Source organism: Hyaena hyaena, unplaced genomic scaffold (genome assembly GCF_003009895.1).
Source record: "Hyaena hyaena isolate Hyena2069 unplaced genomic scaffold, ASM300989v1 scaffold_266, whole genome shotgun sequence".
Lineage (NCBI taxonomy): Eukaryota > Metazoa > Chordata > Mammalia > Carnivora > Hyaenidae > Hyaena > Hyaena hyaena.
Genome location: NW_024080900.1, coordinates 1388779 through 1459556, shown reverse-complemented (window position 1 = coordinate 1459556; position 70778 = coordinate 1388779). Strand labels below are relative to the sequence as shown.

General features: G+C 51.1%; 1 protein-coding gene across 2 annotated transcripts; it reads left to right on the top strand.

The window, feature by feature from the left end:
- Nucleotides 1-36138: 36138 nt before the first annotated feature.
- On the top strand, nt 36139-69052 carry KLHL25 (kelch like family member 25). 2 transcript variants are annotated; one of them, XM_039245776.1, is made up of 3 exons: nt 36139-36205; nt 59986-61790; nt 68237-69052. In XM_039245776.1, the coding sequence occupies exon 2, from the start codon at nt 59997-59999 to the stop codon at nt 61764-61766; it is 1770 nt and encodes a 589-aa protein (XP_039101707.1). In that variant the 5' UTR covers nt 36139-36205; nt 59986-59996; the 3' UTR covers nt 61767-61790; nt 68237-69052. The 2 variants fall into 2 exon arrangements, with proteins under 2 accessions (XP_039101707.1, XP_039101706.1); XM_039245775.1 differs by having other exon boundaries at nt 68033-69052.
- Nucleotides 69053-70778: the final 1726 nt, after the last annotated feature.

Below are 70778 nucleotides of genomic sequence, written 5' to 3'. Positions count from 1 at the left end.
TCTCATCCCATTTGACGGATGAGAAGGGGAGCACAGAGGAGAAAATGACTTCCTTCCTATACAGGAAGCAAAGTCCTGGAGCCCAGGACCTGTGCTCCTCACACCCCGTGAACTACAGCAAGCATCCCTGACCACAGCACCATCAAATCTGCTGCTGACGACGATCGTGACGATGGTGTAGAAACTCCACTCCCCAGCATCCCACAGGGAGTGGCTGCAGGCTGTAGACAGTTTTCTGTTCTCATTTTACCAGGACTATTATAAGTGTTTTTGGGTAAGACATGGCCAGTGTTTCTGGAAGGAAATGACATGTGAATTATGAAGGAATAACCCTTTCTTGTGCAGACCCCCTTTATTCAGATCTTCAGAGGAGAGTGAAGAGATAGACAGACAGAATAAGAGAATATTTGCTGAAGACGTGATCTAGGTGTTCAGTCAATGTTAGAAGAAGTCTGTGGGGCTTTTCAAACTGTCATCTGGCTGTGACTCTGCCCGACCATATGCTATCTGTCACATCAAACAGCATGATTTTTTCTGAGTTTTGGTTTCCTTATCTATAAAAAGCAGGAGATCCCATGGCGGGGGGGGGGGGGGGGTGCCCACATTAGATGAAACCTGGACCACAGTAGGAATTTAGTATGCGTGAGTCCTCTTCTGTACAGATGTCCCTGGAAGGGATGTCAATGGAGGCCACCGGCTGGTCTGGGGTCACTCCAAGTAGAAAGCTCCTGATATGCTTTCTTGGTGTCCTCTGTGTTGTGGAGAGAGGGCTGGTGATTTTGAACCTCAGTCAGGTGACCCCCACCCCCCACCCGCCGGCACCCTGCTAGAGACAGAGGCAGCTCCCTCTGAAGGCGCAATTAAGCGTCATTTGCATTCCTTATAGAGAACAGATGCTCATTTCCATCGGAAACGTTCCCATATGGCCTGGCCTTGTTGCAATTTCCATCAAGGGCTGGTCTTGAATTTTACAATTAAAGGTGTCCCTTGGCCACTGGCAGAAAAGGAACCGAGTTTCCATTTGGCCCCAGAGTTCCTTTGTTTGTTTCAGACAGGAGGGAAGCCGGCCCTCTCTGGCCCAAAGTCCTCCCCTCCCGGGCTCTCCTTGCCCTTCCCACTGGGGGAACTGATGGGGTCTGTACTGCAAACCCCGCTGCGCAGGCTCCCTTCCGCACGTCAAATCTCCACCTGGGGGCGCCCACACCTGCAGGTGACCACGTGCAACACTTTGCGCACCTCGACCCAGTCCCCGTGCTTCTCTACTTTGTAAGAACTGTTCCCCCAACTGACTTGCCAGCGAGCTGAGCTCCCCTGGGAAGAACCAAACTCTGGGTGTGCCGCGTGTTTGTTGTTTTTTTAGCAATGGGCCGGTTCATCTCCCATCCCTTGAGATTCCCTCCTCCCCAGGTGCTGCCAGATGCTAACTCCTGTGCCCCAGGCTGTGCCCTGCATCGGGGACGTGGCCTGCCCTCCCAAATAGCCTCCCAGGTCTCCCTGACTTTGTCTTCTATCATGTGACTGTCTCTGGGGCCCCATTCCTTCAGGACCTCGATGGGCTCTGAATTCATTCACTGGCCGTGTGACCTGAGTATACGTCTCACCCTATCTGAACCCTAGGCTCCTTATATGCTAATTGGAGGTACTGACACCCACCTTGTTGGCTGCTACGATGAGCCCATGAGATAATAGAAAAGTCTCCTTCCCCTTCGCTGGATGACAGGAAGGCTCCAGGGTGGGGTGAGGCGGGGAACAAGTTTCTCACGGCAGGACCACCCCCCACCAAGTGACTGCTTCTGCGCCAGCTCAGGGACCCCTATCCCAGTCCTGCAGATAGGAAACCTGAGCAGAGATACCCCTATAAAGACTGGGGTCGAAGGACAATCACTTCCTGCTGCCAGGATTCCATGGCTTCCCACAGGTTCACCGAACAAAGCTTGGGGTACCATGTTGGTGGCTCATTGACAGATCGCAGTGCTTGGATGAAGGCCACAAAGAACAGACAGATTTGATGCATCTTTGCATTTAGCAATTGTCTAACACATGGTTTTATGGGGTTAAACCAACTGCCCGACTCAGAACGACCCTCTCACACCCTTTTCCCAGCTGAAAAGGTAGTGAACAGGATTCTTTGCTATGGTACCTCCATGGGGGGCATCTGAGAGACCTTAACCAAGAGAACGAGCTGGCGGCCCCTCGGAGCCCGGTCTGTGCGTTCACAGCAGTGAAGCATGTCTGTTCTTTTATGGGTCTCTTAAAACCACCTTTCAAACAGCCATTTCCAGGGTTATGGAGTCATCAGGAAAGCTGAACAGATTTTTGCCCTTTGTGCTACTGACGTCAGAGGCACAGCGGGCCGATCAGAACATTGGTGGGATGCTATATTCTGGCGTTTCGTGCTAGACTCTGCCTACCACACATGGATGGCTGTTCACGAGTGATGTAAAAAGTCTGGTGGAAAGAGCCCTGGAGTCATCTGGGATTTTGGAAACATAAGCTTGCCAAGTGTAGCTGACGCTTCTGGTTGCCCACTCAGCACGCATTTCTCACCCACCCTCCTTTCCTCTTAATTCAGAACAGGCATCTGCCCTCCTTCGCTCAGCTTTGTGCTCCTAAGGGGCTCCATGTCAGCCCGGGCTGAGGGGTGAGGCCAGATAAGTCTCAGTCAATCATGGGTTCCCAAACACTTTGCTGGTAATGGATTTAGATATGGGCACCTGTCATCCTTCCGGCCAACAGAACACAAAGGGAAGTTGCTGGAAGTCTTCTGGGAATGTTTCCCTTGCCCTTAAAAAGAGACGGAAACCAGATATAGCCTCTTCTTGCTTCAGGACCTTGTGACTGAATATGATGTCTGGACATGTGCCAGCTTCTCAATCTCTAGCCTAGAAGTGGCTCAGACAATCTGCTCACAGAGAAGCAGAGAACTGGAGCCCAGCACCTCCCTGGGCTTGTCCTGCCTATGACCTTCCCATGAAGTTGAGTTGAGGTTGGCCATGCCGACTCCCTCATGATACACTACGTTTGCTTGGTCAAGTCTCTCCGAGTCTCATTTTCTACAATGTATAAAAAGTTTGCTTTCCTCAAGCTACCCTGGGAAGAATACTTTCATGGCTGATAAATATGGCACCCACGCCTTCTGAGGCATACAGAAAAAGATCTTATTCCTTGACCTACGGCGGCAGCTGATAGAATCATAACAATAGGGTCCTGTATTGTTTTATATATATTAAAAATTCTTTTGGTTGCATCAGTAGTCACCGAACTTGAACCTGGCTTACACACAAATGAGAACTAATAATAAGGATATGGGCCTGTCTCACAGCACTCAAAGCTTGGAATGTGATTTGGTCTTTTTTTTTTTTTTCACATTTATTTAGTTTTGAGAGAGACACAGAGAGAGAGCAAGGGAGGGGCACAGAGAGGGAGACACAGATTCCGAAGCAGGCTCCAGGCTCTGAGCTGTCAGCACAGAGCCTGACATGAGGCTAAACTCATGAACTGTGAGCAAGGTCGGACATTTAGCTGACTGAGCCACCCCAGATGCCCCAGAGTGTGATTTGGTCTTTTTTTTTTTTTTAATTTTTTTTAATGTTTTATTTATATCTAGGAGAGAGAGAGAGACAGTGTGAGCAGGGGAGGATCAGAGAGAGAGGGAGTCACAGACTGAAACAGGCTCCAGGCTCTGAGCTGGCAGTCAGCACATAGCCCGACGCGGGGCTCGAACCCACGAACCGCGAGATCATGGCCTAAGCGAAAGTCAGACGCTTAACCGACTAAGCCACCCAGGCGCCCCTGATTTGGTCTTAAGAACACATTCAGATCTACATTCCAGGTGCCACCAGACCACCCCCTCTATACTGTGTTGAATAGTGTCCCCAAGACTTTGTGTCTACCTGAAACCTTAGTGACTTTATCTGTAAGTAGGGTCTTTGCAGATGTGATTGGTTAAATTAAGATGAGGTCATCCTCAGGGTGGAGTTTCAATGCAATGACTGGTACCTGTATAAGAAGACATGCAGAAGGCACATAGAAGTGACATGAAGACACACAGGGGAGAATGTCATGTGATGACAGAGGTAGAAGTATTGAAGTGGTAAGTCCACAAGGCAAGAAAAGCCAAGGATTTCCAACAGCCACCGGAAGCTAGAAAACAACGCAAGGAAGGACCCTCCCCTAGGGCCTTCAGAGGAAGTATGGCCCCGCGAATGTCTTGATTTTAGGCTTCTAACCTCCACAACTGTGAGGGAATACATTTCTGTTGTTTTAGGCTACCAACTTTGTGGTGATTTGTTAGGGCAGCCCCAGGAACCTAATATGTATGCCTTCTATTCATCCTGGTTGTGTGGGCTTCTTTTCCCTCTAGCTACAGACCAACCCCTGTCCTCCTTAAAGTAGCTGCCACACAGCCGCTTACCACATAGCTGCCAACAGTTTATTGATACTTGTCAATCAAGCTTGGAGAAAGAGGGGTGTTTTCATGTTTATCTAACAACAGACAATGGGGTAAAGGAGAAGAAGAAGAAGAAGAAGAAGAAGAAGAAGAAGAAGAAGAAGAAGAAGAAGGCGGCAAACTGAATCTTAAAAAGCCAGCAATCAAGACTGAGCGATGAGAGACTTGAGCAAAGTCAAGGAGAGGACGGACATTAGTGTTTCTGGTAGTGCTAATGGCCCAATAGTACCTAAATAATTTGGTTGTCCTTACCCCGTGCTATCTGCCTGGAATCGTGAGTAGATGACATTCAGCTCTGTGCAGAAGGGAGAAAAAAAGTGACCAAACAGGGGCACTTGGCTGGTTCAGTCAGTAAGCATGTGCCCCTTGATTTCAGAGTCATGAGTTCAAGCCCCACATTGGACATGAAACTTACTTAAAAAAATTATTTTAATAAAATAAAATAAATAAAATAAAATAAAATAAAATAAAATAAAATAAAATAAAAAAAGAAGTGGCCAAATAAAACTGTGCTCTTGTTTCAATCTTTGTCACTGCAGACGTCTCCCAATTACAGTGAGGAGCCTGAGGCAGGGTATCAGAAACTTCCGCCGTGAATCCACGTTGTCCAATTTCATTATTTCTGGCAAAGACAAAATCACATGATAAAAAAAAAAACTGAGGATATACAGATAAACGCCCAGAATATGCCCACATTTATCTTAGAAAGTCTCAGCTACATCTGCATGGAAATGGCTAAAGCAAGTCTTGGGAGGCTGGTTGGTTAATATTTCTACAAGAAGAACCCCAGTGATGGGCTTAGAGGTAAACTTTTAGCAACTTCTTGGCCATCTTCCTAGACCATTGGGTAACAACCTATCCTGATGAAGGCTCATCAAATCTCTATATGCAAATTTCATGATTTTGACTGTGGAATCATTTACCACAAACTTTCCTGTCTGGCCACCCACGTTGCTTACAAATAACTGGTACAAAGGCTTGGTTACCAAAGGGGAGTTTTGAAATAGGAATGAGAACTACCTTGAGCCCTTTTGAAAAGTCAAGTTATTCCCCAGGTATATTCCTGCATCATCAGTGTGGTTTCTAAAAGATATTCTGGGCCATTTCTTGTGGCAATGTCAGTTCCTCTGCTGAGGTTTCTCAAGCAGCCTACGGTAATCATTAATTTCAGCCTTTTCCATGGCAGATCAATTATCAGATCAAATCTAGATGCCTTCCTGTCGATAACTGCCCCAATACTCTGCTACAAAGTGGCCAAGATAATGTGGTGATGTGACAACAGTTTTCCCCATAAAATGCGTTATTTGTGGGCAGATCATCTATATTCATTAGTGAATAGTTTATATTCTCTGGGAAGTTTCTCAGTCACCCCCTCCACACCAAGTTTAAGACACAATCTGGTCTCATTACATGTACTGCCTACATTACATAGGCAGTAACTGTGAAATTTCATTATCTCTTCAAAAGGGAATGAGGTAAGCCTCCCCGAATCCCAGAATTCTGTAGAGATGGGGGAGCCCACTCTGAGAGTGAGTGTCCAGTGTAGAGGGACCAGGGGCTGGGGTCACATTCACTATGGCCCTTCAAGGGTTTTTAAACAGAGTATAGTCATTAAGACAGAAGGAAAGAGTCCCATGACCCATAAAACCGTGTTGTAGTTTAACATGTGGTTTTGCTCTTAGAAGAGTCCCCAGAAAGCAAAAAGATAACACGTTGAAAGGATTTGAGATGCTAATAATCCAAATGAAGGGTTTAGTGCAGTGGCTGATACGTGGGCATTCAATGGGCATTCAATGAATGCTAACTGTTCTTATTATTTGAAACAGTGATGGAATTTCTTTCTTCACATCCAGGATACTTGCTGGTGCTTCGCTGTCAGCCAAATCTCTAGATGACAGTGTTCTTGGGTAGAAGCAGCTGGTACCTAACGTTCTCTGGCCAAACACAGCTCTGGACCCATAAGGTGCTGCAATCAGAGCAATGCATAGTGGCTACATCTACTCATCTCTCCTGGGAAGCCAAAAGCCTGCTTGACGCTCCCTGTCCCCATCCAATCACTGATGCTCTGAGCCCAAGGCCAAGGAATGCCCCCTTTTTAGTCAATGTAACATGGTTCAGCAACAGCTACCATTTGTAAAGAAAAATACAAAAGAAAATGAGTAGCCCTGGGAGGTCTTCGGGCACTTGCTTTAAGTTTTAGTAGGTTCAGCATAGACTGTGCCGGCTGCTCCTTAAGAGCTGTGAGCCCTTGAACAGTAGTCATGGCAACAGAAGTAAAAACAGGAAGTCTTGTGGTTTGTTTTTTTTCCCTTTTATTCTCCACTTCTGCGTCTGATATATCTCAGTGATACAAGGCATCCTGACTTTGTTCTGAGTGGTCTTCCTCTGTTGACCTCATCATTGAAACACTTTGCTACCCCTTAGAATCCTAGAAGAAGAGGTATAGTTAAGGCATTAAGAAACTTTAGGAACTACACGGATTCCTGAAAGTACCCAAAGACCGGTGATGGGGCATCTGTTGGTAAGCTTGGGCAAGGTCACGTATTGCTATATCTGCCTCCTCCTGGAAGGGATGAAAGCGTGCTCAGTAAGCCCCAGATCTCTGACATGGGTGCTGCCTTCACCCAACATCTGTAGATTTCCCTCAATTACACCAAAATTTTTAAGTTCAAAGAATTCCAGCTCCTCTGTGGACTATCTGTGGGAAAAATGGAGCAACCTCATTTCCTTCTTATGTAAAATGGGAATAATGATTGTATCTATTCTATAAGGTTGTTGTAAGGTGGAAAAATATATGTTAAACATTTAGCACAGTATTAGGCAAATGGTAAATGCCCAATGAAAGTAGCCTCTGCTCTTTCAAAGCTTGCATTATGCCACTTTACATTTTTTAAAACTTTTCTTTAAGTGTTTATCTGTTTTTGAGAGAGAATGCAAGCAGGGGAGGGGCAGAAAAAGAGAGGGAGACAGAGAATCTGAAGCAGGCTCCAAGCTGTCAGCACAGAGCCCGACACAGGGCTAGAGCTCAGGAACCATGAGATCATGATTTGAGCCAAAGCTGGATGCTTACCCAACTGAGCCACCCAAGCCCCGTCCCCCCTTTTCTTTTCTTTTTTTAAAACTATGCCACTTTGCTTTTAAGAAAAACCTGCACTGGTCACCTGCCATTGCTAACCAAAAGAAACTTAAGAAAATTTTTTGTTTTTACCCCAAAAAAAGGTGAAAAGCAAAAACTGTGTTGAATGCTTGTTTTGCAGCTAACCTCTGTAGGGGCAGCGCCACCAAGCCCCTGTCCCCAGAACTGCACTCAGCATGTCAGCATCAGCCTCCAGAGCTCTGAACTGTGTCTGTGAGCACCTGTGCTTGACCTTGATTTATTTTGTGCATCCGTAAGCAAGATGTGTCCTAAGGTATCAGAAGAGCCTCAGAGGCTACTTTTTGGGGCTGAGAACACTCAAAGCTTTTTCCATTTCAATTAATAGTAATTGCTTTTTTGCTTTATGCCATTTCAACTTACAAAAGTTTTCATAGGGGGGCGCCTGAGTGGCTTAGTCGGTTAAGCGTCCGACTTTCGCTTAGGTCATGATCTCGCGGTTCGTGGGTTCGAGCCCCACGTCGGGCTCTGTGCTGACTGCCTGCTCAGAGCCTGGAGCCTTTTTTTGAGTCTGTGTCTCTCTCTCTCTCTGACCCTCCCCTGCTCACGCTGTCTCTCTCTCTCCTAGAAATAAATAAAAAATTTAAAAAAAAAGTTTTCATAGGAACGCTCTACTTTCAGATAGCCAGGGAGACCTGTATATGGAAGACAGAAGAAAGGAAAAAGAAAAAAGACAATTACCAGGGCAAATATTATAAACCATTAACTATCTTCTAGTGGCACTGGTAGGGTAGATCAAGGATTTGTAATCTGAAGTTCATGGCTCCTTAGAAGAACTTAATTTTTACATAAAATTGTATGTTTATAATCATTTTCCCGGGGAAAAGTCACAAGCTTTCACCAGATTCGCAGATTCCCTGCTCTGATTAAGAAACACTGTAGCCTCTAGATCTTAAAAAGAAAGCCCTTCTGCATGTAAGAGATGAATCACTGGGTTCTACTCCTGAAGCCAAGACTACACTGTGTGTTAACTTGAATTTACGTTAAAAAATAAAAATTAAAAAAAAAAGAGATGTTCTGGGGAGCCGGGGTGACTCAGTCGGTTAAGTGTCTGACTTCGGCTCAGGTCATGATCTCACAGTTCGTGAGTTCAGGCCATGCATCGGGCTCTGTGCTGGTGGTGCAGAGCCTGCTTGGGATTCTCTCTCCCTCTCACTCCATGCCCCTCTCCCGGTTGCACAATAAATAAATAAATAAGCCCTTCATCTCACACCCATTAGAATGGCTGCTATCAAACAAGAAAATAGCAAGTGTTGTTGAGGACAGGGAGTTTGGAACCCTCTCGGTCAGGATGTAAAATGGTGTAGCCACTGTGGGAAACAATTATTACATTTCCTCAAAAAAGTAACTTAGAATGGCCATGTAATCCAGCAATGCCACTTCTGAGTGCATACCCAAAAGAATTGGAAGCAGAGACCCAAAAAGATATCTGCGTGCCATGTTCATAGCCAAGATATGGAAGTGACCCAAGGGTCCATCATTGGATGAGTCGATAAGCAAAACAGGGCCTGAAAACAATGGAATATTATTCTATCCATCTGCCATCACAAAATGCCATAGAATGGGTGGCGTCTACAACACGAATTTATTTTCTCCTAGTTCTGGAAGCTAGAACTCCGAGATCAGGTTTCTGGCTAGTTTGGTTCTGGTGAGAACTCTCTTTCTGGCTTGCAGAAGGCCACCTTCTGGCTATGTCCTCACATGAGCTTTTCCTTGATGCTTGCACAGAGACACACAGAGACTGAGCTCTCCAGTGTCTTTTCTCATAAGGACGCCAACCCTATCAGGTCCCAGTCCTACCCTCATACCAGCCACAAACATTCCGTCCATAACAATTAAAAGGAAGGAAATTCTGGGGCGCATGGGTGGCTCAGTCGGTTAAACATTCGACTTTGGCTCAGGTCATGATCTCGCAGTGAGTTTGAGAGCCCCACATCAGGCTCTGTGCTGATATCTCAGAGTCTGGAGCCTGCTTGGGATTCTATGTCTCCCTCTCTCTCTGCCCCTCCCATGCTCATGCTCTGTCTCTCAGTAATAAATAAACATTAAAAAAAATCTTTAAAAGGAAGGGAATTCTGACATATGCAACAATATGGATCTATCTTGAGGACATTGTGCTGAATGAAATAAGCCAGTGGCAATGACAAACCATGTATGATTCCACTTCTAGGAGGTAACTAGTAGTTAAATTCATAGAGACAGAAAGTAGATTGATGGTTGCCAGGGGGCTGAGGGCCAGAGGAAAAGAATGAGGAGTTATGTTACTAGATACAAAGTTTTAGTTTTACAAGATGAAAGGAGTTGTGGAGACTGGTTGTAGAGCAATGTGAATACTGTTGACCTGTACATTTAAAACTGGTTAAGGGGTGCCTGGGTGGCTCAGTCAGCTGAGCGTCCGACTTTAGCTCAGATCATGATCTCATGGTTAGTGGATTCGAGCCCCGCGTTGGGCTCTGTGCTGACAGCCAGCTCAGAGCCTGAAGCTTGTTTCAGATTTTGTGTCTCCCTCTCTCTCTGACCCTCCCCTGCTCATGCTCTCTCTCTCTCTCTCTCTCTCTCAGAAATAAATAAAAAAACATTTAAAAATTTAAAAAACTGGTTAAGATGGCAAATGTTATGTTATATGCATTTTACTAAAATTTAAAAAAATAGTAAAGAGATAAAGGAAGCCCCACTGAGGGCATTGTTCAATTCTTGCTCCCACTAGAGTACTGAGGAGTGGTTAAGAGCATATACCTTGAAATGAGATAGACCTGGGTTCACTTCTGAGTTGCCAGTAGACCTGAGTATGAACTTGAACAATCTTCAAAAACGCTTTTAAACCAGGGGCACCTGGGTGGCTCAGTCAGTTGAGCAACCAACTCTTGATTTCTCATGGTTGTGGTTATCGAGCCCTGCACTGGACTGTGCTGAGCGTTGATTCTGCTTGGGATTCTCTCTCTCTCTCTCTCTCTCCCTCCCTCTCCCCTGCTCACACACATGCTCTCTCAAAATAAACAAAAAACAAACACTTTTTTAAAAATGTTCTAAACCAAAACGTACATTTTATCTTTCAAATGACTAAATCGTATTGAGCACCAGGTTCCCTCTAGACTTGTTTGGGGCTCTGTCAACAAATTTCCAGGGGTCAGCCTGCTTTAACAGCCCTGGAATGGGGTCCCCAGCCTTCACTAGACTTGGTAACTTGAACTGGTCCATGAATTTTGAGGAGTGTGCACTTACTCTGTTCCGCATCTATATTCCAGACAGCATTTTTTTTTCAGAAAGGAAGAACATCACCGCGTCGGCATTAAACTTGCCAAGGTTGTTCTCCAAGACAGTACTTCATGAAGCTGACACTAACACCTAACAAAGACCCTTTTGGTTATTTAGACACATCTGGCCCAACTCTGTCTTAGAAGCCGTGATGTTCTCACCAGGCTCTTAGTTTCACATCGGAGAGTAGTTGGAATTCACCCCATGAGATGTCTGACACAGAAGGGCCTCAGCAGTCATTTAAACTTTCCCCCTTGCTTTTAAACACGGGGAAATGGAGGCCCTGAGAGGGTTAAGGGACTTATTTAATAGAAATTGAAGGTAGGAAAAGGAATCAAACCAGGCCTTTGGAGACCAGGTTCAGACACATTTCCACTATAACAGGCTGCCTCACGAAAATATAAGTGCCTCATGAGTTTCCAGAAACCTAGCCAATCTTCTCCGTATTGCTTCAGTTTTAATATATGCACTGTCAAAGGGAACATATATAAAAATGAACATTGTTAGCGATGATAATTAAATCCTGGACTCATCTCTACATTCTGCTATAACGGCACACATCACACTGTCTTATAACCGTCTCTTTGCTGGCCCATCTCCTCTTCCTCCTCCACCAGACTGTAGATCCCCTGACAACAGTGACTGTCTTGTCCCCAACCCCGAGCTCAGCACCTGATACAAGTCTGACCCCAGATAGATGGTAGGTAGACCACTGATTGGGCAAGTGAGGTATGTACCGTCTATAATGGTAAATATTCATTTCACCCCTTAGTCCTAGAGGAAGCCAGGTGCCTGAGAAAACCTATGGCATATGCAGGAGTCCCAGTGAATTGCCAGAGCATAAGAGAAGTCTGCAGATGCCTTGCAGGGTTTTTCATTTTATTGTTTTATAATAAAATTAAAGCCTCATATGTATGTCAGGAAGTAGGATGGCTGAATCAAATATTTTAGCATGTTGCGAATTTTAAGCATAAGATCTGCTCTATTTTCAGAATTAAGTCAGTTGTTCATTAATCCTTTATGTATCGAGAACCAGGGTGGCCCAGCCAAAGATACGCCATCTGGTAACCAAAAGCGATTTCAAAATAAGCTTAACTCCTTCACTTATGTTTCTCAAAAAACATAAAGTGGAACTTTAATGTATAGTCCAGAGAAGCCGTTATTAGAGAGGCCTGACCATTTCCCGACCATTTCCCTCGCTTTTCTGCCATTGCTTCAGTACTGGCACGCTTCTGGGTCAAAATGGTGGAATAACACCACAAATTGATCTCCTCTCCAGCCCCCAATGCATAAAACGGTACTTCATTAACTTTCAAAAGGGATAAACCCTCAATAGAAAAGAGAATGAGTGGGGACACACACTAACAGAAGATTTCAGCAGCTTTCTGCAAGATGGTTTACCCATGGAGGGAAATACTGCAACAACTACTGGCCAGGGAGCAGTCCCAACTAAGAGTGAGAAGGCCAGCATGACACTCAAAAAGGACCTCACTCTGCCTTGCAGGCACACAGAGAGGCTTGGGGTTCAGAAACCCACCTGGTAGAAATGAAAAGTGAGGCTGACATGGAAAATTTCAGAAGATGTACATATGGAGCAAGTGGCCTCACCATCACTGTCCCCTGGCCACCATGCCTCACATGCACATATGGAAACACAGATGCCTGGAAGTGATACATATTCCCTCCAGGCCAACAGACAACTTCTCCTTAAAGCAACTGAATGTTCCAGGGAAAAGAACTCTGTGTTCTGGCATTGAGGGGCTCAAGATAATAGAGAGCAGACTTCCTGATCCCCCTGAGACAAAGCCTTCCATTCGAGAAACCCCACCTATGAAATGCAAAAGGGTGTAATTTTTCTGGAGGGGAATGTAGCAATACTGAACAAAATCACATATGCATCTGTTCTCTAACCAGCGAGTCTGCTTCCGCGAATCCAACCAAATGATACATACTCAAAACTATGCGCAAGGCTATTCACTACAACTGTATTTGGTGTGTGTGTGTGTGTGTGTGTGTTTACAGTTTTTATTGAAATCCAGTTAGTTAAATATACAGTGTAATTTTAGTTTTAGGTATACAAAATAGTGGTTCGACACTTCCATACATCACCCGGTGCTCATCACAAATGTGCTCCTGAATCCCCATCACCTATTTAGCCCATTTCCCCACCCGCCCCTCTGGTAACCATCAGTTTGTTCTCTGTAGTTAAGAACCTGTTTCTTGGTTTGCCTCTCTCTCACTCTCTTTTTCCCTCTTTGCTCACTTGTTTCATAAATTCCACATATTAGTGAAATATATAGTATTTGCCTTGACTAATTTCGCTTAGCATAATACTCTCTAGCTCCAACCTTGTTGCAAATGATAAGATATCCTTCTTTTTATGGCCGAGTAGTATTGCATTGTATAAATATACCACATCTTCCTTATCCATTCATCAGTCAAAGGAGACCTGAGCTGTTTCCATAATTTGGCTATTGTACACAATGCTGCTATAAACTTTGATGTTTCCAGGTTTTTCAAGATTGCTTTGGCTATTCAGGTCATTTGTGCTTTCATAAAATTTTGAGGATTGTTTTTTCTAGCTCTGTGAAAAATGCTGTTGGTATTTTGATAGGCATTGCATTCAACTTGTAGGTTGCTTTGGGTAGTATTGACATTTTAACAATATTTGTTCTTCCAATCCACAAGCATGGGATTGTGTCAGCTTCAATTCCTTTCATCAATGTTTTATAGTTTCCAGAGAACAGATCTTTCACCTCTTTGGATAGGTTTATTCCTAGATGTCTTATTGTTTTTGATGCAACTGTAAGTGGGATTGATTCCTTAATTTCTCTTTCTGCCCCTTTATTATTAGTGTATAGAAATGCAACAGACTTCTGTACACTGATTTTGTATCCTGCAACTTTACTGAATTCACTGATCAGTTCTAGCAGTATTTTTTGGTGGATTCTTTTGGGTTTTGGCAACTGTATTTTTAATAGTGAAAAGCAGGACCCAAATGGCATCAGGAGGAATGGGTTGAATAAACAATGGGACATCAAACAAAGCCCTGAAGCTCCACAAAGAGATGAGGAAGCCACCTATAAACTGCTGAGTCTGTGTCCATGGCACATTGTTAACAGAGGGGGGAAAATCAAAGCACAGAACAATGTTTAGAGTATGTTACATTTTATGTAGGAAAGGAAGAAATATGAATATAAAACATATATTTATACTTTGTACATAATGGAAGAATAAAACAAAACCAATTTTTAAAAATCTTTATATAATGCTTACCTAAAACCAAATCTTTAAAGTGCTCACTTAATTTTTTAAAGTTTATTTATTTATTTTGAGAGACAGAAAGTGAGCAGGGGAGGGGCAGAGAAAGAGGGAGACAGAGAATCCCAAACAGGCTCCTCACTGTCAGCAGGGAGCCTGATGCGGAACTCCAACTCACAAACCGTGAGATCGTGACCTGAGCCAAAACCAAGAGTTGAACGCTTAACCAACTGAGCCACCCAGGCATCCCAAAATGCTCACTTTAAAAATAGAGACTAGCAGACTCAATAAAAAAGGAAGATCTATCAATATGTCCTTTACAAAAAACATACTGTAAACATAAAGATGAAGACAAGTTGAATGAAAAAGGTTGAGGAAAGACAAAGACACCAAGCATAAGCAAGCTGGTGTGACCCTAAAAATAACAGGCAAAGTGAACTTCAAGAGACAGTGTACTTACAAGAGATCAAGCAGGACATTTCATTATAAGAGGTCAGTTCATTAATGGGGTGCCTGGATGGCTCAGTCCTTTGGGTGTCTGACTTTGGCTTAGGTTATGATCTCACAGCTTGTGGGTTCAAGCCCCATATTGGGCTCTGTGCTGACAGCTCAGAGCCTGGAGCCTGCTTCAGATTCTGTGTCTCCCTCTCTTTCTCTTTCTCTTTCTGCACCTCCCCTGCTTACACTCTCTCTCTCTCTCAAAAATAAATATTAAAAGAATTTTTTAATAAAAAAAAGAAAGCAGAAAAAGAAAACATAACAATCTTGAGTGCCCTTCGTAACATAGCTCCAAGATACACGAAACAGAATTTGACAGAAGTGACTTTCCCAGGAGTTCCCTGCAACTCGAAGAGGCTAAGTCTCTCTCTTGTCACTTTCAGAGCATGCTTGGAGTTGACAGCCGGCTGCCCTGAGTTAATTTTTTAAGCCTCCCCATGCCATTACCGAAAGCCAGCATGATCCACAGACTGTGCTCATCATTGTCCCTAAGCTTCCAAGTCCCCCAGCCACCGCATCAATAAATGCCTCGCTTTCTCCTCCCCACCTTGCACCTTGTCCAGATTAGCCACAGGTAAAAAGTGTCCTAATGGTGATGCCGCCGCACACCAGGTGTTATCACCTCCTTTGTCACTAATAGTGGGGTCCTTAGGGCTTCAGTTGGTGAATAATCCAACTCCAAAATGCTGTCTGCTTTCTGGGGTCACACCTGCTCTCAACTATCTCCATCTGAGCCTCCCAGACAGCGGAGCCTGAGACGATCCCGAGGAGCCGGAGTTTGGAGAAGCGGGGGTGAGACAGGGAAGCAGGGAGAGCCATTAAAGGATGCACTGACAGCTGGTCATTGCCTTAATGTGCGCGGTCCTATGAGACCATCTGTTTCTCAGCACAATCTGTCTAGGAGGGGAGAAGGGGAGTGAGATTTGATCAACTAGCTCTCATGTCCACTGTCAAAGTGTGGCCCTGGGGATTCACCCAGTGGGGACCCCCATTGTCTGCCACTTCAGCATCAACAGGAAAGCCTCTGGGCATGGGCGAAGAATCACACAGCATGGGCACAAAGGAAGGTGCTGTCAAGGCGCACATGAAGGTGATCAGAGTCCATGAAAAGATGCTTCTAGATGCAACAGTTAGAACAGGACATCTGAGGCAAAGGATCCAGATGGTACACAGGAGGGATCTGACATAGAATATGCACAAAACCTACACCAAACAGTACATTCAAATGTGAAATGTTGGGTGCTTTTCCCTCAAGTTGCAGAGAAAACAAAGTTACCTAGGAGCACCATTTCCATCAGAAATGAACCTGGGGTCAAAAGGAGTTCAATAAAGGGGGAGAAGGAAATAGTAACTACAAGGATAGGAAAGGAAAAAATAAAGCTGTTATTTTTCACGGAGAATATGATTGTATGCTTAGAAAATTCAGAAGAATCTATAAATCAACTATTAATAATTTACTGGGAACCATGAGAAAAAATTCAGCTTAAAAATCAACTGTATTTTGGGGCGCCTGGGTGGCCCACTTGGTTGAGTGTCTGACTATGGCTCAGGACATGATCTCACTGTTCGTGAGTTCGAGCCCCAAATCAGGATCTCTGCTGTCAGTGAGGAGTCTGCTTGGGATTCTCTGTCCCCCTCTCTCTTTGTCCCTTCCCCGCTTACACAGTCTCTCTCTCTCTCTCAAAATAAATAAGTAAAATTTTAAAAAATATATTGTATCTCCACATAGGAGCAACAAATAAAAAATAAAATTTTAGGGATGTCTGGAGGCTCAGTCGGTTAAGCGTCTGACTCTTGATTTTGGCTCAGGTCATGATCTCACAGTTGTGAGGTCAAGTCCCATGTTGGGCTCTGTGCTGACAGCACAGAGCCTGCTTGAGATTCTCTCTCTCTCTCTCTCTCTGTCTCTGTCCCTTCTGCATGAATGTGCTCTCTCTCTCTCTCAAAATAAATAAATAAACATTTTTACATGAAATTTTAAAATAAATGCCATTTAGGGGCACCTGGGTGGATCAGTCACTTAAGTGTCCAACTTCAGCTCAGGTCATGCTCACACGGTTTGTGAGTTCAAGCCCCGCATCAGGCTCTGTGCTGACAGCTCAGAGCCTGGAGTCTGCTTCAGATTCCGTGTCTCCCTCTGTCTCTCGGCCCATCCCCAACTTGTGCTCTCTCTCTCAAAAATAAATAGACATTAAAAAAAATTAAAATAAATGCCATTTTGGACAGCATCAAAATCACCAATCATTGCCTGGCTCTGGAGCCCATGGATGTACAACAAGTAGCTCAAAAATGATTTAAAAAAATTTTTTTTAATGTTTTATTTATTTCTTAGAGAGAGACAGCATGAGCAGGGGAAGGTCAGAGAGAGAGGGAGACACAGAATCTGAAGCAGACTCCAGGCTCTGAGCTGTCAGCACAGAACCCAACGCGGGGCTGGAACCCACGAACTGTGAGATCATGACCTGAGCCGAAGTCAGATGCTCAACCAACGGAGCCACCCAGGTGGCTCAAGAATGATTATTTTTAAAAAGTGAAAACAGAACAAAATTACTCAAGGTTCTGGAGCTATAAGTTTTCGTTTCCATCTCACTTTGTTCATGTTGTAAATTTCTCCCCGACAGGGTCCAGTCCGTCTCTGTGAGCGTCTCTCTCTGGGAGGTGCGATTACAAAGGGGGTAAGACCCGCCATGTGGATTGAAAGACAAATAATGAATGGTAGAAATAATGCTGTAAGGCTGCTTTTGGAGGCTCCTGGGGAAAAGGCAAGCGCGCTCCATGGGTGGGATCCGACACACCGACTACACATGACGGCCAGAATCTGAAAGCCAAGTGAAGAAACGTTATGAACTTAAGGATGGAGCAGGAGACGGACAGCCTCTGGCCCCTCTTTCCTTCAACATTCACATGGTGATTATCGAATCTGCTCTACGTCTCTGTCAGTCAAAAGGGAGATGACTTTGTTCTCACCTTGGGAGAAGGAAGCTGTGTATCTTCTAAGGGATTTTGGAGGAGTTCCCTAGGGGTTGGTTGGAAGTTATTTGAGCACCAGCACCCACTATCGTACCCAAAGCCCTGACGCCTCGCCTTCCAGCCTCCACTCATTTCACCAACTGCCCCATTGTGTTTGTTTGTCTAAAATAAGTCTTCAGAGTGTGATGTTGCAACCATACGTCCCACACTTTCACACATTCTGCCAGGGCATTCTTTGGGGATTCCAGAAGGCTGTCTTGCCTGGCATGTTATGCTCCAGGCCCTTTTACCCACAGGGCACTTTGACTGAGGTGACTAAGGTTGACAAGCTTTCAGAAGGACCTACTGTCGTGTTAGAAACCAGGGGAAACACAGGGACTCTAAATATTAAAAAAATCAATATAAATACATATTTAAACGTCTATCAAATGTAACACAAGGCAGCTAATCGATTGCAACTCCAGTCAGCTTCTGGTGGGTTTTGCATGAATTACATTCAGTATGGCTCCAGGGTTCATTGTCATGTGTTTCAGGGGGTGCGGTCTCTAAATTGGGGAGTGCTCCTGCCCATCCGAAGTCTTCCATGGCCCTCCGGAATTCCCAGGGTGGACCCACAGATCAGGACACCGTTCAGGAGTTTCACAGGGTGAAGATTAAATGAGAGCGGAGAAATTCAAGTGCTTTGAAACAGCAAGAAGTGCCGGCACAAATGCCAATAAATATTTTAAGGTTCTTTGAGGACCTCTTCTGTCATTCTTTATCCTCTCCTTTTTCGAGATCAGAGAATAAGTCGTGGTTCCCTAGAGACACTCCTACCCCCACCTCCCACTCTGGTTTCTGTGCTCACTCAATCCCACTCTAAATCTGGGCCACCCGGGCCCAGACAAAACTGAAGCAAGGGAAAAATTTTCTGTCATTTATTGTGCCCCACGGAAACTTGGTTTTTCTAAGGCTCACACATGGCATCACACTATTTGCCAAGGGAATCGGCAATTGAGGAAGACTTTGGAACCAGGGCTAGCAGGGGCAAATCGGGGGGTGAGTGAGTGTCCCCAGTGCCCCTCTCCATTGTCATCTGTCCTGCGTGGAACCCTTCCCCATGCCCTTTAAAATGTTCCCGGAATAGGGGCGCCTGGGTGGCTCAGTCGGTTAAGCGTCCAACTTTCGCTTAGGTCATGATCTCGCGGTTAGTGGGTTCGGGCCCCGCGTCGGGTTCTGTGCTGACTGCCAGCTCAGAGCCTGGAGCCTGTTTCAGAGTCTGTGACTCCCTCTCTCTCTGACCCTCCCCTGCTCACGCTGTCTCTCTCTCTCTCTCCTAGAAATAAATAAACATTAAAAAAAAACTTAAAATGTTCCCGGAATATGTAGCTCTTAGTTTTCTCCATGATGGAGGAAGAGGGGTTTTTCTTCCTGTCTTCTTCCTTATCTTTTTAGTTTAAAAGCTCCTTTCACCCAAAGCAGGATATTCTCTCATTACTGTTAATTCATGGGCAGAGGACGGTAATGATAATTATGACACTAATTATTGACCCAGCTTCTCCAGTTTGCTGACAGCGCAGCCATGAGAAGTAGAGCAAGGCAAGACCACACTTCTATCTGGGGTTTCACCAGCTGCCGTTTAGATATTAGAATCCATATTCATAAATCTCCAGCACTTACTAGAGAACAATGTGATTAATCAAAATTTCGCTTATGGTGAAAAATTTCCCGGGGGCGCCTGGGTGGCTCAGTCGGCTGAGCGTCCTACTTCAGCTCAGGTCATGATCTCCCCGTCCGTGGTTTCCAGCCCCGCTTCGGGCTCTGGGCTGAGAGCTCAGAGCCTGGGGCCTGCTTCAGATTCTTTGTCTCCCTCTCTCTCTCTGTCCTTCCTCTGCTCAAGCTCTGCCTCTCTCTCTCTCTCTCTCTCTCTCTCTCAAAAATAAATAAACATTAAAAAAAATTCCCTGGAGTGTTAAAAGACCTTGAGTCAGGAAGAAAGCAACAGGAGCTAGTATATCCCCCCACTTCACGCCACCTTGTATGGGGCTACAGAGGTACAGACCAAAGTAGAAATTTCCTTCATTGCTCATCAAACCTGCTTCTGTTCCACCTCTGCTCCATTTCTGAGTCTGACATTGCTCACCGAGTCACCCTCTGAACCTTAGAGGCACTTTTCGATTTCTCTTTTACCTTCATCATTCCAGGCAATGGGGGGTGTCTCATCATCAGATGCACCCTCTCTACCTGGCGAACAGTGCTGTTCCAGTCTGTTACCCTGACTCCCCAACTGGCAAAAGATTGGTCTCCCCACCTCTACTCACATACACTCCAAAAGGTGAGGCTTCCTACGCTGCTGCAGACCATGTCATTAAGAGCCACGGAGATTCCCCTACCTGATAGTCTATCGGGTTAAGGAGATTTCCTTGTATTAGCAAATTGGGGTTTTTTTAATGAGAAGTATTAATTTTACTAAATTTCTTTTTTTTTTTTTTGCACATCTAGAACTCAGCAGGTGGAAATCTTATTGGATCTACTGAACTGCTGTATCATATTAATATTTTTCCTCTTTCTATGCCATTTTAACCCTCCTGAGATAAACGCTACTTCCTTGTGATAGCAAATCGTTGTTTTTCATTGAATTCGGTTTGCTGGTGTTTTGTTTGAGATTTTCACAGCTATGATTTTCAGTAATTAAGGGTTTGCAAAGCAGTTATTTTCCAACAGTGAGCTGTAGGGCCCTTTGTTTCCATAGAGGCTCTAAGTGTAGCTGGGGGTGGGGGTGGCGGGGAGGGAAGGTCTGGGGGGAGGGCATGAATGCAGGTCGGCAGCTCCCTGCCCTCCGCTCTGCCTCAGCTAAAGATGTTTCATTTTCAAAACCTCGTTTACAGATGGGGGTTCCACGTGTGGCTTTAGTATTCACATCCTTTGAGAAAAATGAATCAGGTGGTTTTCCATCTTTTCATATATCCTGAAACACTTGAAATAGCACAGGAAATAGTCTGTTCCTTAAAATCATTTGAACTTGGGTCCTCTTAATGGGGGGAGGGTTGTAGTAAGAGGGTCAATACCTTTAAAGACCTTTTGAATTGATATTTGTATTGAGATCATTGCAGAGGCACATGTAATTGTAAGAAACAATACAGAGAGGATCCTTGTACAGTGCGACCAATTTTCCCCAATGCTGACATTTTCAAAACTATGGTGAGGGCCGCCTGGGTGGCTCAGTTGGTTGAGTGTCGACTTCGACTCAGGTCATGATCTCATGGTTTGTGGGTTCCAGCCCCACACTGGGCTCTGTGCTGACAGAACAGAGCCTGGAGCCTGCTTCGGATTCTGTGTCTGTCTCTCTCTCTCAAATATGAATACACATTAAAAAAACACAACTATGGTATGCTGACAAGATATTGGTGTTGACATAATTTATCAGTCTTATTTGGATTTGGATTTGTATGTGTGTGTGCGCGTGCATGTGTATAAGACTGTATAATTTTGTGGGCTCAGATGTGACCACCACAGTCAAGCGACTTAACAGTCAACACCCCCCACATCACAGGAATCACTCATGCTGCCCTTGGACACCTGTACCCCTCCTGGCGCCCCCCTCCCCATTTCTTATCCCTGAAAATCACTACCATGTTCTCCATTTCTAAATGTCTTCATTTGAAAACTGTTTTATGGGGGCACCTGGTGCCTCATTGGTTGGGTCATTGCACTCTTGATTTCAGCTCAGGTCATGAGCTCCAGCTTTGTGTTAGCCTCTGGGGCTGACAGCATGAGCCTGCTTGGGATTCTCTGTCTCACACTCTCTCTGTCCTTCCCCCTGCCCATGCTCATGTACACTCTCTCTCTCTCAAAATAAAATAGGAAGCATTTTATAAAGACGATGTTGGGGCTCCTGGGTGTGGCTCAATCGGTTAAGCGTCCAACCTTTGATTTAGGCTCAGGTCATGATCTCATGGTTCTTCAGTTCAAGCCCTGCATCGATAGTATGGAGCCTGTTTGGGATTCTCCCTCTCTCTCCCTCTCTCTCAAAATAAATAAACTTTAATAAAAAAGACATTTATTTTTAATAAGTTAATGTTTTTAAAAAATTAAATAAAAAATCAAAATGCTACCTTAATGGAACCATATAGTGCCTGACATGTTGGGATTGACTTTTCTCACTCAGCATTAAGTCCCTGGCGGGGCACCTGGATGGCTCAGTCCATGGAACATGTGACGCTTGATCACCGGGTTGTAAGTTCATGCCCCAAGTTGGGTGTAGAGTTTACTTTAAAAAAAGTATTAAAATTAAAAAAAGAAGAAGAGCTTGGCTATTCATTCAAGATTGCTCCCTTTTTATTGCCGAGCGCTATTCCATGGCATGGATGGTCCGTGGTTTGTTTAACTGGTCATTCGCTGAATGACACCTGTCTTATTTTCAGTTTGGGGCGATCACAAATGAAACTGCTACAAACATCTGTGTATAGGTTTTTGTAAGAACATAAATTCTCATTTCTCGGGGATAAATGCTCAATTGCTGGGTTAGATGGTAAGTGCATATTCAGTTTTATAAGAAGCTGCCAAACTGTTCTTCAGAGTGGTGATGCCATTTTATACCCCCGCCAGCAAACGTATAAGGGTTCCAGTTTCTGTGTTTCCTCACCAGCATTTGGTGTTGTCACTATTTTTTATTTTGGCCATTCTGATAGGTAGGTAGTAAGAGCTCATTGTCTAGTAGGTGGCTGTGTGTGTGTGTGTGTGTGTGTGTGGAGTTTTTTTATTTGAGATATAATGGATACATGAAATTATATTAAGTTACCAGAGTCCATTGTGGTTTTAATTTACATTTCCCTGATGGCTAATAAGGTTGAATATCTTTTCATGTACCTATTTGTCATCTCATACGCTTTTCAGTAAAATCCAATATTCCTGTCTTTTGCTTGTTTTCTTACTGGATTATTTACTATTGCTTTCACTGCTGAGTTTTGAGACTTCTTTATATATTCCAGAAACTAGTGCTTTGCTGGATGTGGGTTTGCAAGTATGTTTTCCCCAGTGTCTAAATGTCTATTCATTCTTTTTAAAAAAAAATGTTTAATGTTTATTTATTTTTGAGAGAGAGAGAGAGAGAGAGAGAGAGAGAGAGAGAAAATGAGTGGGGGAGGGGCAGAGAAAGAGGGATACAGAACTCAAAGCAGGCTCCAGGCTCTGAGCTGTCAGCACAGAACCCCACATGGGGCTCATATGAATTTTAGTATGAGCTTGTTTATGTCTCTAAAAACCTTGTTGATGTAGTAAAAAGAATTGTATTAAACCTATCAATCAATGTGGGGAGAATTGGCATCTTTATTATGTTGAGTTTCACAATCCATAAACACAGTATATCTCTCCATTTATGTATTTCCTCTTCGATATCTTTCATCAATTTTGTACATAAACAGTACCTGTTTTGTTACATGTATAATCCAATGATTTCATTTTCACTAGAGCCACTGTAAATGACATTGTGTTTCTAATTTCCCTTCTTGCATTTTCATGGTTTTTGTGTACAAATTCAATTGATTGCTTTGTGTTGATCCCATATCCTGTAATCTTGGAAAACATATCTATTAGTCTCTGAGGGTTTTTTGCGTGGATTCTTTGGAATTTTCTATGTAAACAATCACGTCATCTGCAAATAAAGAGTTTTATTTCTTCCTTCTTAATTTGTATTTTTAAAAATTTATCTTTTCTTACATTTGTGCAGTGGCTAGCACTTCCAGTACTATGCTGAGTAACAGTGAGGAAAGTGGATATCTTTGTCTTGTTCCCAATTTGAGAGGGAAATCAGTCTTTCACCATGAAGTTTAATGTTTAGTGTAGGATTTTTGGAGATGTTCTTTATCAAGTTGTGATAATTCTCCTCGATTCCAAACTTGCTGAAAGTTTTGATCACAGATGGGTGTTGGATTTTGTCAAATGCTTTTTATGCATCAATTAATTGATATGATCATATGATTTTTGTGTTTTAGCTTGTTGATATAGTAGATTTCATTATTTGATTTTTAAATGTTGAACCAGCCTTGCATACCTAGAATAAATCCCACTTGGTCATGGTATGTAATTAATTCTTTTTAAATGCTTATTTTTTAAAATTTTGAATCAGACTCTCAACAAACTGAGCCACCCAGGCACTTCAATTAATTATTTTTGTACATCACTGAATTCTAGTTGCTAATATTTTTGGGGGGGAGGTTTGTGTCTGAGTTCATGAGAAATATTGGTCTATAGTCTCTTTTCTTTCTTTCTTTTTTTTTTTTTTTACTGCTTTTGGCATCAGGGTAATACTAACTTCATGAAATAAACTGTGAGGTGTTCCTTTCTCTTCTATTTTTTGAGGAAATTATGTGGAATCGGCATTAATTCTTCTTTTCTTCTTTAAATGTTTGGTAGAATTCTCCAGTGAAACTATCTGAGCCTGGAGATTTTTTTTCCTGGGAGTTTTAAAATTACTAATTCAGTTTCTCTCATGGTTATAGGATGAGTCAGATTGACTATTTCATCTTGGTTGAGTTTGACAGTTTGTAGTTTTTGAGGAAATGGTCAAATTTGTCCCTGTAAAGTTGTTCATAGTAGTCCCCTATTCTCTTTGTAGTAAAAGATCTACAGAGCCCCTTATTTTTTAATGTTTTAAAAAAATTTTTAAATATTTATTCATTTTTGAGAGAGAGAAGGAGACAGAGCATTAGTGGGGGAGGGCCAGAGAGAGAGGGAGATACAGGATCCGAAGCAGGTTCCAGGCTCTGAGCTGTCATCACAGAGCCTAACATGGAGACTGAACTCAAGAACAATGAGATCATGACCTGAGCCGAAGTTAGACGCTCAGCTGACTGAGCCACCCAGGCACCCCTACGGTGACCCTTATTTTTTAAAAAGATAATTTTGTTACTGTATTGTAATTTATAAAAGAACTGTCGTCTGGAATGCAGTTTAAAGACGATATATGCCAACAAGTGCCTCATGTAATATGGCACTGCCATAATTCAAATTTGTTTTTATTTTGGAGTTGTTTAGTATTAACAATTTGTGTTCACAGGACACATAAAGGTGTGTAGCCTGTGAGTACAGTATCAGTGGGTGTTTTTTTTTTTTTTAATTATAATTCTGGAGCCTCAAACAAGCATTATAACTTCTATGATTAGTATTTCCTTCCTTTAATTATTTCTGGAACATGCCACACTGATCTTTGCTATTTTTTTTAATTTTTTTTAAGAAAACAATGAGTTTTTTACTGTACTGTGGGTTAAAAGATCAACCAAATGTATAGTGATATCCCCTGGTTGACTCTTGCTATTGATAGTTTGTGTCTTCTCTCTTTTCATCAGTCTTACTTGAGGCTTATCAATTTTATTGATTTTTTTTAAGAACCAGATTTTTGTTACATCGATTTTCTCTATTGTTTCCCTATTTTCCATGTCATTGATTACTTCTCTTGTCTTTATTCTTTCCTTCCTTCTCCTTGCTTTGGATTTATTTTGCTCTTCTTTTTCTAGTCCTTTGAGGCAGAAAGTTGGGTTATTAACTTGAAACTCTTCCTTATTTCTAATGTAAGCAGTTAGTGATACCTCTCTTTCCCCTAACACTGCTCTCACTGCATCCCACATACTGGAATATGTTGTATTTTTGTTTATATTCAGTTGTGTCATCAGAAGTGTACATGATTCGTCGCCCATGATCCACTATTATACCAATGATGAACTTCAGCGAACACACAATTCTCCACCACGTCCCGCGTTAAAAAAAAAAAAAAGAAAGAAAGGGAAAAAACCATAGAGAAATGCTTTCAAATTCAGGTGCACATCTGAAACGTCGTGCTCATACATCATACCAATCTTGGAGGAAAGTCAGTAAGAAATTATATTGTATTAAATTACATTCCAATTATATTGGAAGAATGGGGTGCAGAGAATGCTGTTGGCCAGCCATGTGTAAGTTTTCTTCTGTGAGGGAGAAAAGTCAGGTCACTTTCTCGCTGGTACATGACAGATCAGTTCTCTACAGCGTCGTGTGAAGACCTTGGTTTCTCTGCTTACAACAGCTTTTAGAGGGAATTGGACTTCTGCGGCTTTTAATATGGTATTGTCCTGACAGACGTCTTGCTGAGATTGATTGTGTTGGTTTGTTTTGTTTTTTTAATTTCTTTTGAGACTTCCCTCTCGACCCATGGATTATTGAAAAGTGTGTTGTTTAATTCCTACATGCGTAGAGATTTTATTGGTCTTTCTGTTATTGATTTCGACTTTGATTCCATTACGGTCAGAGAACACCCTCTACATGATTTCAATTTCTTTTTTTAGTTGGCGTTTGTCTCATGGTCGAAGATCTAATAATGCTAGTGAATGTCTCGTGGGCACCTCAAAGAGAATGTCTATTCTGCTGTCAGATGGAGTGCTCCGTAAATGTGAGCCAGAGCCTACGGGTGGATTGTGCTGTTCAGATCTTCTACCTTGTGTCTGGTAGTTCTATTGGTTGCTTTATGGGAAGAGAGAGGACTGTTGAAGTCCCTAACCACAGTGGTGAATTTATCGCTCAGTTTGCATGTCATGTGTGTTGAGGTTCTGTCGTGTGGAGCACATATTGAGAACCAGCTTATCTTCCATCTTCCTGGTAGATGGACCTCTTTTATCAATAACTTTTAAAATTCCTTTTTTTAATGTTTATTTTTATTTATTTTGAAAGAGAGAGAGAGAGAGAGCAAGCAGGGGAGGGTCAGAGAGAGAGAGAATCCCAAGCAGACTCTGTGCTGTCAGAACAGAGCTGGATGTGGGGCGCGAACTCATGAACTGTGAGATCATGACCTGAGCTGAAACCAAGAGTCAGATACTCAACCAACTGAGCCACCCAGGCGCCCCTAAAATTCCTTTTATTGGCATCTAGCCTTTCATGGTTTCCACATATCTTTTTTTAATGTTTTTTATATTTTTAATGTTTATTCATTTTTGAAAGAGAGAGAGAGAGACAGAAAGAGAGAGAGAGACAGAGAGAGAGGGAGAGAGAAAGAAACAACATGAGTGCAGTAGGGACTGACAGAGAGGGAGACAGAATCTGAAGCAGGCTCCAGGCTTTGAGCTGTCAGCACAGAGCCCTCACAAACCATGTGATCATGACCTGAGCCAAAGTCAGATGCTTAACCGACTGAGCAACTGATATGTGCCCCTCCACATATCTTTGAGATAGTTTTGACCACCTATATTTTCCCAGAAAATCTTCAGTATCATTGGGGTTCCCAAAGTGTTCTATCATACCGCAGCACATTGTGTGTGTGTGTGCCTATATGGTGATTTTACGTTTATACAATATAAACAACTATCTGCAAACAGCATGGACTTCACGGCATTGCTTTGTAAGATTTCATAATGTCCACACATGTGATGGTCTTTTTGTATCCATTTGCAAACTGCCTTTTTTCCCCCCTCATTCAACATCTCAATTTTCAAGATATGTCCATGTTGACACATAAAGATACCTCATTGCTCTCAACAGGCTGTGCTGTAACCCTTTGTGTGAATAAACATTAACATTTTATCTGCTCCAGTGGTTCTTTGTGGGATAGCAAAGCCTGTTGTATTATGCGCCTTGCTAGGGTCTGCAGCAGGAAACAAGGGCCGGACAGGAAGCAGGAGTGAGACCCGCCTTTCCTCTCCCTTCTAGTCTTCTCACATCTCCTAACACCCCTCCGCCCCCCCTCCCCCCGCCCCCATAGTCTTCCCAGAGCCATCTCTTCTTTTCTGGAATCTGTCCCTGCAATTTCCCCATGCCAGCTCTTTGTTACCGCCATGGAATGCCTCCTCTGCCCCTGTTAAATGTTACCCACCGAGCAAGGTCAAGGGCATGTGCTTTAAGACTCATCCTTCACTCTCCCGCCCTGTCACAGCATTATATCTGAATCTCTGCAACATTCTTAGTTTTATTTTTCAGTTCGTGTATTTTCTGCTCTATTGAGCATGATTTCTTTGTAAGGATAAGGACGATGATAATCACTTCGGAGCCCCATCTCCCTCAGGAACTAATCCTCTGCAGCCTCGAGCCTAGAACATGCTGAACGTTTTGAAACCAACATGCCAAGGAGCAAAGCCTCTGGCCTTTAAACAACTCATGTCTGCCACTCAGCCCTGCAGGGACCCATATGACATGGAACTAAGTTGCATTGGGCACAGTGTCTATTATCTCTGTGATACTTTCCTGGGTGCCAGGGAGAGGGCCTCGGGGGTGGCGGTCACCACCATCACAACCAACAGGCGGGGATCAGACCCCTAATGGGACGGAGCTTCAGGGGTGGTGAGTGAGAGGTACATGGCCCCTGCCTGTCTCCCCTGCCCCCCGGCTGGGGAGTTACCAGAGCACACCTCCAAAGTTATGATGATATTCCCAAATAATTACTATAATTAATTGAGCACTTGGATAAGTAACCCAGGGACATTCCTCGGCACTTTACAAACATCTCATTTTAACTTTGGCTGCGAATACTTTTAGGGTTTATTAGTTCCAAAGCTCTGGGCTAAGTGCTCTGTACAGATGATTTTGTCTTAATTTAACCCTTTCAAGAATCCTGTGAAGTAGAAACTAGGATTATTACTATGATTACTATTATCACCATTCCTATTTCACTGATGGAGAAACTGAGGCTCAGAGAGGCACACACCCACTCACAGTCACACAGTAAATAGCAGAGCCAGAATACACGCCCAGAGTGCTCTGGTGTTCCCCAAATGCTGCTTTCTCCTCCCTCCCTCCCTTCTTTTTTTAAGCCATTACTTTTAATTATACAGAGAAAATTAGAATATATTTTTTTTTAAAAAATCCAGACCATATAGATGAGTACAAATCTCCTGTATCTTTTTCCTTCTCCCACCCTAATCTGCATAGAACTTCATTGTTTAAGCTTCTGACTTTGTTTTTAAATTCTTTTTTTTTAAATATTTTTATTTATTTCTAGGAGAGAGAGAGAGACAGTGTGAGCAGGGGAGGGTCAGAGAGAGAGGGAGTCACAGAATCCGAAACAGGCTCCAGGCTCTGAGCTGGCAGTCAGCACAGAGCCCGACGCGGGGCTCGAACCCATGAACCGCGAGATCATGACCTGAGCGAAAGTCGGACGCTTAACCGACTAAGCCACCCAGGCGCCCCTTTAAATTCTTTTCTGAAGGGCGCCTCGGTGGCTCAGTTGGTTAAGGATCCTGACTCTTGGTTTCAGCTCAGGTCATGATCTTGTGGTTTGTGAGCTCAAGCCATGTGTCAGGCTCTATGTGGACAGCAAGAAGCCTGCTTGGGACTCTCTCTCTCTCTCTCTCTCTCTCTCTCAAAATAAATAGACTAAAAAAAACTTAAATTCTTTTTTGGTTAAGGAATAGATTTTCCTCCCCTCCCCCCACTAAAAAAAGCAATAGAGTCCCACAGCTCAGAAATCAAACCGTCCGACATCCCAGCTCTGTCTCCACCTCTGTCCCTCAGAGGCCCCACCGCCTGTCCTCACTCACAGGCACCACCGGGTCCATTCTCTCCCCGCCCTCACTGAGCATCTTCATTTACACACACGCCTTTACAAGCGAACTTGCTGATTTTTCCCACTTTGAGCTCCAAAGATAGCACACGACACACACTGTTTTGCATTTCAACAGTTGTTTATTAACCACTGTCTCATACTGCGTGTTGCCTTCTGGTTTCTGGGAAGAAGGGAGCAGGGCCGGCCCCTGCCCACAGTTCTAAAAGGAGGCATTTGTTCTGTGATGTTCTCTTATCTTCCTTCCTGCAGTTCACTCCCACCCCCTGGGTCCAGCTCCCCTTCCGCCGGCATCACGGGCTGGGCTCTGGACATCTCCATCTCCTCCCTGGTGTCTCTGCAGATGCCCCGACCCACAAGCTGAAACTGTCACCCCCTTTGGCCTTCCCATACCGCTGACAGGCACTGTAGGGCACAGAAACATGGGTGTGCTCTTTTTTTAATACTTACTTCTTTAGTTTGAGAGAGAGAGAGAGAGAGTGCAAGTGCACGGGGGAGAGGCAGAGAGACAGGGAGAGAGAGAATCCCAAGCAGGCTGCACGCTGTCAGTGCAGAGCCCAACGTGGGTCTCGAACCCATGAACTGTGAGATCCTGACCTGAGCTGAAATCAAGAGTCAGACACGTAACTGACTGAGCCCCCCAGGCACCCCATGAGTGTGCTTTGATAGCAAACAAAGGTCTAAACTGTGGCTTTCAGGCGGTACGGGGAGAGCATTTGGGGAAGGGGCTTCATGGGCACCGCTTAAGGGAGACCGCTGCCATGTGGCCGCTGCTCCCTCATGCAGTTACCGCACCGCCACCAGGGGAAGGCAGGACACTGTCTGTCTGTCTTGGGCCAGCCCTGCCCTGCTCCTTTATGCACCCACAGCCTACCTGGTGACTCACCGGTGACCTTGATCCCAGCTGCTCCTCCGGGAGAGCAATCACTGACACCCGGCCCCTCCCTTGGGAACTGACACTGACAAAGCCACCCCCTGCCCCCAGACCTGCCCCGGGCTGGCCCCACTGACCAGGGCTCCACCTTTAGGAAGCTTGACCCCAAATTGAAGACCTGGCTGAACGTATCCAACACGGAGATCGGAAACCACTGACATGGAGCACCTGGGTGGCTCAGTCAGTTAAGCGTCCAACTCTTGAGTTCCCCTCAGGTCATGATCTCATAGTTTGTGGGTTCGAGCCCCACGTCATGCTCTGTGCTGACAGCATGGAGCCTGCTTGGGATTCTCTGTCTCTGTCTCTCTCTCAAAAGGAAATAAACTTAAAAAAAAAGAAAAAGAAAGAAACCACTGACTTAATGCTGGCAAACACTCTGAATTCAGTGAATAAGTATTTATTGAGAGCCCACTATGCGCCACACACTTTCTAGGTCCGTAAATGGAGTAGCAGCACAAAGCCCCTGCCCTCGGGGAATGTACATTCTGGGAGAAAAGACAGCCAGTTAAGTCCCCAAACCAAATAAAATGTACGTATTTGTGCTGTCAATGTGTGGGGGTCTGTACTGCCAACCAGGAACCCCTGGCCATGAAAGTTGGGTTTATTACTTGTTGCCACAAGGGAGACCACGCACCAAGGGACAAGGGTGTTAGAAGAACATGTACAGGATACAGGCTTTGGGTGGGTGGTTTGGGAGAGGACCCGGGGAAGAGGGGCTTCCTCTGGACTGGGTGCTGTCAGGAAGCAGGGATGAGTCAGTGCTAGGGTTGCTCAATAAATCCTATCTGAAAAACAGGAGACCAGATTGCGGTCACCACCGTAATTAATAAACAGCAATCATAGTAACGAGGCGAGGTGGATGTTTGGTATGCTATGACGTGACACTGCCTACATTTGCTGTGTTCACACATGAGTATGGAGCAGTCTTGTTTTTCGTCTTGCCCATCAAGGCCAAGACGTTGTCTGATGCTGTTCTGTGAGATTCTGCTTTTTTTTTTTTTTAATGTTTATTTTGAGAGACAGAGAGAGAGAGCGCAGGGGAGGAGCAGTCGGAGAAGGAGACACAGAATCCAAGGCAGGCTCCAGGCTCTGAGCTGTCAGCATGGAGCCCGAGGCGGGGCTCGATCCCATGAACCGTGAGATCGTGACCTGAGCTGAAGTCGGATGCTCAGCTGACTGAGCCACCCAGAAATTCTTTATGTTCAACAGGAGAACACCAAGACATAGCTATACATGCAGGGACAGTTTCTAGATGTCAGGACTACTTCCCACTTTTCCCTCACCCCCCAAAATATATCCATAAGTGCAATTTTAGGTGGAAACAAGTGCTATGGAGTACGGCCGGGGATTCCCAGGATAGGGAATGTGGTTACTGTATAGAGGCGCTCAGAGAGGCGTATGTGGTCACATAACATTTGAGCAGAGACCTAGAGAAGCAAGAGCGGGAACTGCGTGGCCATCGGAAGGGAAGAACCTTCCATGTAGAGCCAGCCAGCAAAGGCAGAGGCCTCAGTGTATGAATGGGTTTAGCCTATTTGAGGCCTGGCAAAGGGATCAGGGGGCTGGACAAAGAAGTGGCAGATGATGTGTGATCGACGGTCCAGGCCAGGCCAGGTCAGGTCGGGCCAACAGAAGGATTCTGGCCTCCGCTCTGAGATGGGAGGATTCTGTGGGAAGGATGGTGACATCACATCATGTTGTAAGATCCCTCCGGCTGCTGTGTTGAGAACAGACTCCAGGGGACATGAGGGGAGGCAGGGAGGTGAACTGGGTGGCTGCACTGAGGCCCCGGAGAAAAGAAGATGCAGTCTGGCAGTAGCAGTGAACTTGGTGAGACCCATTCGCTCAGATGGACAAGGATTAGAGGTGGGCAGGGGAGGATGGTGCCAAGATTTTTCATTTGAGCAAAAGACTGAGCTGTTGTAGTATAAGCTCTGACAGTTGGGTTTCCTCTTTTTTCACTTTGTCTGTAGAGGCATCGACTTCAGAGATGACTTATCTGGAATAAATACATGGCCAGCCACACACTGGCTGGAGATCAGAGCCGGGCTACTCCCCTCACCCTTCCCCCCGCCCCCCCAACACCCTCTGAGGCTCCTTTGTTCTGGAAATCTTGTTTGGTTTCAATAACTGACCATTCGGCTACTTACATTTTTTTCTCTTCTTTAAATTCCAGCTCTTACGTTTTGAACTTACCAAGAAAGGGTCAGCCCAGGAAGCCCTAGACCCCCACCCCGAACCCCAGGAAACACAGAACCCTAGGCCCATGCTCACTTGCACTCTCTTTCTCTTTACCTGCAACCTTGCTAGGTGGCCCCAGGGGTGCTGTGTAATTTCCAGGTTTTGTAAGTAATATTTATTTTTTCAAAATTTCTGACGGCTGTTTCTGAAGGGTGTATTGCAATCCTAAATGCCACAAGGGACACCTGGGTGGCTCAGTCGGTTAAGCATCTGACTTTGGCTCAGGTCATGATCTTGTGGTTCGTGGGTTTGAGCCCCACTCCCCACGCCCCGCATCGGGCTTGTGCTGACAGCTCGGAGCCTGAAGCCTGCTTTAGATTTTGTGTCTCCCTCTTTCTCTACCCCTCCCCAGCTCACACTCTGTCTCTCTCGCTCTCAAAAATAAGTAAACATCAAAAATTTTTTAAAAGTTTTTTTTTCTTAGTTTATTGTCAAGTTGGTTTCCATATAGCACCCAGTGCTCATCCCAACAAGTGCCCTCCTCCATGCCCATCACCCCCCTTCTCTCTCCCCCACCCCCATCAGCCCTCAGTTTGTTCTCAGCATTCAAGAGTCTCTCATGGTTTGCCTCCCTCCCTCTCCTCCACTATTTTCCCCCTTCTTCTTCCCCACGGTCCTCCGTTAAGTTCCTCCTAATCCTCCTATACGTGCAAACACGTATACGTACCTGTCCTTCTCTGCCTGACTTACTTTGCTCAGCATAACACCCTCTAGTTCCATCCATGTTGCTACAAATGGCCAGATTTCTGGCCAGATTTTCTTTCTCATTGCCATGTAGTATTCCATTGTATAGATTAAAAGTTTAAAAAAAAAGTTTCTAAGTGCCGCAAAGGCCATTATACCCACAACACTATCATCGACAGGAAAAACAGCATATCTTTTGCAGGGTAGTGCATCAGGGGCTCATTGGGGGCATGTGAGAGAGACGTGCCCCTAGACTCCAAGCCAAGACATGGAGCGGTTGTACCTGTGCTCCAGGAGCTATACAGAAGACTGGGGGGGGGGGGGGGGGGGACAGACTAGGAAGTTTCCAGAGTTGACACACACACAAGGCATGGGCCTCAATGAAATCACCTGGAGTGTGAATATGGGTAGAGAAGAGGTCTTACCTACCTACACTTACTTCCTAGGCACCCCAGTATCTGGTCTCCTGGGAAGGGAGGAGTAATCAACAGAGGAAACTGAAAAGAAACATTCCAGAAGGCAGAAGAACCAAGAGTTCAATCATCTATTAACAAATTTGCATTGAATTCTGCACATCATGTCCGATGTTCCAAGACTTTCTATTCTGAGCCACCAAAAGACTGGACAGACGGTAGCAACGGGAGGAAAAGAAAAAGGTGTTGGCTAGAATTGTTGGTTGACATGAAGAACCCATTTCTTCTTTTCTTTCTTGGTAAAAGAGCCCTGACTCTGTTTGGAGAAGCAGTACACTCACAAATGTAAATGGAAGTATGTGTGGGACTTCTACTTAAATGGAGCGAACACAGTTGGGAGGCATGTATCTGCTCTTCTACTCTATCCCTTGCTGCCTCTGAAATGTGGATGTTATTGCTGGAGTCTCAGCAGCCATTTTGGAACACGAGGCAACTGGAAAGGAAAATCAAGCATTAAGGGTGGCAGGGTGGAAATACAGCCCATGTGCTTGATAACTGTAAATTACCAACCAGTTCCAGATTATTTAATGTCAGCTTTATATTGCATGGGCAAGAAACAAACTTCTACCTTCTTAAAATTCACAGTTATTTTGGGTGTTCTGTCATATGGAGCAAAAGGAGATTTGTTCGTAGAATTTCAAAACTGTGCAGACGACTCGTAAGAGGTAGCAAGGATTCAGAGATGTCATGACCCCTGCTTTCTTAGAACTCCCTGTGTAGCAGGGTGGGCTAACAGGTTGTGAGTGGGTCATTACAACAGGCAGTAGGGGCCATGACGGTGGTTACGCTCCAGGGTCTAGAGTGAGGACCGAGACAGATGGCAAAGCAAGCTTCATCTCCTCTTTTCATTTCAAATCACATCTAAATTCAATAACTCAACACGTGTTCTTGGTCTGGTTTGGTTCTCTACTGCCGACATTTGATTTTAATATATTCCAGTAGCTAATTTAAGCGGTGGCGTTGAAGAGGCGAGAAATGATCACGCGGGCAAGATTTTAGATGCTTGGCACTTGTAATCTCTCAGAGAACCTGAATGGCATACTAAGCGATGGTTATGAGCTTGTTAAGAATCAATTTTGTACGTGGAGCTTCATCCAACCAACAATTATATAAATACTCTAGCTCCACAAAATTGGCAGGAGGCTAAAACTACAAATATGATCTGTGCCATTTCTCTAATGGGCCAATTATTTTGATGCCGCCCTTTCCCCCTGGAAGGCACCTAAACAGCACACTTGGCCAGCTTCTTACCTCTGGCCAAGACTGCTCTTAAATACCAGGACCCTCCTGTCTTAACTGTCTCCACATCTAGGCCAAAAGAAGACACAAACCTATATTGAGCACTTATAAGTGCCAGGTCTATTACGTCTATTCACTTAATCTTTACAGCAACCCAGCCATAGTTTCTAGAATCTTCCTTTTGCCAGTAAGAATCTGACACTCAGAGAGCTGGAGCAATCTGCCTCCAGCCCTCGACAGCTCTTTGGAGCCAGGATCCAAACCCAGATCGGGTTTCCTGGGCTGTCCTCTGCACCACACTGTTTCCCCCCACGCCTCCCCTGCCATCTCACACCTTGTTAAGGTTGTAATCTCTTTTGTCCAGTCTAAACAGCTTTCTAGGCATGGGTCCTTCTTTCCATTAACCGTAAGTCCAAATCCCACCCCTCTTGCAAATCTTTTGAGCGCTCCCCTCCCCCTCTATGAACCTTCCAGGCACCTCCCATCCCTGTGACCTCTGCTTCCTGGGAATTCTCCCCGCCCCGTAATTGGCTCCTGCAACACTTGGGACTTCCTAAACTTTACCAGGGCTTTTTGTATCTTTAAGTAACCTATCTTATTATCAATTTTAAGGGGAAGAGAGAAAAGGAAACACATTTATTGCATACTTACCTTGTCATAGGAGTTTGTCTCCTTTAACTCCGCGAGTAATCCTGTTAGGACTTTTTACCTGCCGCGTTACAGATGAAGAAATTGGATACACAGCAACCTGAAGTGGCGGGACGAGATGCAAAACCATAAGTTAAGAAATAGAAATTATAGATCATTTCGTTAAGTAGCACATCGCGCAGGCGTCCGGTAAACGTCTGTGCAAGGAATTAATGAATGGATGAATAGACGAATATTTGAAGACTGACTTAACATAGAAGAAAACTTAGTGAGCAATGGCACGAGAGGGAGAGCTGAAGTACCCTGAAAAATACATATTCCAAGTATTAATGGGGTTTCGTCGCTGCAGAAAATCCCCAACTTTGAAACAAGCCCAGAGCAAAATGAAAGCGTTTCCCTAACACTTTCACAACGAAAAGCGTGGCTCCTCACACCCGGTACAGAAGAGCCATTTGCAATCTGCACAGGTGCCTCTTTCGGAAAGCTCTAGAACACCGTCGGGTTTTGTTCCCCAACTTCGGCGGCGGGGGCGGGCCGGCGCCTGTGCCTTTAAGAATCTGGTCGAAGTCCCTTTCCTCTCCCCGCCCCACCCCCTCGCCCTGCCGGCGGGGCCCGGGCACCCACCCCTTTCTCCCACTGCCGACGGAACTACTGGTTCGACCGCCCATCCGTCACAGAGGCGCCGCTTCTGATTGGCTTCGCGCCGGGAGGCGGGGCGGGAAGGCCTGAGAAACTAGTTTGTTGGCGGCGCCGGGGCTGTACCGCAGCAGCAGCACGCTCCGGCTGTGGCGAGCCGGGGGAGGGGAGCGGCGGCGGCGGCGGCGGCGGCGGCGGCCGGGGCTGTGGAGCCTCGCGCGGCGACCGGGAGCCTCTGAGCGCGGCGGGCGGCGGCGCCCCAGCGGTGAGTGGCGGGGCCGGGCCGGCTGGGGGCGCCCGCCTCGGGCTGGTCTGGCTGCGCGCCCGGCCGCCGGCTCGACACTTGTCACCTCCCCCCTGGCGGGGACCGGGGGTTGCGGGGACCTGGGCGCCCCGCCGTCTGAGCCCCCGCGGGGCCGCGCGCCCCGGGAGCAGTCCGGCGCCCCTCGCGTCCCCGGAGCGCCCAGGGTCTCTGGGGCCGGCGGAGTCGGGGACAATGGTGAGGAGGGGGTGGCCGCCTCCTCCCAGCCCCCGCGGCTGCTCCCGCCCCGCGCGTGCCCGGGGACCCGCCGAGGGGATTTGCAGAGAGCCCCGGGCGAGGGAATGAATTGTTTCAGCAAATGCACGTCGCGCGCGGGAGCTACAACTCTCCCCCTTGGGAGTGGTTGATTCATTGAGTCCGCAGACTCTCTTTTTAAAAAATTACTATCGATCCTGGAAAGAGGAGGCTGCTCGGCTCTGAGGACTTGAGAGGCTGGGCTCTGCGCCCGGGCCGGGCGAAGTCCCCGCGCACTTGACGCCGAGGGCCAGATGGCCGCCTGCCTCGTGCGGAGCGGGGGCCCGGGGTCGGCCCAGGGCAGAGTGGTCCCCGCGAGCCGGGCCCGGGTCGGCCGCCCGCGGTGCCCTCGGCCGTTCGCGTCCCGCCTGACGGGGGAGTCCCCTGTCTGGGTTTAGAGAGCTGGAGAGCAGCGGGGGGCGGGGAGGGGGGGATGGCCACACGCTGTAAGTCCCACCCACCTGCCCGCTGCGTGGCGCCCCCCTCGCAGGTCCAGAGCAAGCCTTCTGTAGACAGCCAGCCCGGCTCTCCTCTCCCCCCGCCCTTGCGTGGCTCAGGACCCTATGCGGGCACGCCCCCTCCCTTTTCTTCCTCTCCTTGCTTGAGATGCTCTTCCTTTGAGACTGGATCCCCCCCCCTCCCGCCCCCCACGCCAGGGGGCACCTTACACTTTTTTGGTGCTGCTGCTGCTTCAAAGTCTGCAAGGTGCTTTATCGGTTTCTTTGACCAAAGAACAATCTTCATAGAGACCTGATCAAAGGGATTGGGGTAGAAGCCCACCCAGGGACTAACCTACTTGGACTACTCCCACACTCATTCACACCCACAACACAACTCTCTATAAACCTGGGAACCAGTCACTCCCTTTGGGATCCGGGGTCTCAGTCTCCCCGCTTCGCAGGTAGGACTGATGTGCGGTGGCCCTGAGTGTGCTGTTAGGTTTCCTAGTGGTTGTTGGTCAAGGCTTGCATTTGGGGGCTGGGGGTGGAGCAGGAACCAAGGTCCACCTCGCCTGGGGCAGATTTGGTATCCTTCGGAGACCAGGGGTCCTTAGGTCCTCAGGCTGTGCCTCAGGAGTTTGATGGAGTCAGTCTTCTGGGCCTGGCAGCTCTCCTGGCCTGGAGTCATTCATTCCGTTTGTCAGGAAGGGACTCCAGGGAGGCAGTTAAAAGGAAGGTAGAGAGAAATGGTGGAAACCTTCATCCTGGGGCTCGGGCTGCAGCTGGATTTATGTTTGTGGTGCAGAGAAAGAGGGGCTGTGGGTGAGCCGCACACCCGGCCTCGGAGACAGCTTCTGCAGCCCGATGCCCCTTAATAGCTTCTCAGACCTCTGGGCACCCAGTGTGGGGGAAGGGAGCCGGAAGGAGAGGAAGATTAGCCAGGCTGTAGGCTGCAATGAGAGCAGGCTACTTCTTCCCATCTACCACCTTGATGCGCCAGGGGGCGGGAGTGGGAGTGTTAATTACGTGAGTGGTTTGTTCATTCATTAGTTCCTTCTTTTGTTAATTGGCTAATTGAGTCATTGTTTGAAGGGTCTTGACCCTGTGTTCTGGGAGCTTCTAGACCAGGGTGTGCTGGCACATGAATTGGTTTCCAGATACATAGACACACCTAGGTGTGCACGATACCCCAGTGATAATGGCAGCCAAGGGGAGCTGAGGGGTGTGGGTGGTGAAGCTTTCCGGGGAGATGATGCCTTGACAAATTAAAGATGAGAAAAGCATGACACAGCCCAGATTCTGGGTCCCGGGTGGCCGTCTTCTCCCACCCACCACAAAGCAGGTGCAGGTGGAGGTCAGGGAGAGTGCGGGTGGGAGGTGATAGGTTCACCTGAGACCCTCATGCTTTGGCTTGTGGAGTGAGCAGTCCTGAGAGTCTCCGGGACAATGGGTGGCTCCTGGATGCAGCCTCTCTCTCCCTTGCTCAGGGGGTCCTGGGAAAAGCCGCCCCAGCAGCCCCAAAGACCGGCCCATCACCTGAGCCCTAATCCGTCTGGACCAGCCTACAGTGTGGCCTGGCCAGGGAGGGGCAGTCAGAGCTGGCAGGAGAAAACAGAGTGGCCAGACGCAAATGAATTGGCTGATTGAGATGCTGGTTTTCATCTAAAGTGGTAAATTTCATAATTGAATTGCCTCAGGCAGCCAGAGCTATTGAAGTGTTTACCCAGCCAGAAAGCACTTAGCTGGGATAGCTGGGGGCAGGGTGGGAGGGGGCATGTGTGCACCACAGCTTCACTCCCCTCATCCCAGCAGGGCTGGGGCTTAGGAATCTAGGACTGTCCCCGGGTGATGGAATCCAGCCCTGGCTCTACAGTGCGTGCCAGCCTCTTTCCGGACCGCCTGCCCCTGGGCATCACTGCCCCTGTCCCAGTGGAGAGGTAGCTAAAGCTGACACCTGTCACCTGAGGCCCTCGCCTTCCTTGCAGGACTGACTCCAGGTCCCTGGGCTGTGGGGATGGAGATGGCGGGAGCAGAGAGAATGCTCAAAGACAGGAGGGCTTCCTGTTACGACTTCAGCACCAGGTCAGGGGAAAGAGCATAGGCTCCGGAACCAGACTTGGGTTCAGACACTGCCCATGTGTCAGTGATCAGCCATCTCTTGGGCCCCGGCCACCTTCACCCGCCCCCACCCCCTCCCTCTGGTGCCAGTAGACCCTGTGCTTAATTACTGCTGAACCTTCCCTTTCAAGCCCTGTCCATGCCCTTTGGATGAAAACAGATGGGCACGTGTGGTTCACCAGCCTGTTCTTAAAAGTGCTGGCTCTACGATCTGAGAAATCCAGTTTAGTTGGGAAATTTCACCGTATTTTCTGCAAAACCATAAAAATCTACCCAGATGTTCTTTCTCCCACTGTGGTCTGCACCTTTGGGATGTGTGCAGAGTCTGGACCAGGCTCTCTGGGTCACACCTCATTTCAGTGTGACTGAGGCCCAGGGCCAGCCCCACCTCTTCACTGTCCCACAGTTGGGACCCTTCACACCTAGAACCTGTTGACAGAAAGATCACGTAAGTGGGGCATCTGGAAGTCCTACTCTGCCTCTCCCTGGCTGTGTGATTTCATGGAGGTCCCCTTACCTTTAGGGGCCTTAACTTGCTCTTCTCAAAAATGGGTGGATGCTCTTCTGTACAATGCTTCTATGTAATGTTTTGCTGTAAAATCCCAGAAATTCTTTCAGCCTCCAATGTCACGAAATTTTATAGGCTTGAGTTATTTGCCTAGCCCTCATGGCCAGGAAGAGATAGACAGGCAGCCAGTAGAGTGTGGAGGAGCAAAGGAGAAGTCAGGAGTCTGGACTTCTAGTTCCAGCTCTGCCTCTGGTGTGTGCTGTGGGGCTCTGGGGAAGTCAGTTTCCCTCTCTGGGCCCTAATTTTCCCTCCTGGAGAATGAGAAGGGTATACAGTAGGCAAGCTCCCAGTGTTCTTTCCTATCTTGGTGAGTGGAAACCAAGTCAAACTTTCCCAGTTTCTCAGGTCTCCCTGTGCTCCCAGCCTCTGCCCCCTGGCTAGGAGTCCGGGGCCCAGATGTGAAGAGTCTACAAGCACTGGTTGCCACAGATGAAGGACTGGTGAAGCCAGAGGACTGGGGCAAAGAAGAACCAAGCTGGGCCCAAAGGGGAGGTGGCACGTAGGCGACTTACTTCCCAAGGTTACTCTGGCTGGTCCCTGGCAGGGAGCTGGGTGCAGGTGTGGGAGCACTTTGCCTGACACCCACCCCACCCCCAAAATCCTGAAGTGGAGGGGGAAGGACCTGGCCTTCAGGCGTCCCCAGGGCCACTTTGAAGAAAAAAGATGGGCACAGATCTCCCAAGATTGGTAGGGATCACGAGGGAGCCCAGGGGGGCAGGAGGAGGCTCTGAGGCGCTGGCACAGCAGGCTGGGCCCAGGAGGTGCCTGCGAGACCAGTTGGATAGCTCTTCCTGCAAGAAGGCGGGAGCTGAGCAGGGCCGTGGGAGAGCTGTGCCTCCTTGCCAGAGGGAGGACCACATTAGCCTGGGGTGTCACTTCCCACCCACCTCTGTCTGCCAAGAAGAAACCTTCCATGTCAGCGATCCATCAGGCCAGGATGCAGGGATCGGATGGAAACAAAAAGCCTTGCTTATTATCTACCTGTTCCCGTTGGGCCCCCAAGGAGAGGCTGACCACAGATCAATCTAGGGTGAATGGAATTAATTTCCTAATTAAGATAAGGGGAGCTTTGCTCACTCAATTCCAGGATGTGCTGGCTGCCAGGTTTGCAGTTGGCCGGGCCAGATACGTCTGGGCAGGAGTGAGGGCCAAGACACGGGAGGTTTTTTTTTTCTAGAAAGCCTTGGCAGTTCTATCCAGCATCCAGAGTTCAAGTTCTGCGACATCCTAGCCTGGCTTGTGAGACCCTGGGCAGCAAGTCCCTTAACCTGTGAATGCCTCTGTTGTTCACAGCTTTGAAAACGCAAAGGAGAAACCCTCCCGGCTCCTTTCATGCAGCAAGTAGTTCTTCAGCACCTTCTGAAAGGCTCATCCTGAACTAGAAACTGTAAAAAAGAAGTCAAGTTAAGAGGATGCCTTCTAGCAAGTTCCACCTCTGGCGTGTGAGGCAGACAATAGTCAAGTGGTTGTGGCATGCTGCTAAGGTGTGAGTGGCCTTTCAAGAGCCTGCCTCAGTTTCCCCAGTGAGAGGCGAGGAAGTAGACTTTTTAGCGTCTCCATTCCCAGTGTATCCAGTGGATATTTTTTGCCCTCTGTTCTCTGCCATGCTCTAGAGTGCAGCAGAAAACTTCTTCACCTGGGGACGCAGATGCCACATAGACAAAATACATGCCATTAGGGCTGCTGGAGGTGGGCGGGGAGGAAAAGGTCAAGGTGGGGGCTCAGAGGGCCTAGAGAAGACCTCTCTGGGCTGGTGACATTTGAGCTAAGACCTGCAAGACTGGACCGAGGCGCCCATGGGAAGATCTGAGGAAGGGCCTGCCAGGCAGGGAATAAGCAAGTGTGCAGTCTGGGAACATTGTGGGCCACGGAGGGGAGGTGCAGCCAGAGATAGGTGACAGCCATCACATTCCGGAATCTTCTAATCCCTACAGAGGCTACAGAAAACACATAAAGTTGTTTGATTGTTTTCTTGCATGTTGATTGTTTTCATACATCAGTAGATTCCCTTCATAAACAAACAACCCGGTAGGAAAAAATGCAGCCTGGTGTGGAAGTCCCCCTCATCCTTGGTATCTGTCAGCGGTTTGGTGCATACCCTTCTGGTCCCCCTTTTCCTGTACAGATTTTGTGTTTACGTCCGCGGGCTTCTATCGCTGTGTGTGTGGTGGCGTTCCTCCTCATCTTACAGCTGCCTAAGCCACCACCTTTCATCTTCTTCCCCCAGGGACGTGTATAGGTTGTGTCCCATTTTCTTTCTTTTTTGCTTCATTCAGTCCATGAAGTCTTGCGCCTCCTTGATAGTTGCATGTTTCTGATTTTTAAATTTTCATCGTCAAAGCCGAGTGCCTCTCCCGAAGATTTAGGCACATCACTCACCCACTAATAGTATTTGGGAGCCATTAGCCCACATCCTCACCCATACTTGATATTATCCACGTTTTCACTTTTAGCTCATGTCATGGGGGAGGGAATGATCTCATTATTCCTTTAAAACAAGCAAACAAAACAAAAGTGATCCAGTTTATCCGGGCTTTCTCTTTTTGTTTTCGTCCATCTTTGTTTTTCCAGAACATCAAGGTTTAGCGATTGCTGGCTCTGCCTGTGACTGATCTCCTGACCTCAAGCGAAGCTTCGTCTGTGAAATGAGGCGCTTTTAATCCCCGCCCCGCCCCCAGCCAGGCTGCTGTGCATTGCGCTGGGGAAAACATTCCTGAAAGTTCATTTTGTGCTGAAAAGTTCTACAAACATCATGGGTTTTAGTAGTGAGAGCCAAATAGTTGAAGCCTAGAACATGTGAGTGAATCTGAGTGTTTTTAAACAGCCAGTGTGTCTAGAGGAGGGGTGGGGCTGGGGGGGCACCTGCCTGGCATCCCCCACGTGGCCTGAGAGAAAAGAAGGCTAGCAGAGGAGGCGTGTTCCTCTGTGTCTCACCTGTAGGGCTGAAGAAATGAGCCAGGAAGGCAGAGAAAGTTCTCTAGCCCTCCATAAAAAGGCTCAGAAAGTGGCATTGGCCACCCAAGGCTAGGGCCCTTAGAACTTTATTGATTATTGATTCTATTACTTTGGGGGTCCTGGTCTGTCTTCCTGTAACAGGAGGCTTTAAAACAAGCAAAAAACTGACAGAAGGGCCCTTGCACTTGATTCAAGAGACAGAACGATGGAAAGCTCTGGAGATAGGTAGATGAGGAAAGGAGGAGTCTGTGGCCAGGGAGGACCACACCCATGTGGTTCCTGGGTGGCTTCAGCCCCTGTGACCGGGGAGGTAGGGGGCAGACAGCCCCATGTCCTGGGCACCTGGAGGACTCATGGCTGCTGGGATTCTGGTGCCTGGTGGCATTTAGCCAGGCTCTCCTGTCATTCCCCAAGTGGGCTCTAACAGCTCGCATCCACTTCTTGGGGGACAGCATCCAGGTGAGACTGAGCCCCACTGCCCTGGGGGTGACTCAGACGTAAGCCCTGGTGGGGACTTCTGTTATCCCTACCATCTTGACCTGGTTAGGACAGCTGCAGGCGACAGTGGGCCACAGGCAGAAGGTAGACACAGTGGGAGAGGGTAATAAAGATCAGATGAACAAGGGGACCGTGGGATCCCCAAAGGGCTTTGGTGGAGGGCCTCCCCTCTCAGTACCTTTGCAGCTAGTGAGCAGGAGGAGAGGGTGGGGAGCCTGAGTGGCAGACAACTTTTTATATTTCTCAGACCTCCTCTGATTCTGAGGGTTGGGTTTTTCAGGAAGGGGTGAGGGGAGCATCTGGGGAACTGATCTGAGGGTGGTCTACAGGGTCAGGGGCACAGGGCGCTGCCTTGCCGGGTCCCACCCACGGCTGTCCTGAGCCCAGCCTGTGGGCGCTTCATGGAGCTGGAGTGAGCTCAGACCCCAGGTTGCCTTTCCGGCACTGAGATGGACTGGTATATCGGTGCTGCAGGAAGTTGTAGTTGCTATTTTTACCACTCCAACTCGGACTTTTTACTGGAAGGTACAATTACAAGCAAAATGTGAGGGTTTGGTTGGCCAGCTGCTGCAGGCTGAGGCAGAAACCACGGCACGGTCGGTTGGCGTGTAAACAAGACACTTTGCTAAACAAGACACTTTGCACGTGGACACGTACCTCCCTGAGTTGCTGAGTGGCTTCCTCCGGACTCCTTGCAGGGTCTGGACTTCTCCTCTAGGCAAAAAAGAGGCCTTTGCTGGGTTTTACCCGGATAACTGCACCCCAACACCTTATAATTGGCTGGTCGTGGGACTGAAGCTAACCAGCTAAGCCATTCTCTCCCTGATGGCTGTGGAAGGTGAACTTTTGTCCAGTGAAGTTACTGACAGCCTACTATACAGTACCTGCACTGCTAAATGCTAGGGGTGGAAATGAGTAAGACAGTCCTGACTCTCAAGCATCACACATGGCAACGATTAAGGAGACAGAAGGTGCAAGTGGTCCCCGAACCCTTTGGACAAGCACCTGCTGTGCTTTTCCTCCATGTGCATTATGGTTAAAGGCCAAGCTGGCCTTATATTAGGTTCTCTTGCCGCATAACAGATCACCACAAACTTAGTGGCTTAGGCTGTACTTACTAGCTCATAGTTTTATAGGGCAGAAGCCGGAGCTGGCTGGACTGGGTTCTCTGCTTGGGGTCTTGAACCATAAGTCCAAGGTCAGGGTATTGACTGAGCTCTTATCCTGAGGCCCTGGGGGAGAAGCTGCTTCCTGGCCATTCAGGTTGTTGGCACAATCGATTTCTCAGTGGTTGTAGGACTAAGGTCCCCTGTCCTCTCTGGATGTCATCTGGATGCTGATCTTGGCTCCCAGAGGCTGCCACGTTTTATGCCACATGGACCCTTCCATCTCCAAGCCCAAAGTGGGGCGTCAGATTCTTTCCTGCTTCACATCTCTGGCATTCACGTCTGTGATCACCCGGAGAAGATTCTGCTGTAAAGGGCTCCTGTGATTTGTTCAGGCCCACCCAGATAACCTCTCTGTTTCTAGGTCACCTGATTAGTTCGTAACATCATTAATTATATCTGCAGATTCCTTTGCCACATGGGTGACATGGCATGCATGCGATGTAGGTTGCAGGAGCAAGGCCAGGGGTGTAGATCAGGGGCCCAGCCATCTTCGCCACAGGGCTCATGCCACCCGGGTCTGCAAGGACAATATTAAGAAGAGCAGTTCTCATGAGCTGAGTGAATTTCGTGTGCCCTGTTGTGCTAAGCTCTTTACCTGGATTCTCTCCTTTTCTTAAAAAAATTTTTTTAATGTTTATTTCTGAGAGAGAGAGAGAGACAGCGCAAGCAGGAAAGGGGCAGAGAAAGAGGAGAGACACAGAATCTGAAGCAGGCTCCAGGCTCTGAGCCATCAGCACAGAGCCTGATGCAGCGCTCTACCCCACAAACCGCGAGATCGTGACCTGAGCCAACGTTGGATACTTAACTGACTGAGCCACCCAGGCACCCTCTTGTTTTTTTTTTCTTTTAATTTAATTTTTTTTAATGTTTATTTATTTTTGAGAGACTGAGGCAGATGGATTCTCTCCTTTAATCCCAGGATAGTACATTCACAGACTGACATCCCCATTTTCCAGATGAGAAAACAGAGGCTCATAGAACATAATAAGCATGTGAGATACAGACAACAGGACTGGGCTTTGCAACCAGAGGCCTCACCACCTCATTAGCATCTCCAGTTTGATTCCTACAATTATGGGACACCATCCAGGGCAGGGTTGAGGGCAGGACAGAGCTCTTTCCCACGTAGCACTTAACATATTTAAGTATGGAAGCTGTCAACCATACTACAAGTTAATATAGCATCTGGAACATCTCACCTGGGTTTGACAGATGTTTGCATCTTTCTGATTCTTATTCCAGTGGATACTGTGGTTAGTCCACTTTCCTTCCACTCGGCAGTATTTATTGAGCACCGCATATATTCGAGGCAGCAGAGATGACACAGAATACTGCCCTGGAGGAATTGGAACTTAAAATAAGGGCACAATACACAATGACCTGAAACAATAAATAGTGCTGGACAAGAAGTGTCACAGTGCTGTAGGAAAGGATCAAGAGGTATCAGAATGTCCGCTGCAGGGAACGACGAAAATGTGCATTTACTCACGGCCACATCCCCGCTACACGGTACAGGGCCCTGCACATAGTGGGTACTCAGATTACTTGTGCCGTGAATATTTTGAGCATCGTGTATGTGCAGTCCCTCTCCACCCCAGCTGGCAAGAGCAGAGGAGGGTGTGACAGTGACGTGAGGTTTCACGGAGGAGTTGAGACTTTTCGGGAGAGCTGGAAGGGCCAGCCTGTATCTGCATGGGGCAGGGAGACGGGCTGGGTCGGGGTGGTGGTGAAGCTGGAGGTGGAGATGGGCTGCACATGGCTTCGATGCCCAAGTCTCACGGAGGGTTTTGAGCAGGAAAGATTGGTGGTCAGGAGCAAAGCATTTGGCCTCAGATCGCTGCAGGTGGGAGCGCCTGGGGACAGGGGCCTCTCGGAGCCCAGCCTGCCATGGTGAAGGCCTCACCTTGTCTCCAGCACGGACTGGTGACACAATGGACCGGGAAGGAAGATTCAGTAGAACTTGGTGGCCAAACGATGTGCTAAAAATGTATATATGAGTGAGCCGCCTTTTCTGAGCACCCGTGTATTTGGCTATAAATACACACATCTGTAATTTCAGGAGACCAGGAACTATCAGCTGCACGGCCCAAGGGCAGCAGCCCATGCGTGGCCCCTGTCGTTTGCTGTCTGAGGCCCTGCCCAGTACCGAGTACCCAGATCTGTGATTCTGGGGGAAGGCGAGGGGGTCCTGTGGTAAGAAGAAAGTGGCTGGTAGTGAAGGGAGGGGCAGAGCAGGTGGGGAGGCCTTCCAGCCGTGGGTTAGAGGGCGCCGGCCCCTGGGACTGCTCCTCCGTGCGGGCCCGGGAGGCGACTGAGACCCAGAGGGACAAGTGACCCTGCTGTCAGCCACCCCATACTCTCCACAGAAATTCTCCTCTGAGTTCTTACCGAAAACACGGCTAATGTGGAGGGTAAGGGAATTCTGCTAACCCAGTGTTCTCAAAGTGTGGTGGGGAGGACCCTTGAGCCTCTTTTCGGGTCCGCAAGGTGAAAACTGTTTTCCTGGAGGTGCCAAAGCGTGCTTTGCTTTTTCCGTGGATTCGGAGAGCGTAGCTTAGTGAGCTGATGTTTTCCCAATGACCATTGCACCGTATTACCAAACCGTGCAGGGGTGAACAGTCCATTCAGAGGGCAGGATGGACCAGGAGGTCGGAATGTCACACAGTACAAAAGTTCGCTGACTCAGGGTCAGGTTCTTTACTGCAGTGAGCCTCTAAGAAGCTACCGCTCGTCAGGCCTTGGTGTGGTATCAAAGAAGAGTATCCTAAATTATCTGAAAAGGCTCTTACAGTCTCCTTCCTTTTCTGACCACCTGTCCCTGTGAGGCTGGATTTTCTGCACATTCTTCAGTGAAAATGTTTCCTAGGAAACAATGTGGATGCAGTGATCCAGTCAGTATTCTCAATTAAAAAATAGAAGAAAACACTTTTTTGAAAATAGATTTATGAAAAACAGTTTTTATGTTAATACATAATGGGTTTATTGCTGTTTTTTAATTTTTTTGATGTTCATTTTTGAGAAGGAGAGAGAGAAAGAGCATGAGTGGGGGAGAGGCAGAGAGAGAGAGGGAGACACAGAATCTGAAGCAGACTCCAGGCTCTGAGCTGTCAGCACAGAGGCCGATGCGGGGCTCAAACTCATGAAACATGAGATCGTGACCTGAGCCGAAGTTGGTAGCCTAACCAACTGAGCCACCCACGTGCCCCTATTGTTTTTCAGTTAACAAATACACATTTAAAAATTTTTCCCAGTTTTAATTTTAAAACATTTAAAATTTAATTTTGATAAATGTCAAGAGGCAAAACCACATAAAGAAAAGCCCCTTAGGGTCGTCAGTCATTTTTAACTTGTAGAAAGATTCTGAGACCTAACCGCTTGAAAGCAGTGTGCTGCCTGATGCACCCATAAACCGGGAACTGAGGACCAGGACCTGAGCCCAGCTCTCAGTACTGATTTTCCCCCTTTAGTCCCCTTGGCAATCCTGTGAGGCCTGCGTGATTATATTCACGTCCATTTTACAAATGTGGAAGCAAAGGCACTGAGCATTTGAATACCAGGCACAGGTCTCACAGCTCGGACATGGCAGTGTCAGCCTCCCAGCCAGATGGGAGGCCCCAGACCGAGGTGGCTGTTCTCCAGGCAGTGAGGAAGGCAGATGCCCAAGAGAGAGCCTATGACACAGGCCTGCTGTGTCCCCAGGTCATCTGTTGGCCTCTGCAGCCAGCACCTTTCTGGTGGTACTTAGCCCACACGCTTCCTCCTTTCCTGAAGCCCAGGAAGGATGATGCGGGTTTGCTAAGTGCCACAGGGGTGCTTGAGAAATCAGGGGTTTTCATTTAAAATACGCTGTTCCGCTCTGCTACACACAGCATTTGTGGCCAGGAAGGTTCTTGTACAACTGGGACCTTGAAGAGGTGTCTTAAGGATTAAGTAAAAGAATGCATTTAAAGCACCTAGCACAAAGGCTCATGCATGGCAGGGTTTGGAAAAAGTGATACGGTATCTGGCTCGGAATTCAACAGGTTCAGAGGGATGTGGGGTTTCCCCTGTTCTCCCCAGTGCACTAACGTCAACCTGTTTCTTACACAGCCTGCCGGAGAGAGTCTGTGCACATATACGTGGGTGTGTGTATAGCATGTCTCTGTGTGTGCGCCCCTAGGCAGTCTGGTTTCTTACATAAAAGATAGCATCCTACCCAAAGCACTTCTCCTGTAAGCATGGAACCCAAATATATGTATTTGGGGGCACCTGGGTGGCTCAGTCAGTTGAGCATCTGACTTTGGCTCAGGTCATGATCTCACAGTTTGTGAGTTTGAGCCCCACGTCAGGCTCTGTGCTGACAGCTCAGAACCCAGAGCCTGCTTCAGATTCTGTCTCCCTCTCTCTCTGCCCCTCCTCTGCTCATGCTTTGTCTCTGTCTGTCTCTCTCTAAAATAAATAAACATTTTAAAAATAATAAAAAGTTCTAAAAATATGTATTTGGTTGCATAGTATTCCACTCGATGAAGGAACCAAAGTGTATTTGACTAGGACTCTTATTTATGAATATTGAGGTTGTTTCCAGCCTTCGGCTTGCAGCCAAAACCCCACGTGCAAGTATGACTGAGAGTGAGGTTCCGGGAGTGGAAATGTGGGGCAGAGGGCACCTGCGGCTGTCATTCCGAATTGCTCTCCAGCTGCACTCCCTTGCTCTCGACGGAAAGAGAAAGCAGAGAGCTGTGTCCTGGGCTTTAGGAATTGAGCATTCAGATTCCGGTTGCACATCAACACTGCAGCCTGGAAAAGAATGAGCAGGGAGAAGGAGCCACACCAGGAAACAGCTAGCGGTTTACTCTTGGTGGTTCTTTTATTTTCCTGTCGGATGCTGCATGTTCATTTTCCTCCAAGGCTCCAGGTGGCTCGTTGAAAGCGATATCTAGGCCAGAGTGCTTTTAACGGCCCCATCTGTGGGGCTCTGCGAACCTTTCAGGGGACCAGACAAGAAAAGAGACTCCTCCCTTCGGGTCCCCAGCCCCCACTTGCCAAGGGCCAGGCCAGTCTTTCTCAAGAAAGGAGGAGCCAGGATCATGATGCAATGTTTGCTTTGGAGGGGATGTTCTCTTCTGCCCCTTTGTTTCTCTCTGCCTCGCTCTGGATAAATGAAAGGAAACAAGTTGTTTCAACAGATGGGTGAGCCTGAGTGCCGAGTGCTCTGTCCCCTCTCTGATTAGAGCAGTGGTGTCCATTACACTGGCCCTGATCCCAGCTGGAGCCCACAGCCGCACCTGCAGACTCCCAGCTTTGGGGGCCAGAGACTGTCCCGACGGCCCCACTGAGCTAGGGGCGGGGGCAGGATGTGGCAGAAGCCAAGTGGTGGCTTCTGTCTGCCCTGCCCTGGTGAATTTGGAGGTGTCTCCACCACCCACCCTCCCCCCTTAGCTGAAAGAAGCCCCTTTGTTGCAGGGGTGGTTTAAGCCTGACAAGCAGAACTTTTAGGACAGTGTGACATCAAACATCTGTCATTCTTCTCCCAAGATTGTATCTCAAGAGAATACCAGTAATTCAACATAAGCAAAGACGTGATTTGTTTGATAGAACTGTGGATGAATGACTTCCTAAGTCATGGTGCTTCTGCATGTCACAGACACTGAAAGGTACGTGTGATGACCACAGAGGCACTGGTCCCTTTCATGAGGGAGTTGGGGAGTCCCCAGGACCTGCACCCCATGGATGGACGCTCAATCCACCTTTGTTCAACAGTGAGTGAAGGAAAGGACTATGGAAACTATGTAAATAGGTAAAAACAATGTAAAATAGCATTCTGTAACTGCAACAATGTAAAATGTTTGTTTGGAGATAAAGGGGGAAAATGAGCCAACATGAAAATAGTTATTCTGTCTACAGTGTTCCTTACCACCTTCCCTCCCCCACCCGATTTCTGTCTACTCTCCCATAAACGTTAATACCAGATATACTCTAAATCTGTGTGCTGTGTGTATATCTGTGCTTTGCATATAAAAAGAACACGGTCTTTTCCACCCCCCCCCTCCCAGAACAAGGTTTTGTCCTGTAGGGCAGTGTCCCCAGCCACCCTCTCCCTCCCCCTCATGGAAATGGCTATGTTCAGGGTTGAAATTCCAAGGGGATTTGCCTCTTTTGTATCTTGTGCTTTTCACTCTTACATTGTCTTTTCAGTAAAAATGATTGAGCTCCTGGGGGTGCCCCTTGGCCCGTGTAACTTGGTCCACAGAGCTCACACCGAGACGGCAGGGCTCTGGGCAGAGCTCAGGGTGCTGAGCACCTGTGGCCGTGGCTGCTGTGGGTTGGACATGGGGCCCGACAGCCCCTCTCGAGGGTTCGCTCCTCCCTGGCAAGATGGCTTCTCTTAAAGAACAAAACCTTGCCAGTGAGGAGCTGACAAAATTGTGACATTGTCTTTGAGCAGCTGGACAGGGCGTGGGAGACGGTTAGATCCTTTCCCTGAGATGGCCTTGCTCAGCCGGGTGTCCTCATCAGAACGGGACGTGGAAAATGACCCTCAAGGCCGCTTTCTCACGAGGACCCTTCGCCACGCACAGGAGAGTAGATTCATTACCCACGTCGGACAGCTCGCAGCTCGGAGCCTGCCTTCTCCTCGAGGTGGCACTGCCCCGGGTGCACAGATTCCAAGGGGGATACGGGCGAGGGCGTCCAGTGGCTGTGGCCCCACACCCTCTCTTCTGTCCCTTTGGTGTGTGGGAAAGAACCATAGGGATCTGGGTCACAAGCAGCTTGCGACGTTGGGCTCACAGAGCACAGCGTGCCGCCTGTGGGGTGCAGGTGACAGTTGTCCGCAAGGCTGTGAGGAGCGCTGCACGCATTTATGCAGAAACCACTGGGAACAGCGCCGGCTGTGTGGCAAGTCCTCGGTAACTGCAACTTAGTACTGGTAGTACCATCACTGGCATTGATCTTGGAGCTACCGTTCCCACGTGCAGATTACCGAAATAGTGGGGCAGGTGGCGGGATGGCGCCTCTGGCCCTCGAGGGCCAGCGAAGCCGTGTGCCTGGTTTGGGCCAATGAGATGGGAGCAGAAGTGATGTGTGTCTTCCAGGCCATGATCAGAGTTCCAGAGCACTCTGTCTCTTCCCTGTCACTTGCTGACCGGTGACAGGGTGCTGCTCTGTCGTCTGGGTCCCTGGGGCTGACAGTGATGACCAGGACACTCCTCACACCGTCCCCACCACCCCCGAACCATGATGCATGTGGTGTGAGCCAGAGAGAAATCTCTGTCCTCCGAAGCCCCTGAGATTTGGGGTGTTTGTTGGTGCGGCAGAACCTGGTTCATCCTGGTTAGAGCGGACAGGCCTCATCACGCCGGGTGTGGTTGTGGGGACCGCACCTTCTACGGGTGATGCCCAGTGCGGCAGAGGCCCCTCTTGGTCACGAGTTTGGTCTGGCTCCCGTCCTGACCAGAACTCTCTACTCACTCTTTGCAACAAGTGTTGCTTCACCGCCCAGGAGGGTTGCTCAGCCTTGACCCCTTAACCTTCTGTCCTGTGCCTCCTTTGGGAGGAGCCTGCTCCCCTGGGTAGGCCAGCGCAGTGCAACCTCGAACCCTTCCCCAGAGCCGTGTTTCCACACTAGCGACGTTGGCATCCCTTTCGGTAGCATCTGTCAATGTGTACTAATAGCATGGCTTCCCGGCCAGCAGAGGCTGCAGCAGGCTGGAACTCGGCTACCAGTCACGGGCGCTGAAGATGCTGCCCTTTCTCGAGTGTGCGGAACGTGGAGGTGCACTGAGCAAGAAGGCCGGGGCATGTGGAGAAGGCGCTGAAGCCGTGGCCCACCCCTTCGGGTCTCCCGGGACTCCCTTCCCCTTCCTGGCGGACGGGTGGGCCTTAGGAGTAACTGCCCACCACGGGGCATGTAGGAGCCGAGCACGTTGAGGGGGGTACTGTGGCACTGATGATCGTGACCTCAGATGGCGAGCGAGAACCAGGTTGTGCCCCGTGAGAGGGATGGAAGGCAGTTGGAATTCTGCCCTGTGGAGGTGAGCTCACGGGCGAGCGGACCTGCTCTCCCCCTTTCATGGGCAGCCGTCCGATGCAGAGTCATTTTGGTGCTGCCTAAAGAGGAACCTCACTTGTTACCAAGTGCTGTGTGAAGCAACACCCTCTCCCCTTCCCTGAGCCAGGCTCTGTTCTAGAACCACCCTTATAGCCAACCTGTTCCCCTGCAGGAGGGACGGGGTGAGGCTGTGGGCTGGCGTGGGGCAACGTTGCATCCAGCCAACTAACCACATTGAGCAGAAGGCATGTGTTACACAATTATCATGACTTTACTGCAGGATTGGAATATTTCACAATGAAGAGATGGAAAACAAAATCGAAATAAATACACACACAAAAATACAAGTAATTCTAGTCCTTTGCATTTTTAATTAAAAACAGGGTATGTACAGGGCGCCTGGGGTTCATTTAGTTAAGCATCCGACTCTTGATTTTGGCTCAGATCATGATCTCACAGTTCATGGGTACAGGGTCTGTGCTGACAGCACGGGGTCTTCTCGGGATTTCTCTCCCCCCATCTCCCCTCCCCCATTTGAGTCCTCGCTCGCTCAAAAAATAAGCAAAAAAATTTTAAATAAATAAAAATAATAAGGGTACATACAATTTTTTAATGTATGTGAAGTTTTATTATTATTTTATTTAAAGAAAGGACCATTGAAAGGCAGAGGCATTTAGGGAAAGGACCCTTTGTGTGATAATGCACTGTATCTAGAATGATCTGCCCCTCTGATTCAGTTACCCTGGTTGCACTGATTCTGCTTTCAATTAATAATTAGACTTGTGTGCTCTGTAAGGGTGCTTAGTTTGCTTTCCACTTGACAAGAGGAAGAAGGATACCCCCACACCCTGCAGGCTCTCCGAGGTGCTTGGATCCCCCAGACGTGGGGGTGGGGCGAGCCCTGAGATCCCGCCTGGGAAGGGGTGTTGAATCACACAGCACTGGGCTTATGTGGTATTTAATAGCATTTAACTCCTTCCTTTTCACAGTTCTAGGGCACAGCCAGATCCCGCAGGCTTGGCAAAAACCTTTAATGTTTTTTCTGATCACAAAAATATCACATAATGATTTTAAAGAATCAGACAACTTAAAAAGGAATTGACAGTGAACATTGCCGTATTCAAAGCAGAGTGGAGGGGCACTTGGCTGGCTGTCGGTGGAGCGAGCCGCTCTCGATCTCGGGGTCGTGAATTCACACCCCACGTTGGGCATAGAGCTTACTTAAAACAACAACAACAACAACAACAAAAACACAAACTAGAAAGCGTAGGGTAGGGATGGAGTCAGGATCCAGAGTGTCTGCTCTGCTCTTTGTTTGGTGGACGTGGTGATAACAGCAACGGTACCGGCACAGCTGGCCGCACGAGCGTGATGGGGCCCAGGCCACTCGAAATGCATGCCGCGTATTGTCTCGTTTGTCACCGGTTTTTAGTGTCACTCTGTGGTTGAAGCAGACCCAGAGAGACCAATGAACCTTCCCAATGCCACACAGTCACGGCTGTGTGGTCTTGAGGGGCCCCGTTCTGTCTGCTGTCTGTGAGGAGCCTTGGTTTTACCTCCAGGCCACTTTGTCATGGCTGTCAGTACGGCGTGGGCAGAACGCCACCGGAGAAGCGTCTGCAGATCACTTGCCTCCTTCCCTGCCCCTGGCCCTCACCCGCCTCTCTCGCACCTTGGCCTTGCCTTTAAGTGTGTCTGTTGTGCAGCCCAAGAGTGAGGGCCGCCATCTAGACTGGGTTTGGGCTGCGGCATTGCCTGGCATCCAGCAGTTGCTCAGTCAGGATTTATCTTGGGTTTTGAGGTTGGGTGATGTGTGACCTTTGCAGTCACTGGGGTCTGGTGTTCCGACTTGCTGGCGGGGGCCCACCTGCTGCGGCTGGGCTGTCCGAGGTGACTTCCTCACTCACGTGTCTGGCATCTGGGCCCCCAGGGGAGAAGGTGGCTGGGCCGCCGTTCTCCCCGCGGTGTGGTCAGGCCTCACGTCGCCAGGCTTCCCCTGGGGTGGGCACTGCAGGGGAGGAAGCTGCCGGTGCGTGAGGGTCTGGGCTCAGAAAGGGGCGCAGGGTCTCTCCGGCTCCATTTGGTCAGTCACAGATCTGCTCAGAGTCAAAAGGAGGGGACGTAGAGCCCGCCTGTCTGTGGGAGCCGTGTCATAGCTTGTGGGCATCTTTAGTCGTCCCTCAGCCCCACGTGACTGTGCCCCTGCCTGTCAGCCTGGCCATTCTCGTCCCTAAATGGGCCAACCTTGTTTCTGCCCTGCCTTTGTGTTCGCCGCCCTTCCGCCTGGAACCTTCGTTTCCCCTGTCGTCAGAGCCTGGCTCGTTGGTTAAGCTTCACTCCCATGTCCCTCGTCACAGGGGCCTAAGTGACCCCACCATCTTCTTGTCACTGTAAGTCGCTGCAGTTCTGTTTCCTCGCTGCTGGTCTGTCTCCCTGCCCCACACTGCAGCCCCGCGGGGACAGGATCGTCGCTGTCATCACTGACGTCCGTGCCCAGTGCACGGCACGTGGGAATTGCTCGGAGTGAGTCGGAACCACATCACCTGCAACCCACCAGCGGGGCCCTGGCCTCTCCCGCTCCCTCTGGCCTTGGGCGAAGAACAGTAGGGTCGACATCCTGGTTGTGAGGAACGCGGTCTCCTGGCTGGTGGGGGGAAGCGGGGAGGGGGTGGGGGCTGCAGCCAGATGGAGATTTGCTGGACAGTGACCAGCAGCCCTGATCTCCCGCGGTGCATTTTTCTCTGCAAACGGGGCCTTCCGCGCCCTGTCGCTGGGGTCTTTGGAACATCATGTAGACCATGTGTTAACTGCTTCCGTGCAGGCGTGGACGCAGCATGGGGAGCAGAGGTGTGGCCTGAGGCGGAGCACTACCTCTTCGCAGGATGAGGAGTCGCTCTCTGGGGCGTGGCTTTTACTTCACGCGCCTTAAATCCATCAAAGCCCGGGACGAGCTTAGCTAATTGGAATAGTTCTGTGACACGCACAGCGTGACAGCGTCTGATTTATCATGGCCTCCGAGCCAGGGAGCCGAGGGGTGCTGGGCAGACATGCTTTCGGGTGCACACACTGGGACGCCCACCCCACCCCACCCCACCCCTGCCACGGACCGGGAGCCTGGGTCCTACACTCTGCGTATCCCCCGCCCTGCGTGGGGCTGGTAGTGAACATGGCAAACTACCTCCTACAGCCTGTTGTCGGTGTGCGGGGTGGGCTCCCGCAGGTAGAGAGGGTAGAAGACCCCATAGCAGCGAGAGCAGCCCCTGATCCCCGGGACCTGATGTGCAGTGAATGCTTGTACTGGTTGAGACTCTAGGTGACAAGGGACAGAAACGCCTCCAGACAGGAAGGAAGGCAGCCTGGCTGCGGGCTCTGCTTTCTCTGTGCAGCTCCCGTCCTGGGTGGCATGGCCTCCGACCACTCCCTCCCCTGCCCTGTTCCAGCGCTGTCGGCACCTGCTTCCTTCCCCGCAGTTCTGGTAATGTCGCACACAAGAGTTGGCTTGGCCCATCGTGGTGGCCGGGAGGACAGCACACCAACTGGGCCCCGCGCTCAGGCAGCCCCAGGGCCCGGTGACGCACTGCTTTGGCCAGCTGGGCCCAGGTGCCCAGCCTTGGGGTCCACATCTGAACCAGAGGGAACAGGTATACAGTGCTGACCCGAGTGAGGCTGTGAGTGTCCACCGTGCGTGTCCCTCGTGGCGGCCCCCTCGAGCACCTTCTCCAGCCCAGCCCTCGTCTTCTCTGAGGCGGCTGAGTGAGCGCTCCAGCAGACGTCAGGTGAAGGGGGTTCGTGCACGGTATGTGTCTCCAGGCTTCGTCAAAAGGCAGGGGCCAGCAGGTTCATTCAGTCGCATCGAGTGGCCGCTCTGTGCCAGGTCCCACTGTGTATTGGGGTCACATCAGTTAGCCCCACCCATGGTCCCCACCTTGAGCAGGTTGGGGAGACGGGAGACAAATGCATAATGTTACGTAGTGGTGGGTGCTGTGAGGAAGGCAGAAGGGGGTGAGGTGTGGAGAGGAGGTGACCTCAGCAAGGTGGTCAGGTCACAGGTGACAGAGTGAGCCTGGAGACAGGCAGGGGAGCATTCCAGCCCAAGGAGCGGCCTGTGAAAAGGTCCAGAGGCCCAGTAAGAAGTCCGGTGTGGCTCAAGGGGGCAAGCGGGTTGGGAAGTGGCAGCATGTGATGACAGGGGTAGCCAGTGAGGAGGGGTCAACTCACGTGAGACCTGGCCACCACAGTGACAACAGGATTCACTGAGGGCGCTGGGACAGCCCTGGAGGGTTTTGAGCTAGGTGTGATGGGACCGTCACTTTGGTCTCTGGATGGAGTGACAGATCACAGAGGCAGAAGCAGAAGGCAGTCGGGGGTTTCCAGCGGTCAAGGGAAGGATGGGGGTGGGGAGAAGGGTCAGACTCAGGGACTCACTTAGGAGCCACAGGACTTGCTCAGGGCCGAGCGCTGGTGCTAGGGAGGGACGAGGGCCCTTGGCATATTTGGCCTGAGTAAGGTGCCATTTCCCGTTGGCCTGGGCTGGGGAGCAGCGGGTTTGGAGGAAAGCTGAGGGCTCTCCTGGACACGTTATGGTTGAGGTGGCCCTCTTCCAGATATTGTGTGGTTGAGGTGAGGAGCCAGACACAGGGCAGGGAGCACCCAGGGCCCCTGGGTCTTAGGCCCGTCCTCCCACGCCAGCCAGCCTGGAGTGGAGGTGCAGCCCTGGGAACCCAGGGGCCTGGGTGCAGGTTTGCAGCTCACATGACTCCCTTCCTGTGTCTGAGCCTCAGCATCCTCATCTGTAAACTGGTGATGAGACCCTTCACCTCCGGGAATCACAATGCTTCTGGGACATCACCTCATGGTCTGGGGCAAGTCCGTGCATGACTGACGGCTGCTGTCTCCGGAAGGTTGGCTCAGAGGCTGGCACTGCTCACAAGGGGGTGGGACAATCTGAGGAAACGGCCAGGCAGGTGCCTCTGCCCTCGGCACGGAGGTGCCCAGACAGGCCGCCATCTGGGGGTGGGAACCGGCTTGGGTGCATCCGCCCATCCCTGGCTCCTGGCCTGTTTAGGGCATTTGCATCAGCAGGCAGGCATCTGGGTGCTAAGCAAGACGTCAGTCAACGCTGGGGCCCTGGGCTGCCCACTCAGCATTGGCCTTGGAGAGGTCACCACTCGACCTCATTCTCAGGGCAAACGTGATTGCTCTGTTCGTGTTGGCCCTGACTTTTGATGCTTTCTCGTTCTTTGAGCCCTGCTTTGGCCCATCCTTAATCCCCTCCGTAGGGAGTCTCTACCGGAACCCCTGAATTGGAGTCCTGGGGGCCGCACCCCCAGCGTGGTGCACAGGTCAAAGGCCATCGTCAGCCCAGACACAGTGGGGACAGGATGGATAGAGTCACTCGATGAACGTCCACATTTGGAGGTGTCTGTGAGCAAGATCTGGGGAAACGTGTCGCAGGGTCTGGAATTCAGATCTGGGGTAAGTGCCGAGCTGCCAGGAAAGCCTCTGGGGGCCAAGCCACTGAGGCCTCCCGATCCCGGTGCCATGCAGCCCCAGGGCCAGGCTCAGAGGTCATGCTGCGTCAGTACTTGCCAAGAGCTGAGTACCCCTGAGGCCCAAGCATGACAGGGACTTAGTTTTATAGAAGAGGAATCCCTGCTACAGGGAAGGGGTGGCCCAGGACGGTGGTTGAACAGGAGCTACGCTGTCCAGCCTGGGCCTGCGCCCACCTCTCTTCCTCTCGTGCAGGCTGCACCCCCCACCCTGTGGGCTGAGCGCATGACCGCCGAGCCCCGTGGCTGCAGTGGCTGGTGTGCACAGCGGTGTCCCTGGCGGGTCACCGACTCAAGGTCTGCCTGGAATTTGGGGGCCAGAACAGCAGGCCAGCCCCAGCCCCAGCCCAGGGAGCAGGGGCTTTGCCCAGGCAGCTCGGATCACGTCAATTTGTGGTTCTCCTGGTTCTCTGCCAGGGGAGGAGTGAACGGGAGAGACAGCACTGCACTTGGACACTAATTTACAATTTCACTGAAGCATGAAATCACTTCCTTCCCTTACCAGATTATTACTTAAGCAGAAAATTGACTTGGAGTGGGGGTTGGGAGAAGTATATACTTTTGAAAATTAAAAAGGAGAAAAGATGAGGTTTGGTTTTTTAAGATACTTTTTTTAAGCTTTGGGGCACCTGGGTGGCTCAGTCGGTTAAGCGTCTGACATCAGCTCAGGTCATCATCTCATGATTCGTGGGTTTAAGCCCCGAGTCGGGCTCTGTGCTGACAGCTCAGAGCCTGGAGCCTGCTTCAGATCCTGTGTCTCCCTCTCTCTCTGCCCTTCTCCTGCTCACTCTCTGTCTCTCTCTCACAAATGAGTAAACATTAAAAAAAGTTCTTTTAATATTTCTAAACTTTTATTTACTTATTTTGAGAAAGATGAAGAGAGCACGAGTAGAGGAGGGACAGAGAGAGAGAAAAAAAATCCCAAGCAGTTTCTGCACATAGCGTTCGAACTCCCCAAACCATGAGATTGTGACCTGAGCTGAAATCAAAAGTCAGATGCTTAATCAACTGAGCCACCCGGGCGCCCCTGTCTGTCGACTTTAATGAAAATGCCGTGGAATCCCACACATCCAAGTGCGTGACCAGCCCGTGTCTGTCTGGCCACATGGAGCAGCCGTCTGAGGGCCAAGTCCTGGCCAGAGGAGGGCACAGGAGGGAGGCAGGTGAGGTGCTCACTGTGGCCCAAGGTCCTAGAGTCGCCTGTAGGGACTGAGGAGGCTCATTTGGCTGCGGGTGTTCCAGTTGCTTCCGCCAAGGCAAATCTGAATTGCGTTCGTAGTGAGCATGCCCTACTGTCACCTGGGCCTTTTTTGTGGCTTGCGTTTGGGGACCAGAATTGAGCAGGTGTCTTGCAGGTGAGCCACTGAGCAGCCCAGCTTTGCCTTCAAACCCTTGCTCATCCCCGGTGTGTCCGGGGGCCTCTGAAGACCCTGGATTTGGAGAGTGTGTCTATACTGAGCCCTGAGGCTGGAATGGCAGCTCTTGGGAACTTCCCAAGGGCAGGGTTGCTGAGGGACTCTGGCTGGTGCTGCTGGGAGCCCAGCTCAGGACAGATCCCGCTGGGAGCATGGGCGGGGGTGGGGACTCTGTCTTGGGCCCTGTGGCTCCTTGGGCTTCCTGTTTCCAGTCTGCCACAGAAAACCCAGAAAGCATCAGCCTCCTCGGGTCTGTGGAGAGTAGAGATTGGGCTTGGACCTGGACGGCCCACACGGGGATCCCGACTCTGGCACTTTGGGCAGCCATTTTGCTTCTCTGGGCCTTGGCTTCCCCAGCTGTAGAATCAGGCCACGAGGGCTGTGTCCCCAACGGGCAGCTCAAGGGTGGGATGAGGCCAGGCCACGGGCTACTTAGCACCGCCCTGAAATGCTGTGTGCTTAGTGGCCCCGGACATCATGTGCATTCTCTTGCAGTCTGCCACGGGGTGGGCAGCCACAGCTCACACTCACCCAGACGTGGCTCATCTCCAGGCCAAAGGCATTCGGTTCTGCAGCTGGTCCCAAAACAACAAAATCAGTTTCTGAAGGGGAGAGGTTAAACCAGCCACTGCCACCCATGTGGTGCTGGCCACGTGGTGGAGGGGAGGGGCGGGGCTGAGAGGGGAGAGGCTGAAGGGTGAGCTGCCCAGGGGCCCCCTCTCACCTGTGTGGCCTTGCCCCCCGGCAGGTCGGCTCAGCATGTCGGTCAGCGTCCATGAGACGCGGAAGTCGCGGAGCAGCACGGGGTCCATGAACATCACCCTCTTCCACAAAGCCTCCCACCCCGACTGCGTGCTGGCCCACCTCAACACCCTGCGCAAGCACTGCATGTTCACGGACGTCACGCTGTGGGCGGGCGACCGCGCCTTCCCCTGCCACCGCGCCGTGCTGGCCGCCTCCAGCCGCTACTTCGAGGCCATGTTCAGCCACGGCCTGCGGGAGAGCCGGGACGACACGGTCAACTTCCAGGACAACCTGCACCCCGAGGTGCTGGAACTGCTGCTGGACTTCGCCTACTCGTCGCGCATCGTCATCAACGAGGAGAACGCCGAGTCGCTGCTGGAGGCCGGCGACATGCTGCAGTTCCACGACGTGCGCGACGCGGCCGCCGAGTTCCTGGAGAAGAACCTCTTCCCCTCCAACTGCCTGGGCATGATGCTGCTGTCAGACGCGCACCAGTGCCGCCGGCTGTACGAGTTCTCGTGGCGCATGTGCCTGGTGCACTTCGAGACGGTGCGGCAGAGCGAGGACTTCAACAGCCTGTCCAAGGACACCCTGCTGGACCTCATCTCCAGCGACGAGCTGGAGACGGAGGATGAGCGCGTGGTCTTCGAGGCCATCCTGCAGTGGGTGAAGCACGACCTGGAGCGGCGCAAGGCGCATCTGCCCGAGCTCCTCCGGAGCGTGCGGCTGGCCCTGCTGCCCGCCGACTGCCTGAAGGAGGCCGTCTCCGGGGAGGCGCTCCTCATGGCCGACGAGCGCACCCGGCTCATCGTGGACGAGGCGCTCCGCTGCAAGACCAGGATCCTGCAGAACGATGGGGTGGTCACCAGCCCCTGCGCCCGGCCGCGCAAGGCGGGCCACACGCTGCTGATCCTGGGCGGCCAGACCTTCATGTGCGACAAGATCTACCAGGTGGACCACAAGGCCAAGGAGATCATCCCCAAGGCGGACCTGCCCAGCCCCCGGAAGGAGTTCAGCGCCTCGGCGATCGGCTGCAAGGTCTACGTGACCGGGGGCCGGGGCTCTGAGAACGGGGTGTCCAAGGACGTGTGGGTGTACGACACCATGCACGAGGAGTGGTCCAAGGCGGCACCCATGCTGATCGCCCGCTTCGGCCACGGCTCTGCTGAGCTGGAGAACTGCCTCTACGTGGTCGGGGGACACACGTCCCTGGCAGGTGTCTTCCCGGCCTCCCCGTCTGTCTCCCTGAAGCAGGTAGAGAAGTATGACCCCGGGGCTAACAAGTGGACCATGGTGGCCCCGCTGAGGGACGGCGTCAGCAATGCTGCGGTGGTGAGCGCCAAGCTGAAGCTGTTTGTCTTCGGGGGGACCAGCATCCACCGAGACATGGTGTCCAAAGTCCAGTGCTACGACCCCTCGGAGAACCGGTGGACCATCAAGGCCGAGTGTCCGCAGCCTTGGCGGTACACGGCAGCCGCCGTGCTGGGCAGCCAGATCTTCATCATGGGAGGTGACACGGAGTTCACGGCCGCCTCTGCCTACCGCTTCGACTGCGAGACCAACCAGTGGACGCGGATCGGGGACATGACCGCCAAACGCATGTCCTGCCACGCCCTGGCCTCGGGCAACAAGCTCTACGTGGTGGGGGGCTACTTCGGGACCCAAAGGTGTAAGACCCTGGACTGCTATGACCCCACGTCGGACACGTGGAACTGCATCACCACGGTGCCCTACTCGCTCATTCCCACTGCCTTTGTCAGCACGTGGAAACACCTGCCCTCGTGAGGAGCACGTGCAGAGCCCAGCCAGGTGAGCCCCCAGCACCCCGGGCCCCGTCCCTCTCTGGGTCAGGGTCTCTGTGTCTTCCAGGGGAGGGTGGATGGGGCAGCAGGTGCCGGGTGCTCCGGCCCCTTTCTCAGGTCTGGAGCTACAGCCTTGCTCTGCCCCTTGCTTGCAGTTGACCTTGAGCAAAGCGTGTCAGCCCCCTGCCACATGGGGACAGCCACCTCAGATAGCCTGCACGTTGCAGTCGCTGGGGGTCCTCTGACAATACCACGTGGAGTTGAGGCCACAACGGCATCCTCATCTCTAACATGATGGCAGGTTAGGGCTTCCCAGAGTCACTCTCGGATCCGAGCATTCACTGGAAGGGCTCAGGGAACACACTGTAGACTGTTACTGTTCACAGTCATGGTCTAGTACAGGGAAGGGATACAGATTGAGATCAGCCAAGGACGGAGAGGAATGGGGCAGAGCCCTTTCCCTGTGCGGTCGGGACCGTGTCACTGCCCACATCAGTGAGTGACCGTACGCACAGGACATTCCCCAGTGGGGAGGCTCACACAGGCTCTGGCGTCCGGAGTTTTTACCGCGGCCCCATCACATAGGCTCGACTGATGGCCCACGTGGTTACTCTGCATCCAGGTCAGCTGGTACAGCATGACCCAGAGCCCCGACCCTAAGGCCCAGGGACTTGCCCATCCCCAGTCCTGCCCTAGACAGAGACAGTCTGTTGGGTATGACCGATAATCTCCCAGAAGCCAGGGACAAAGGCCAGACTTCTTTACAACACAAATGCTAAAGCCCACGCCACACCCCATACGAGGCAAGTCTAGTGTGTATCTGATGTGTGAGTAGCACCCCAGGGACCCGCGAGGAACAGGGACGATGGACAGAGCGCCCAAGAGGCCAGGGGCATGCTGGAGCTCTGGGCCCAGGTCCCCGGTGGAGGCAGTCCCTCGAGGTGGTGAGAGGCCGCCTCGGCGCGGTGGCGTGACGAACGAGGGGGCTGTGGCCTAGGTACTGCTCCCGCCCCTGGTTCTTCGTGCCCTTGTTACAGGAGAGCCTCACACAAGGGGGAAGCTGACAGCGGATGCAGGGGGCTAAGGGACACAGTCAGGTGCCCTTTGGGGGGCTCGGGGGGGAGACGCAAGGAGGGACTTGCCCAAGGTCTGAGGGCAGGTGCAGAGTCAGGTGGAGGGAAGGACCAGCTCATCCGGACAGGCCTCTGAGGGGCAAGGTGGGCTCTTCCCTGCAGCCCCTGTGGGGCAGGGGCAGTGCCAGCCCTGAGGTTGGATTAGGGGGTCCCGAGTAGGGGCTGGTGGATTTGTAGACGCAGGACAAGGTCTGAGTTCTGGTTCCAGCCTCCTCGGTCAGGCCCTGGAGAAGCCTCCTCCTGGGCCCCTCACACCTGACACAGGAGCAGCAGGTCCTGAGGGCTGAGTTCTGGGGACCCCAGGGTGGGTGGGAGGCAGGGAGGCATGGGTCCCAGGGGCTCTGAGAGGCCGTGGCCTGGGGTGGGAGATCCCAGGCCCTGCCTGCAGCGCAGGCCAGCTGTCCTCACCAGGAGGGCTGGTGACCAGTCCCAGCTCCGAGACTGACCTGGAAGCCTCAGACACCCCCACCCCCACCCACTCCTGGAAGCTCTCTGGCAGCTCAGAGAGATCGGCTCTCAGGCCAGGTGCCCCCTTGAGTGCAGATCACAGAAACCCCCTCGGGAGCCAGCCCGGACTGGAAACCTAATTTGCCCTGGGATGTGGTGGCTGCCGGCCTGCGTGCCCAAGGTTGTCCACAGCAGCGCGGTCCGCCCTCACTGGGACTGCACCTCTGCGCAAGCAGGTGCCCCAGCCAGACCCGCTCGACCCGGCCTCTGACGCCCCTACGGGGACTTGCCAGCCAGCAAGGCAGGCCCAGGGCACACGCCTCCTTTGTCCAGGGTGTTTGGGCTCCTGAGGGCCAGCCTAGATTGGGGGACGGGGGAGCTTCTGAGTTGTCCTGTTCTGTTTTAATCTTCTCCCTCCATCTTTGAGAGAAAAATCCGAGGGGCCGAGTTGTCGGCTCCCCTGGGGCGTAAGCTTTAAGAGCATGGTGGCGCCTCCTGTCCTTTCCCAGTTCCTGCGCTCTGGGGTGCTCACTGGTGGCGCCTGAGGGCCCCTCCCTATGAACCTGGACAGTGGTTCATCCCCATGTGGGAGAGGGTGGGGCCTGGCCGGGGGACTTGGCGAGCCCTTTACCTTTCTGGGAATTTCTTCCACTCCAAGGACACATCATTCCTTGTTCTGGCTCTTACAGGCTGCTTGACCCCCATTACCTAACTCCCCCGAGCTTGGCCTTGCCATCTCAAATACAGGTGTGAAAACTGTGTTACTCACAGTATTTGAAGAGGTCAGGCAAGGGCTGGTTCAGAGTCCGCGCTTACACGAGGCAGTGATGCAGAAGGATGGGGGCCATGATGGTTTGGGGATGTTTGGGTGGTGGGGGCCTCTCCACGTCCCCAGGCCAACTCTTCCTTCTAGAAGGGTCCATCGCCCAGAGTCAGGAGGCACATTGTGTGTGCCCATCTGAGTGCAGCGGGGACTTTGTTCTCTCATCTCTGTCCCAGCCCCTGGTGGGGATGCTGTCGTCAGCCCCATCTCAGGGAGGAGGAAGCGGGTGCAAAGAGGCTAATTGCCCAGATGGAGCCAGTCCTGCTTGAGACTGGAGCACGACGCCTGGGGCCCGGGTGGGACTGGAGCGCCACGCCTGGGCCCCCGGGTGGGACTGGAGCGCCACGCCTGGGCCCTACCCTCCGAGCAACGTGCTGTGTGGCCGAGGCTGTGAGTGGCTCCGGCCTGCACGCCTGCACGTTTCCGAGCTCCTGCACCAGCTCCACCTGCATCAGGGGCAGAGGGACTTTCAGGCTTCCGCTCCAGTCCCGCATCCCAGCTGTCTCCTTTATGTGGGCCACCAGCCAGCCTCTCTACAGTCCTTCATGGCCCTGAGAGACCCCCTCCCGCGGCCCTGCCCCCCAGGTTGACCCTGGGGGGTTCCCGCTCTCTGCTCATGCTTGTCCTGCTTCTGTCCCGTTAGGCCCGCTGGGGTGGCCTCCAGGTCCCTTCAAAGGCAGGGGAGGAAACTGGGCTCTCTGGGGAGGGGCCCGTGACACAGCAGCAAGGCAGCAAGCTGGTGGTGAGGGTGTTCCTGGCCCTCCCCCAGTTCCCCAGGAAATGGGGCTGCAGTGGCAGCCATCATTGTCGCTGCCAGCACTAGGCTGGGGAGGGGGGTGCGTCCTGAGCCAGGGCAGGGCTGGGAGGGGGGCTGGGGCAGCAGCATGGAGGTGGGGGTGCCGAGTCCCAGCACCCTGCTGCAGTGTGCGAGGAGCCCAGGCGGAACGCGGTCCCCAGGGATGGAGGGCGGGAAGAGCAGGCCTGTGTCTCCCGGGCCCAGAGGACAAGTCCTGCAGGCTTTCCCTCTGGGCAGCAGGGTAGGACCCGGGGGGGGGGGGGGACCTATCTGAAGCCCCTGTGCCTGGACTAACCCCCTGTCCATCCTGCGAGGCTCTAACTGAAGGAGCCACCCGCTGGGGTCACCTGCACCGTGCCTCCCCTCCCCATCACCTACGTCCCCTTGGCCATCTCCAGGCACTCAATTGCCCATCTCGGCCACCAGTCGTGGCTTCAGTGGTGCCTGCGTCTGCACCGGGTTGTTCTAGCTGCTCCGTTGCAGGGACGGCAGCTGAGGCTGAGAGTGTAGGCAGTTGGCATCAGATGAATGGCTAGGAGGGGCCGGGGTAGGATCGAGCCCCAGACCTGCCCCAGTGTCCCAGCCAGCTCTCCGTATGTGGGTGACGGCAGCCAGCTGCGGCCGGGAGGCCCCTGGAGCCTGGGCTGCGTTACCCTGGGTCACCCTCCAAGTGAGGATCAGCCGTGAACGTTCTCTTTCTCTCCCACGGAGCCCCCTGCCCCCATCAAGCCCTTTAAAGGCACAGCGCCCTCCTGTCTCCTCCCCTGACCCTCCCCTGCACGCTGGGCAGGAGTCCAGGCCACCAGGAGCTCGCCTCTCCACAGGCATTGTTGGGCCCCAGCCACTTGGGGTGTGGGGGCGGAGGGCCCTCCAATCCCCGCTCTGGGAAAGGCTGAGCCCATTTGTCCCCCACGGGGCCCCGCGAGGGGCTCCGTCACTGCCACGGGAGGGCCGATTGAGCACATTCTGTCCTGCCTTCAAAGAAGTTGCCACCGGGAGGAAATCCCAGAGCACAGATCTACACGGACGGGCCTGGTGCATTGAGAAAGGTGCTGGGCAGGCGTTCAGACATCTTGAAACACACCAGGGACCGGGACAGTGGCGCCCTCCCTGGCCGCGGTTGGCAGGGCAGGCCTTCCGGCCGCCCCCAGGACCGTGAGAGCAGGAAGGGGGTTCGCCAGGACAGGCCTGTCACGTGCAGGCAGTGTGGGGCGACCACTGGCCCCGTCTCTGCAAGGTGGAGGAGGGTCCCCTCTCACAGGAGGAGACTAGGCCTCAGAGAAGCCCCTGCCAAAAACTGGGGTGGCCCCTGGCTGTCCCAGTCCAGGGGCAGCTGTGTGGCCTGGGAGGGGATTCAGGAGCCAGACAATGTGGCTCCCCGGTACCCTCGGCCTTCAGGGTGTCTCTCGGTGCCGTCTCGTCCTCAGGGACTCAGGACAGCCCAGAGGGGCCCCGTTCCCCAGGTCAGGGTCTCGTGGCGTGGGTGGCTTAGAGGCTTAGTTGGGGGCAGCGGTGGGGCCTTGCCTCCAGTGGAACAGCACCCCACATCGCCCCATCTGCCTCGTGCGTCGGGAGGCTGTGGGGCAGAGAGGCCCTGGAGGTTTGGGTTTGCCACCTTAGAGTGTCTCGGGGTGCTCGAGGCCTCGTGACCAGCTTCTCACTTGTGGGGGCCTTCACTGCCCCCCTGAGGGAGCAGTGGGTGCCCCGCCTAGCTCCTGGGGGGTGCTGACCTTCCGGGGACTTCCCACAGAGCTCAAGCCAACCCTCTAGACGCGTTGGCAGTGAGGGAGGGAGGGGCGTACCCCGCTTGAAGGAAGAAAGCCCCACAGATCCGGGGGCTGGCCTGAAGTTCTGCATGCTGAGTACGTGCAGACTGACCAGTAGATGTAAGCCCCTGACGCATACTCCTTACGCACTGTGCGCCAGGCACAAGCGTCAGATGGGACAAAGCTCTAAGACCAAGAATGGCGCCATCGCTCGTGGACGTTCTGCAGAGTGTCTCACCTCCTTGCCTGTTGGCAGAACGGGCAGCCGGCTCCGCCTGCCTGTGCCAAGGGCCTGCTCACCCGTGCCTCTGTGGGGCCACCGTGAGATGTTAGCATGCTGGCCAGACGTCATCCATGTCCCGGGCACAAGTGTGCCTGCTTGCTCAGGGCCACCTCTGAGGCCATGGCCCCTATGGCTCTGCCAGAGCAAGTGGCGTTGGGTGTTGAGATGGTGTGTGAGCGAGCAGGTGCCGGGAAATCATCAGGGAGAACCCCCGGCCCCTCCGCGCAGGACTCCAGGCGGCCTGCCTGTCCAACACGGCCCGCTGCTGCCACGAGTGCGCCCTTTGTTCCTGCGGCTCCGGCCGAGGGCATCCCTTCCTGACACACGCCCACGGCCACACCTCCACACGAGCTCACGCACAGTGGTGCTGAGCTGCCGCAGCGGGTTAGGCTTTAAAGATGACCACGCTGGCCAGCTGTTGGGTTATCTCACTTGCTTCGAGGAGATTCCACATAGAGCCTTCCACGTGCGTTAGACCACTTCATCCTCTCCGGGAGGCTGAGATCCGTCCCCTCAGCTTCCACACGAAGCTCAGAGCAGAGGCTGCATTGATTGAGAAGCCAGTGCTAGAGTGTGAGCTTGGTGACCACAAGGTCACCCCTCATTCACCACTGTCAGCCCCCACAGTCTATCTCAGGGCCCAGGTCAATGGGCTGCACAGTGAATGTCAAGGGCATGAATGAATGTGCTGGCTGCCACCCACAGCTGCCCGGTTCTTCCTAACCACGTGGCTGGCATGCCCCTACCTGCCCCCCTGCTCTCTGACTACCCCCTTGCCGTTCCCTCCTCATTTTCAGACATGCCAGATTCCCACCTCAGGACCTTTGCACACGCTGTCCCTCCTGCCTGCTTCCCCCTTTGGCAAACTCCGTTTGTTCTCGAAGCCGAGGCTGCAGCTCCTCACAGTGGCCTCTGATGGTAACTCTGTTCCAGGTTGGCATAGAACCGTGTGGGTTCGATTCATACTCTGCCCCCCTCCCACCCTCCCTCTTCCTCTGCAGACTCCGCGTGTTTCTCCCCGCCCCATGGCCGCAGCCCTCGCCGCCACAGAGTGGCCCTGACCCTGTCTGCCACCGCAGGAGGCCCGGCCCCCCCGGCTCTGGGAGCAGCATTCTCAGGGCTGCTACGAGCTTCGGACAAGGGAAGAGAAGCTGTCTCGAGAGCCCCGTGTGTCTGCCTGAGGCCTTTTCCTCTCTGGTCTGCAGGTGGTCTGCAGGGGAGAGGACCTTCCAGAGGGACGCGGACCGACCCCAGGACTCCCTCGGCCTCGGGGCAAAGACACATCCGCAGATCCTGCCTGGGGGGCTGAGAGGAGCCGGGCAGGCAGCCTCGCCGTCTCCCTGTCGTGGTGGTAAAGTCACCCAGCGGAGGGTGTCTCAGGCCTCGTGGAAGCAGGGTCCCCCGGCACCAAGAGCAGACGCTGCCTGGGCGGGAATGGAGGCGGAAGCCCCTGGGGCGCCCTCACACCACCTGCAGGGCTTCCTGAGTAAATGACCCCGAGACCCCAGTCTTAGAGCAGAAACCCCCGGGCCCCTCCCCACCCCATCCTGGTCAGGCCAGCTGTGCCAGGTGCAGAAGACACTTGAGCCCCATCACAACGGGACCCCGAGCCCCGAGCCCTATTAGACGGGGGGATGCCCTCGGGGGCCACCCCGCCTTCCCCTCAGAGCCTGCCTGTCCTGGGAGCCCACCCCAAGAGGTGGCAATGGCCTTGTCATCTGCTGACATGACCGTGCGGGCTCTCAGACCAGGAGCAGGTGTGAGAGGGGACCACAGGGTCACTCTAGAGCCCCCCGGCATGGAGGACAGCAGCAAGGCCCGTGGTCCCCGGCCCCCAGCCGCTGGGTCCCTCCTCAGCGTGTCCCCCGTGTCTGGGGCCCTGGAGGGGTCCGCTCACACCTGGAATCGGGGTTTCTGGATCATCCCTTGCCGGGCGCCGCCGGAGTGGGAAGCGGCCTGCGCCAAACCCAAGGCTTCCCCGCCGCCTGCCGTTCGCTCGGTGCCGCTTGGCCGGTCAGGGCGGGGCCCCCACATCCCACGCAGGTGCTGTGCGTGACTGGGCCCTGCCCGCAGTGCAGACTGAGGGCCTGTCTCCGGGAGAGGCCTGGGGCTGGGCTCGCCCGCCCGGGGAGAAGCCGGAAGCAGAGAGTGCATCTCCGGGTCCCCGGGAGGCCGCAGGCCCTTCCGCAGCGGAGGCTGGCCTCCGGGGCCGGGAGACGGCTCTGCGGGGGGAGGCTGCCCACCGGGGCCGCGGGATGCAGGGCGGCCGAGGTGGGGTAAGCGCACTTTGCACACGGCACAGCGGGCCTTGCAGTGGTGTGTCCCCGAGTTGTGTTCCTTCTGTTTCTAACTTAATAAAAGAGCTGAGAAAAATCTTGAAATCTTGCTTCCCTGGGTGCTGGGACCAGTCTTGGGACAAAAGACGTGGGCAGATGTGGGCTTTGCCCCACTCGCCCGGGCTTGACGTCCGCCCTCGCCGTCCCCCCACCACAGTGTCTGCCCCTTCAATGAGTCGGGGGGTGCGGAGACCCCCTCCCCAGGGACCCGCTGGCACCCAGATGCGAGGGCTTCCTTTCCTCGGATTATTCCAGCAGCAGAATCCGTTGCCTTCCTGAGGGCAACTCTCAATGCGCTGGTCTGTGTGGGAGCACCGGCTGAGGGTAGGGTGGTGCTAACACAAACCCTTAGGAGCAAGGGCACAGGGCAGTGGGTGCCCTGAACCTCGGGGGTGTGCACACCGGCCTGTAACAGCATAAAGAGCTGATTCGGATGCTCAAGTAGGAGGGTGGCAGCTCCTTTCTTGCCAGGTTGAACGAGCACCCCTTGAACTAGTGAGTCGATCTCAGACGTGTGGCGAGCTTAGAACGGCCCAGCAGGGGCGCCCGCCCAGCTCCCTCCACAGTCCCCAGGCACAGCCCCGGGAGGGACACCCAGCCCCTCACACTGCCTGCCCCCGCCCCTGCCAGTGGGATGACAGCCAGCACGGCGTGAGACCCAGACAATGTCCATCAGAAGGTGGGGACGACTTTCTAATAGGCCACAGGCCAAACGGCACGGCAGACGGTAAGTAGAAGTGTGATCCTCATTTCTGCAGCCTCCGTGTGAGCGTAAGTGAGCCAAGGCCAGGGCAGCTCCACAGGGTTGGGCCCCAGCCGCCTCCTATCCTGTTGCTGTATCCACTAACTTGCAGGCCTCCATCTCCTGGCCCAACGTGGCTGCCCAGTTCCTGCCATCTCTGCTGCATTCCAGCTGGTAGGAAGGGGAGAAGAGGAGGTGACCAGCAAGCCTCTTTAAGGGCATCCCCCAAACTTGCGCACGTAACCTCTGCGCACTCCCAGGGGAGGCGGGACATGCCGGCTACGACTTCAGACGGTGACTCAGTCAAGGGGCGGTGGATCCTGGAGGCCAAGGAGCAGCTCCCACCTCCCGGCCTGGTCAGGAGTTGGAAGGAGCCTTTCTAAGCCGACCTGCCTCCCCTCCTCCAGAGCTGCTGAAGTGGGACACGGGCCCTTTCCAGAGCCTGGCCCCATGTGCGTGCCAGCACCAGCACGTTGCAGAATTGCCCCCTTTCATCCATCCACACAGTGACCCCCAGAGGTGGGCGTTCTTGTCTGCTTCCTGCTGGTGAGGAAACGGGCTGAGAGGTTAAAGCTCCTCCCGCAGGGGCTCACACCACTGGCGGCAGGGCGCGGAACCAGCCGGCTGTGGATGTGAGCGTGCGGGTGAGTGTGGTGCGTGTGTGTTCCC

Coding starts and splice junctions, on each gene's coding strand:
- KLHL25 (XM_039245776.1), top strand. CDS start 59,997: ATGTCGGTCAGCGTCCATGAGACGCGGAAGTCGCGGAGCAGCACGGGG.